This window comes from Lepidochelys kempii, chromosome 3 (genome assembly GCF_965140285.1).
Source record: "Lepidochelys kempii isolate rLepKem1 chromosome 3, rLepKem1.hap1, whole genome shotgun sequence".
In the NCBI taxonomy this organism is placed as follows: domain Eukaryota; kingdom Metazoa; phylum Chordata; order Testudines; family Cheloniidae; genus Lepidochelys; species Lepidochelys kempii.
The window spans coordinates 161,299,572-161,371,660 of record NC_136382.1 but is presented as its reverse complement, the minus strand read 5'-3'; the positions used below and the strand labels follow the sequence as shown (position 1 = coordinate 161,371,660).

Below are 72,089 nucleotides of genomic sequence, written 5' to 3'. Positions count from 1 at the left end.
GAGACCAAGCTGGTGCCACTAAGAACTTCTGTAGTTCCTTTAGCCCTGTGATGGGTGTATGATATTTATGTTATCATTGCAATAAAATGCCTTTGCAGTGGGCAATAAAAACACAGCCTATTTAATATTATTGTTTGTAAAGCAATTTCAGAGCAGGAGTTAATTCTCTACAGGGGTCACAGTTTGAAAAGTTGGTGTGTTTGAGGCTGCCACTGTACTGCTACATTTCACAGGGCACGGACAGGAGGCAGTGTGTCTAAAGGTTAGAGAAGGAGAATTTGGTGCTATTTTCCATTCTGGTGTGGGCTCACCGTGTGACGTTGAACCAGCACTCACAACACTTTCTGTCTCTGTTTAGCAATCTCCTTAATGGGCCCAGCCAAACACCTGGATCTGCGCAACTTAGAATGGTCATGAGCTCAGTATTCAGATCCAGATGTTGCAGTTGGGCAGGTTCCTGTGTGGTCATATGAGAAATTGATACAGTCAAAATGGCTCTGAATAAGCTTTACCTTTCTGAGCGTGGATCAGCTTTGTTGACATCAGACGTTAAAACTTTGAATTCACTGATCCGGATCTTCTCCGCTTTCTTCTTGTCCATGTATGAATAATAGATGTAAAATTTTCTGTTGTGTTTGTGCTTGGGGTGAAAAGCCATCCCTAGGAAACCCCTCTCATCCCCTATCCATGGGGTAGCTAGCACTATTTTCTTAATATCTAGAAAGGGCTCCTCCAGTCGGCTCCCATCAGGCAAGTAGACCCAGATGATCCCCACCTGTTCAGCTACAAACATGCGGTGGGTGTTGTCATTAGCATGGAGCATCAGTACCGGATTCCTCAGCCCATTAGCAATCTCTGTCAGGCACAGCTGAAGGCAGCCCTTGCGGTCCTCCACTACTGACCCCAGGTTGCGATTGAGGTCTGTGTTTTTCAGCACATTGGGGTAGCAATAGTCTTGGTCCTGTATGTTAAGGAGGTTACAGAAGCGGGTTTTGTTCCTCTCACAGCATTCTTGAATGTGTTTATCATTAGTCAGCAGTGTAATAGCAGAGCGGCAATTGAAATGGAACTCAGAGCAGTAGTCAAAGCAAAGTCCTGGGAGGTTCCTAAGAGGTGTCTGGGGGTTTTCTGCATCATAGAGATGTGCAGCATATGGGGAGCACTCCTATGAAAATAAATACAAACTAATTACATGTCTGTCTGTGTATACAGATTCCTGATGCACTGAGTAGCCTTCATCCAAGCAAATTGGTCAGTAACATGCAAATAATTAGTAAGACAAAATAGCCCCAATTAAACAATCTTGGAAGAATATTTCCACTGCATTTTTCAGAGATATTTAAGGTCTTGATTCAACAAAGCATTTAAGAAAAGCCTTAAGCATGTGTGGAGTCCCATTTAAGTCAGTGCATAACCTTGAATTATGATCAAATTTAGCATGAACTGGGATTTAAAACTTTTGGGTTCTATTCCAGGATCCCCCACTGACTCTCTGTGTGATCACAGACAAATCATTGAGGTCACCATTTTCACTCTTGCATGCCTAAAGATTGCATGCCTTAATCAGATTTTTAGATGTGCAAGATTTAGGTTAAGTGCCTAACATTAGGCAACCAAGTTTGAACATTTGGGTGCTCACAGCTCTGTGCCTCATTTTCCCCATCTGTATAATGGAGGTATTAACACTTACCTACCCAATCTTGCAAAATTCCACTAGTCTTTCACCCAGCTGGGTTTCTGTGTTACACCCTTCAGGAAATAATGTTTCTATTAATACTTGACCTGTATATTTGTTGGTGCAAGCTCTATAGAAACTAAAATACAATCAGTTAAATCCTGATGCTCCTCTCACCCTGGTTTTGCGCTGGTGTCATTCCATCGGCTTCAGGAGTTCACTCTGCTGTACCTGTGTGAGGTGTTCAGGAGGCTAAGAACTATGGCAACTGCTATAGTATCCAAATGCGCTTACATGTGAGCATAGCCACTGACTTTTCCCAGCGCTGGTGGGTGCTCCATGCCCCTGCCCTCGGCCCCACCCTGACTCCACCCCTGCCACACCCCCTCCCTGCCCCTATTGGACTTCTTCCCCAAATCCCTGCCCCGGCCCTGCCTCTTTCCCAAGCACACCGCTTGCCTGCTCCTCCCCCCTCCCTCCCAACGCTTGCCCGCGCGAAACAGCTGTTTTGTGGTGGCAAGTGCTGGGAGCTAGGGGGAGAAGTGGGGATGCGGCGCACTCAGGGGAGGAGGCGGAGATGGAGATGAGCTGGGGTGTGGGTGCAGGGCGGGGAGGTTGGCTGCTGGTGGGAGCAGAGCACCCACCAATTTTTCCCCATGGGTGCTCCAGCCCCAGAGCACCCACAGAGTCAGCGCCTATGCATGTGGGGGAGATATGCATTTCTCACTGGAGCAAGAAGCAACCTTAGTACCTCTAATCTTAATGAACTCCCTCCAGCCTCTACTCCTTATCACTGTAGTGCAAGGTCTTCTACAGTTTAAGGTATTGAACAAAGTGTACCCTCTAAGTAGGGGACATTCTTTTCCAGCCATTCACTTAGTAGCCTTTGCTGTTTCTAAACTATTCACATTTCCAACTCATTGTCAGTGTTGCAAGGAATGCAGACAACCGCCATTGTTTTGGCTAAATGTCTGAGGTGAAGGCATTCCTTGGGGTCTATGTAAAACCACCATGATTAAGCAATCTCATACTAATCACTAGTCATTTCCCATCTCTGTGGAAGGAGGGGACAGTGGGGGATGAGGAAAGGGAATGAATTATTATTTCAATTAATTAATAGAGCTGAAGATCCTCATATCCAGATGTCACTTGTCTATCATTTTCCCTTCACGACAAATGACTGATTTCTCACTAAGTGTAACAAATTGTAATTGTGAGCATAACACAATTACATTAATTGTGACAAATCTGGGGCCATTTAGCATATCACAGTTGTCTCACTCATGTCACACAGACCTTCCTGGAGACAGTGGGGATAGAACTCTAATGCTTCTGCTTCAAAAAGCACAGGCCCTTACCACTTGAACTAAAGGAGAATCTCTATTAGCTATTAACAGACAGGCCCTGTGACACTCACATCTCATTCACAAATCATGAGTCAGCCCCCACCTCAATCATGATACTGGCTTAAGGGTTGGGAGGGGAGTTACAAAAAGAATAAATATTGTGTCCTTTGTAGTCATATTCTGGTTTTGAGCCTTTAGGATTCCTCCTAGCACATGCCAAGTTACTGTGCCTCATCTGTATACAAACCTTAAAACATGCCAATTATGACATTAGCTAGCACATGCTAATATCACATCTTTCAATCCTAGTCTAAACAAGGTTTTATTCACCTTTCCCCTGCACCAGCCAGCTGAACAGGGAAACCTTACATCCTCTCAAAGGATGATGAAGCTGCCATTCTAGTGTGTGCTACCAGGGATTGCCTCCTGGGGCATCAGCTGCCACACAGCCTCCACATACCTTTTTTCAGTGCTCTTTCTTAAGGACATCAAGGGCAGGTCTTGACCAGGGCTTCACATGGACTGTATGGACCAGATCCTCAGGTGGCATATCTCAGACTAGCTACCCTTTTACAGCCTCTGAGAATCTAGCCCTAAGTGTTTTCAATCAGTCAATCAAATAATTAGCAAATATGGCCCAGACTGTCAGCGGGTGTAAATCGGAGCAGCTCCAGTGATGTCAGTGGAGTCATGTCACTTTATACAAGTTGATGAGTTGATCTTTTGCTTTCACTTCAGCTAAAATTATAAAGAGAAATGCAGGTGATCTAGGTTGTGACAGAGGCAAAGCTGTTCAGAAAAATACTTTTTAAACCACTCCTTACAAGAGTGCTCTCTGTCTGTATATATGTAAACAGATATCGATAAGGTGCCAGGAGATGGCACTCAGGAACGTGTAGCATGGCTCCTGGGTTTTGTAGGACCAATAAAAGGTGTTGTGCACTACAAATAGCTTCCTCTTTGCAGCGCATTACATCAGCTCTTAACACCAACTTGCTACCAAAGCAGGCCTGTTTGTTCTCCACTATTTCTAGCATAGAATGGATGCATTGGCTTCCACGCACCTGACTGAAAGGGCTTTGGCCATGTCTCTACTACAAGTGATACAATGGCATAGCTATGGTGCCATAGCTGTGCTGCTCTAGCCCCGTAGTGTAGATGCAGACTATACTGATGCAAACATTTTTTCCATCGCTGTAGGAACTTCACCTTGGGGAGGCAGACGCATTCTTCCATCGACTTAGCTGTGTGCAAGATTGGATCCTGACATTGTAAGCGTCTCAGAGTCTGTTTTGTATCGTGTGCAGCACTCATCATGTGTTAACATTTAACAATCATTACTAATTATTAATATGTCCTTGATTTGGTGGAATGATGATCTGTCCTTACTACTTATTGGATCAAAAAGCTAGGGCTGACTTCACTTGAGGGGAAAAAAGCATTATGCAGAAGAACCTTGCTGACTGTGCTAATCCAATAAACAGTTGAATCTCAGGAAGTAGCCTAGCCTGTTCCCAGTGTGTTGACATTAACAGCAATAGAAGCAGAGGCAGGTCATTAAAAACTAGCAGTCACTAATCACTTTTCATCAAAGAGTTAATAGATAAGTCATTATTTTAGGATCTCAAGTTACTGAGACAATTATTTTTAAAAATATACACCAATATTTTTATAATATGCTATGAAATATGATTACAATGAATTCACACTAAGCTACACATATCAGGACTTATGATCAAAGTATAAAGATGCAACAGTCTTAATTGTTATTATTATCGTGTGTGCTTATTTTCTAACCGTCACATACAGGAAATCCTCCACAGGCCACTCAGTCATTAAACGTTAGTGTGAATTATCTCTGCCATGGCCAGATTCAATTTTTTCTTAGTTTATTGGTTGTAAGTGACTGATGAAATGTTGCTGTTGTTTTTCTGAAAGCTGGTTTCTCCAAGGTGACTCCAGACTCTTACCAATGAGACTATAAAAGTGGAAGTATTTAGTAAACATGGATAATATTTGAAAGCTAAGAAGGATTAGCTGGAAGAATTTTATACCTTTGTGATAAGCAAAAATATGTTTTTTGGCTGCTTTGTGTTGGCATACAGTAAATCATGACCAGCATGATTAGCATACCTGTTAAAAAGTCAAGTCCTTTCTGCCCACAAATCATTGTACACACAGGAACCCAAGAGCAGCTTTTACTACTGAACTGCCTGCTTCCATGAGCCAGATGGGCAGTGGGAAGAAAAGTAGAGGGGAAAGGCAACAGCTGAAGCTTCCGGATCTTTCAGCTGCATGAATCTTCTAGCTGTTTCTTAATGTTGTTCTACTTTAATAACCACAGCGTTTGCAGTGTACTAGGCAGGAGCACAATCTAAACACATCCGTCATGAGACCTGGGAATGCAAACACTGTGCTTCATGTCCTGTATAATCTGCCATCCAAGTCACCCTATATTTATGAGCAGAATGAAAAATAAATATTGATCTTTTTAATCCTCCCTTAGTTACAAAGGGGCTAGTATTGTCCCCCTCCCAACAGCGGGATACACTCCTCCTTCATTTCATCAGCACTTACAGCTATCAAAAAATAGTAATTCATTATTAACTATTGTTCCTGATGTTGTCACGTGCAGTTACAGAACATCTATCCCTGTGGTAACTGGCCACACTTTGATCCCAATGCAAACTATGCAATAACCATTGTCTAGTAACATTACCCCCACTGTCCCCTCTCCCCCAAATCCACACATCCCCACAGCATCACAAATGTAAAAGGGATGACAAGGAGAAATCACCTTTTAATGAAAACCTATAGCACATGAGCGTGCACACATGCACAAACATACTGTAAACTTCAGGTTGAAACCCTCTGCCCTACCTGACACAGGATATCCTTGATATATCCTCCACACAGCTGGTGGCCCTGGGGATCAATGTAATCCATGATCTCCCAGTATTTAGCTGCAATGCTGTTGTCCTTATCCTGGTCACAGCAGCCAAAGGTCTCATAGGCAGAGCAGAACTCCAGGTGGAAAGGGGGCTGGAAAGGGGGTCCGTAGTCCAGGCACTGGGGGTGCCCCCAGAGCATGCCTGCTTGGCACAGCAAGGAGACAGAGAGGCAAAAGAAAAAGTTGGGGGACAAGTTGGTAACTCCAAACCTGCTGCTGTGTGGCCAAACATTAACCTTCTCCAATGGAGGTTTCTTGAGGTCAGATGTATGGGAATCCTGGCCATCTTTAAGATAAGGCCCATTCATCCTCTGAGCTTTACAAATTGCCAGCTGCAGAACTCAGTGTTTGCTAAGGTTTTTGCTTGCTCACTCGCCCTCTCCCAAGCTCTCTCTCTCTCTCCCCCTCTGAAGTTTACTATTTGTGGGCTGAGGAGAAACCCTGAAGGCTGTTTCTTTGGTATTTCACACGGCACATTGCAAGAATCTTTCCCCTCCCCTCTGCACATTTCTCATGCCCCCAAGAGCACTCACAGATCTAGTCCCTACAACTTAGTTTAAACAGGTTCCAAAATCATTCATTGAATATGTATAACAGGTAAACAGTACAATGCATGATCCAAATATATCCAACCTGATCTGCTCTCCCTATTTAGAATGCAAAGCATGCTGCAGCTGTGAAAATATTAGGGAAGGAAAATGAATGAATCACTTTCAGTCAGTACCTACCCTCTATTTAATTTTCAAGAGCTGGGTCAAACCTGGATCAGATTCTACAGGGATGGAAGCAGGGGGTCTTCCACCCTGTTTAAGATTCACTTAATAATCCCATCTTGAATTAATATTGAGTGTATGTGAGGATAAAAATCTTTACAGGGATGCTATTGCCATGTGAGGCATTCTACAAATTCAGAGCTAGAGTTAAACTTAAAAGAAATCCAAACATGTGAAGGTAGGAAATACAAAGTAAGGCACACAAACAACTTTAACTCTACCCTGTAATGATGCCATGTAACAACCACACTTTTAGGACTGTGTGAGCTCAGATTAGTTTAAATTGTTTTTTAAAGACCCATTAGATTTTTGCATTTTTCCCTCCCAGTGTCCACTGCTAGACTGTGGCCTTTTGAGACTATACTTCTTAAAAAAAACTAGTTCTCATAGCCACCGAGGATGTGCTAGGTTCTGTGTGCTGTGCTCACTGCTGATGACTCAAGTCATTTGTCCCAGACTCCAGTGCACGAGCAAACATGGCAAACAGATTGAGGCTACCTCAGCCACACTCCAGCTTTGTCATAGCTTCTCCTGCAAAGTTTTCCTTGCTCATTTGCTGCCAATCAGAAATTGGTACAGTAATATTCATGCAGCATATCTGCTTTGTAACAATAACAAATCCATGGCCTCTCAGAACTCAATTGCCACTATGCTAGATGCCACAGCCCACTCAGAACATCAGACCAACACCATGCAAATGTACTGTTTCAAACTACAGGCCCCTATCACTTGAGGTAAAAGAGAATCTCTCTTAACCTATTAGCAGTGTAGGGCCAATGACACAGGGCTGAGCAGTTCTGATTCCACCCCAGACAGCAGTGTTTACATGTATGTCCACACCCACCCACCAGTTCATTACAATGCAAAGCTGGCTGAAAAAAAATAAACATTTGTGGAAAATATTTAAAGTTGTTTCCATGACCTATCACATAACATGGGGAAGTGTTAGTAGAGAGCAGGAGAGTTCCCATATCTCAGCCGGGGACAGTTTTTTTAGAGATGGCGCCAGCTGAAATGACACCCCCTTCCAAAGAGCCCATTGAAGTTGGTAAAGTGCTTTGAGCTTCTTAGGTAGAAGATGCTGATGGAGGACAGAGTATTATCAACAGACCAGGTCGAAATTTTTGTCATCAGAAATTTTTTTTTATGAAAAATGGCTTTTCAAATGCTAATGTTTTGTAGATTTTCATATAATTTAAGATGCTTTGATTTTTCTTCAAAATTAAAAATTTAATTTCAAATTGAAATGAAAAATTGAACTGATTCTTTGGGTAAACCCTCAAATATCTACATCCCGGAACAAATGTTTGTGGAGCATCCAGGTTAGCTTTTACAAAGGGGTTAACTCCCTCAAGTCCATTGGCAACCAACCAACTCAAGTGAAAATCTCTTGTAGTTGTACTTCATGGCCCCAGTTGTTCTTCTACATAGAAAAACTCGTGCAGGGGACAGGAAACTCCAAAAAGTTCCCTTGAGAACAGATCATCTTTGGGAGGCAATTTATGCCCTGCAGAATAGGCGGGAGTTCAGACCCCCACAGATCTCGGGGAATCCACCTCAGCTTCCTGTGTTAAGGTCTTTGGTTCCGTGCTGCCCTGACCCACTGCAGCTCTTCCACAATTTGCTGTGACTCTCCCTGAGCCTCCACTGACCTCTGCCTCTGTGTGAAGGAAGAGTTCTTGGTCTCTGCCCTTGGGATATCTTCAACTTCCTCCCTTCAAAAAACCCCATTTACTATCTGCTTCCACAATCTGTTTTCGTGTGTCTCACCCTGAAAATATTGTAACTCTGGCCGTACAGCCAAAGTTCGTTGTCTGCACAGTACCTCTGCAAAGTGACAAATGTAAGCACCAGATGAAACAATGCACAGCTGCACTGTGATGGTCACTGATACCATATCCGTACTAGGTAACTATTCAGCCCAGAGATGTTAAATAGTGACAAACTTTTGTTGCTACCACAGGTTGGAGAGCTTTGACTGCATCAGCCAGCTGCTCAGTACCCACAATCTACCAGCTTTGGTTAGGCTGCCAACAAACTGCAAGTACAGCAGAACCAGAAGATTCAATGCTGGCATGGACTAAAGCAGGGGTTCTCAAACTGGGGGTCGGGACCCCTCAGGGGGTCACGAGGTTATTATGGGCAAGCTGTCAGCCTGCACCCCAAAGCCCGCTTTTCCTCCAGCATTTATAATGGTGTTAAATATATAAAAATGTGTTTTTAATTTATAAAATGCCTCAGTGGCTTGCTATGTGAAAGGGGTCACCAGTACAAAAGTTTGAGAACCACTGGACTAAAGTACCTTCAACAGATTTAAATACTCAAGGCTCAGTTTTCAGCCAGGCCTCACCCTGGCCTGCCCTTCCCTAACATACCTATTATCTTTGTGTAGCACCAGTCACTGCAACATCACGATGTTGCTTTTGCATCTACAAATAATTTCATCCTCATTTTTGCATCCACAGTGAACTGCAGGCACAAATATTAATGGACACCTAATTATTCAATTTGCAGGTGCCAACACAACTGTCTCTGAAAATCAGGCCCTACAAGGGGTTTTCGGTGGCTTTTGTTCTTTTAGTGCTACTGGGTTCTTCGATGTGTGGTATCCTTCCTCCTCACGCACTCTCCTTTCTAAGTGGCAAGAGCATTTCAATTCAAGCCCATCTCTGCCGTTATGCAAGAAGTGCTGCATCCAGCCTCACAAATTCAAATGCTACAGAGTCAGCTGTGTAGAAAATTGCAACTACTGAGTTACTTGATATCTCTACTTGTAGACAAGAGCATTCCCTGTCTCTCCTTTGAGTAGGGAAAAGCTAGTATGGCTTTACGCAAGTTTGGGCTGAGAGAATGAGAATGTTGGGTGCTCAGAGACTGCACAATACACCACAGAGAACACTAGTAAGCAAATCCTCACCCCCATGGCCCAACCACCAAAGACTTTTTAAACTAGGCTTTTTTTCTTAACCAAAAAAAAGGCGAACGTTGTCTGAAGGCAACAAAACAGGACCAAAAGCAGATGCACCAACTGTTTATATTATGAAAATGAGACTCTGGTAATGAAAAGCATTAAAAGGAAAACCGCAACTGTGGAATCAGATCTTAGCTGGGATTTCTTCAGATTTATTGAATACCTTTCTTTGTTTAGTGCTCACAATGTGCTGAGAGCTGCACCAGATGTCAAAAATAAAGACAGGCTCTGCCTTAGACCGTTTACAATGTGACAGACGGACACTCAGAAGATGGCTACACTGAGGCCCCATCGACACTGACAAGTTTGTGCACAGTAAAGCGGCTTTGAGCGCTGTAACTCCCACGGTGTACACACTGCCAAGCCACTTAGTGCTCAGAAACTGCCCCGCTGTAGCGCTCTAAAAAACCACCCCGACGAGAGGCGTACAGCTTTCTGCGCCGGGGCTACAGCGCTGCAGTACCAGCGTAGACACCATGGCGATTACAGCACTGCGATTGGCCTCCGGGAGGTGTCCCACAATGCCTGTTCTCACCTCTCTGGTCATCAGTTTGAACTCTACTGCCCTGCCCTCGGGTGACCACCCGTCATCTCCACCCCGTAGAAACCTTTGCAAATTTGAAAGTCCCCTTTCTGTTTGCTCGGTGATGCGTGCAGTGGTCTCAGCGCATCTTTCCAGGTGGCCAGGCCTGCTCCACGCATCAGGCGATCCCCCGCTTGGAGCAGTGCCGAGCTGCTGAACCTCAACGGCATCTGGGGAGAGGAAGCTGTGCAGTCCCAGCTGCACTCCAGCCATTGGAATTATGATACCTATGGACAGAATTCACGACGCATGACAGAAAGGGGCCATGACTGGGACACACTGCAGTGCAGGGTCAAAGTGAAGGAGCTGTAGAACACCTACCACAAGGCGCGGGAGACAAACCGCCGCTCCGGTGCTGCGCCCACGAGCTGCCGGTTCTACAAAGAGTGGATGTGATACTCGGTGGCAGCCCCACCTCCACTGCGAAGGCCCCTGTGGATACTTCATTGGTTCACGTGCCAGTCGAGAGTGGATCAAGCCAGGAGGAGGAAATCTTGGACAAAGAGGGGGAGGGGGACCAAGAGGCAGAGGATGTCTCAGAGGCCAGAGATGCTTGCAGTCAGGAGCTCTTTTCTACCCAGGAGAAGCCTAGCCAGTCACAGCAGTTGGATCTTAGCAAGAGCAAACAGGAGAGGAGGCCTCTGGTAAGTGGATCTGATGTTGGGAATTCCTGAAGCAAGTTGTTGGGGGCAGGATGGTTGCAGAAAGCAGGCTTGTCTCCCGCCGCATGCCTATTCTGTGCGGCGGAACAGGCTGTTGATAGACTCCCTCACTTCAAGGGAATCTCCCTCAGAGATTTCCGGGGAACTCTCATGGAGATACTGGGCAATCCGCTGCCACAGGTTCCTTGGCAGAGCTGCTTTGTTTCTTCCCCCATTAATGGTAACTTTCCCATGCCACTGTGCCATCACAGGGAGGTGGGAGCATGAGCTGCATAGGGGCTAGGGCGGAAACTGCAGGCTTGGAGAAGACCCTCCCTTGATTCCCTGCTTACCCTCAGCGCGATATCTTCCATAATGATCACAACCTGTGGAAAGTGTGGGGACAGGAATGATTATCAAGCCACCCCCTACAGTGCTGGCTCTCCCCAAGAGCCACGTGCGCAGTGTACATCAGGATCCGGGAAGAGTGATTCACCCTGCCCCTGTGGCTACTTACCATTTTGGGGGTCTTGTGGCTCATATGTGCTTGCCTGGGGTCAGCCAGTTAGTGACAGGTGTGTGAGTACTGGCTGTGTTTTAAAACACTGTCAGCATTGTCTGTGTTGCAAACAATACTGCTTCTGTAAAATGCTTTTAAACTTCACAGAGATGACCTTGGGAGGCCAGCCTCCCTTATCAGTGGCACAATGGCTGAGCAGAATTAGAAAGCATCCAAGAAGAACTAAGGAGGACTTTCTGTGTGAGGTAATGATGCACTCCGCCCCTGAGAAACAAGAATTGAAGGAGTGGCAGGACAGCAAAAAGAGGGACTGAAAGGAAGATGCAGCACGCCAGAATAAAGCCATGGAGTGGCTCTTAAATGTTATAGAGCACCAAGTGGACATACTCTTCAAACCGAGCAGCTCCACACCCACCCTCCCCAGCAGCCGCTGTCACAAAATTCTTGCCCATGTGCCCCCACCAACCCAGCCAACACACTCTTATTAACCTCCTGGCTCCAGGCTCTACCCACAGTATTCCAGTCTTCCCTCCTCACAGTCCAGCACTGTGGACTCCCACTACCCACTGCACTCAACACCCGTCTCTCTGCAGTTTGGCCCTGCTGAAGTACAGCACCTGCTGCATTGTACTCCAAAGGAGAAGGTTGGGTATGATCCCTGGACATATACAAGTCTTTAGCTGTCCTGGGACCCCTCCTCCTCCTCTGGAGACCTTCCCTTCCCCATCCCTGCTAATGTATTTTTGTCGTTTGACTCTCTCCTCTGGTTGTTGTCTCTTAATAAAAGAATTGTGTTGGTTTGAAAGCAATCTTTATTCTATTAAGTGAAAGCAAAATACAATTATATTAAGGCCCCTTCTTGCATCATGTGAACCAATCACCTCCTAGCATTACAAGCACTGCAATCCCAAGCATAGCAACAAATATTAGTGGCTTTCAGCCTCAAATTGCTGCCTCAAGGCATCCCTGATCCTTATGGCCCTGCACTGCGCCCCTCTAATAGCCCTGATCTCTGGCTGTTCAAACTCAGCCTCCAGGCACTGAGCCTCTGTGGTCCAGCCCTCAGTGAATCTTTCACCCTTTCCTTCACAAATATTACGGAGCGTACAGCACGCGGCTATAAGCATAGGAATATTGTCATGGGCCAGGTCCAGCTTCCCATACAGGCATCGCCAATGGGCTTTTAAATGGCCAACTGCACACTCAACAGTCATTCTGCACTTGCTCAGCCTGTTGTTGAACCGCTCCTTGCTGCTGTCAAGTTGCCCTGTGTATGGCTTCATAAGCCATGGCATTAAGGGGTAGGCGGGGTATTCCAGGATCACAGTGGGCATTTTGACTTCCCCTACAGTGATCTTCTGGTCTGGGAAGAAAGTATGTGCAGCTTGTTAAAGAGGCCAGTGTTCCGAAAGATGCCTGCGTCATGCACCTTTCCAGACCAGCCTGCGTTAATGTCCGTGAAACTTCCATGGTGATCCACAAGCGCCTGGAGAACCATTGAGAAATACCCCTTGTGATTAATGTACTCAGTGGCTAGGTGGTCTGGTGCCAGAAATGGAATGTGCATGCCACCTAGTGCCCCTCCGCAGTTAGGGAAGCCCATTTGTGCAAAGCCATCCACATTGTCACGCACGTTACCCAGAGTTATGGTCTTTCAGAGCAGGATGCAATTAATGGCCCTGCACATGTCCATTAACATGAGTCCAATGGTCAACTTTCCCACTCCAAACTGGTTAGCGACCGATCAGTAGTAGTCTGGAGTAGCCAGCTTCCACAGTGCAATTGCCACATGCTTCTCCAATGACAGGGCAGCTCTCATTCTCATGTCCTTACGCTGCAGGGCTGGAGCGAGTTCACCTCACAGTCCCATGAATGTGGCTTTCCTCATGCAAAAGTTCTGCAGCCACTGCTCATCATCCCAGACATGCATCATGATGTGATCTCACCACTCAGTGCTTGTTTCCAGACAGACAAACACAAGCTCAGCACACAGCAAGTAACCCCCAAACACAAACATACACTACAGACAGCCATTTACCAAGGGTCCCATATTTGTTCCTCCTTCACCTGGAGAACTCGCTCTCAAACTCCCTGTTAGCGGTCCCTGTTTGCAAGGAGTAGAAAGGAGCAGTTCAACTATAGGCTGAGCAAGTGCAGAATGGTGGTAGAATATGCCTTTGGATGTTTAAAAGCTCGCTGGCGCTGTTTGCTGACTAGGTTAGACCTCAACGCAACCAACATTCCCATTGTTATTGCTGCTTGCTGAGTGCTCCATAATATCTGTGAGAGTACGGGGGAGAAGTTTATGGTGGGGTGGGAGATTGAGACAAATCGCCTGGTGGCTGATTTTGAGCAGCCAGACACCAGGGCGATTAGAAGAGCACCGCTAGGCGCACTGTGCATCAGAGAGGCTTTGAAAACCAGTTTCATGACTGGCCAGGCTACGGTGTGACAGTTGTGTGTGTTTCTCCTTTCTGCAAACCCACCCCCTTTGTTGATTTAAATTCCCTTATAAGCCAAACACCCTCCCCCTTTTGATCGCAGCTGGCAAAGGAAAAAAAGCAATTATTGTCTTGAAACCATGCATTCTTTCTTTGTTAATTAAAAAAAAAATGAGATACCTGACAAGGTAGCCCTGGTGGGGTGGGGTGTGGGAGGAGGGAAGGACAAGGCCACATTGCTTATTGTAGCCACACTACAAATCAAAACTGTTTGAATGACAGCCTTCTGTTATTTGGGCCATCCTCTGGAGTGGAGTGGCTGGGTACCCGGAGCCTCCCCGCCCCACGTTCTTGATTGAGCATCTGGGTGAGGAGGATATGGAACTTGGGGAGGAGGACAGGCGGTTAAATAATGGATGCAGCGGGGGTCTGTGCTCTTGTTGGCTTTCCTGTAGCTCCAACAGATGCTTCATCATGTCTGTTTTCTCCCCCATCAGCCTCAGCATCGCCTCCTGCCTCTGCTCTTCACGCTCACTTAATGCTTTCCTGGCCTCTGCCACTGAATGTCTCCATGCATTAACCTGTGCCCTGTCAGTGTGGGAGGACTGCAAAAGCTCGGAAAACATGTCATCACGAGTGCGTTTTTTTCGCCTTCTAATCTGCGATAACCTCAGGGACGGAGATGATAGGGGGAGCATAGAAACATTTGCACCTGGGGGGAGATAAAAAGGGAGAGTAAAATTTAAGATGATACATTTATGAGAACAAAAGGGAGACTCTTTCACAATGAATCAAGCAATTCACAGCAGACAGCACATGTGCTTTAGGTACAAGGTCGCATTTTGCCTTTTATATTGAGCGCCTGTCGGTATGGTGACACATCACAAATGGCTGGGCAACAGAATTCGGTTTCCAGGCAGCCATGGTAAGCCTTTTGGTATGTGGTGTTGGCTTCTTACGCCTTCATAACAGGTGGGAATGGTTTCAAACTGCAGCACCATCCTTTCCCAAAGCAAGCAATGCCGGCTGGGTTTCACATTTAAAAGGAGGGGCTGCGGTTTTTGGGTGGATGTGCAGCACACACCTCCCCCCACACCACCGCATGGCTATTCTCTGGCATGATCCCTTCACCCCTCCTCCTGCCACGTGGCTATTCTCCGAGATGATCCCTTTTAGCCAAGTGCAAACAATCCAGCATGAACAGGGTTATGTTCCCTTACAAAAATTCCCCTATTTCAACCAGGTGACCATGAACGATATCATTCTCCTGAGGCTAACACTGAAACGTAAAGACCAAATGTTGCTTGAATGCAACCAAAACCCAGGACCATTTGCTGCCATGCTTTGTGCTGCAGTGATTCCAGACTACTTGCTACTGGCTTGGCATGGTAAAGTGTCCTACCATGGAGGATGAAATAAGGCAGCCCTCCCCAGAAACCTTCTGCAAAGGCTTTCAGAGTACCTCCAGGAGAGCTTCATGGAGATGTCCCTGGAGGATTCTCGCTCCATCCCCAGACATGTTAACAGACTTTTCCAGTAGCTGTACTGGCCACAAATGCATCCCAATTCTTCAGGGCAAATCAAACATTAAACACTATTGCTTTTAAACCCTGTACTGTAGTTACAAATGTGCACTCACCAGAGCTGCCTTCTCCAGCTTCAGGGTCGGGGATCCCACCTTGGGAGGGTATTGGCTCCAGGGTGATGAAAAGGTCCTGGCTGCCGGGGAGAACGGATTCACTGCTTGCCTGCTGCGCATTCTCCTCCTCCTCCTCTTCCTCATCCACAAAATCCTCCTCCCTGTTGCGTGAGACTCCCTCCTTGCAGGTGTCCACGAACAGTGGTGGGGTAGTGGTAGGGCCCCCCCCAGAATGCCATGCAGCTGATCATAGAAGCAGCGTGTATGGGGCTCTGACCCGGAGCGACCGTTTGCCTCCTCTGTCTTTTGGTAGCTTGCCTGAGCTCCTTGACTTTCACGTGGCACTGTTGTGTGTCCCTGTTGTAGCCTCTCTCCACCATGCCCTGTGCAATTTTGAATATGTATAATATTAGTATATGAATATATACTATTCATATATATTAGCATGTCTTCTTTTTGATCAGAGTTCGGCCTGCACAGATTCTTCTCCCCATACAGCAATCAGATCCAGTGTCTCCCTTTTGGTCCATGCTGGAGCTTGTTTGCGATTGTGCGGGGACTACATGGTCACCTGTGCTGATGAGCTCACCATGCTGACCAAACAGGAAATGAAATTCAAAATTTCCCGGGGCTTTTCCTGTGTACCTGACTAGTGCATTGGAGTTCAAAGTGCTGTCCAGAGCAGTCACATTGGAGCACTCTGGGATAGCTTCCGGAGGCCAATACCGTCGAATTGCGTCTGCATTACCCCAAATTTGACCCAGCAAGGTCAATTTTAGTGCTACTCCCCTCACCAGGGAGGAATACAGAAGTCGATTTTAAGAGCCCTTTAGGTCGACAGAACAGGGCTGGTTGTGTAGACTCATTCATTTTAAATTTGACCTAACCACGTAGTGTAGACCAGGGCTAACTAAACCATACAACAAAAACTAAAAGGGCCTAATTTGTAATGCATATGGGAAACAGGATCCCATAGTCCCAGAGGGTCATTCCTTTCTGCTTATTCAAAAAGGGTGTCCGGCAGGATGGAATCAAATTATACATTAATTCTTATAGTACAATTATAAAATCCTGCTCCTATACTAGCCCCTTAAGAATCTGTAGTTTGCTTGTATCATCTCTTAGGGTGACGATCTGCTGTTCATATCCAGTAGTATATTAAGCTTGGATTGTGTTTTTGTTTATTTGTTAGGTAATCTTCTTTGATCTGTTTGCTTATAATCACTTAAAATCTATCTTTTGTAGTTTATAAACTTGTTTTTGCTGTGTCTAAAACCAGTGTATGGGAGTCATAACTTGGGGCAGAAGCTGTTGTGTATTCTTCTCCATATTGAGGGAGGGGATGAATTTCATGAGCTTAAGCTGTGCAGCGCAAGACGGTATAATTTTAGGTTTACACTCCAGAGGGGGTGCGTGCCTGAGTAGCTGGGAAGTTCCCTATCTGGAACTTCCCTATGCAGGGCTGGTCACAGCATCTGCATGTAACTGCAGCGGGATGTGTCCCTACCTGTATGTGGGCTGGGCAGCTCGTCACAGCAGTACACTGGAAAGGGATCCCAGGTTGGTGGGTCAGGGGAGCTTAGTGGTACCCCAGTTCCAGGTGGCACCCTAGGGGGAACCTGTCCCAGGTCCAGGTTGCAAATTTTCAACACTTCCCCTGTGTTCTTGAACATAGTGTTCAGATTCACCGTTTATTCTGTGTATCATTGATCTGAATATCCCCATCATTTGGTAAGATCTGCTCCAGATCTGAAATTGGCAGTGTAGTCTTATCTGTAATTATTCTAATGATGATATTTTGACAATGGTATAAGATTCCTAGCAGAAAAGGCCAGATAAAACATGATCCAAGAAAGAGATATCCCCATATTTTCTTCTCAGGACATGGGCATTCTTCACACCACTTGTCAGTTGCTGGCTGTGTGTGTGTTCTGTCTGGGTACTGCACCAGCTCTGTGCAGATAGCTGAGGCAGCAAACCTCAATCAAACTGCCCAAGATGACCCCAGACTCAGGTCAGTGGCGGCAAAGGTGCTCGGCCCGGTTTACTACCGACAAGGCACGGTATTAGTGCCCTATACGTGCATCAGGTACACTTAATACATGTATGCCCATGACAATGGACCCAGCTCAGTGAGTGGCAGGACTTTCCAATCCTCCCCAGGGCGGACAAAGGGTTAAGGCGAGGCATCCCACCATTTACAGATTGAGATAAACAATCTGGGATAAACAACTTATGTACCTCCTAACATGACATATTTGTTACCTCCCCTTGTAACTCTCTCCTGGTGCTTCAGACCAACCATCCCATTTCAGCACCTGTCTTTGTACTTTTTCTCCTCATGTTTCAGGCAAAACATCACTATTCATCACTTCTATCAAATTGTCTGATCCTCTGCTAGGTTGGGGTGTTCTTGTCCTAGCTTGCTGGAATGTGTTTACACATTGTGTTTTAGCAATGTTAGCAATACCAGTGCCAAGTTCATATATCGGACAGTGAACTTGCAGGCAAGCATCTGCTTTATGACAAGGCCTAACTCTTGCTCATAGCATAACTTTTGCCAACTTTGGTTCAGGCCTTAGGTCTTGCACCAGGCCCAGGCTTTCTACTACAACACTCAGAAACAGCAAGATCTCTTCTAAAAGAAATTCTGTCCTCTCCCCCAACCCCCCAAAATGCAGTCTTTCCAAAACTTGAGCTAGGAGCAGCTAGTGATTAGAGTTTTTATTAGGAAAAAACATTCTAAATACCTTAGAAAACCTGAGGACGGACAGATACAAGGGTGGTGGTTGCAACAGTGAGAGTTATTACTGAAGGCAAAAAGGATGAATTCTGATTTCATTTATATAATGTGTATTCACTGAAGTAAATTGTACTTGGACTTTCAGAAAGCCTTTGACAATCCCTCACCAAAGGTGCTTAAGCAAAGTAAGCGGTCATGGGATAAGAGGAAAGGTCCTCTCATTTATCAATACCTGGTTAAAAGATAGGAAACGAAGTGTAGGAATAAATGGTCAGTTTTCACAGTAGACAGAGGTAAATAGTGAGGTCCCCCAAAGATCTGCACAGGGACCTGTGCTGTTCAACATATTCATAAACTATCAGAAAAATGGGTAAACAGTGAGGAGCTAATGTTTGCAGATGATACAAAAATAGTTAAGTCCAAAGCTGACTGTGAAGAGTTACAAAGAGATCTCACAAAACTGGGTGGCTGGGCAACAAAACGGCAGATGCAATTCCGTGTTGATAAATGCAAAGTAATGCACATTGAAAAATGTAATCCCATCTATACATACAAAATGAAGGGGTCTCAATTAGCTGTTACTACTCAAGAAAGATCTTGGAGTCATTATGGATAATTCCTTGAAAAATATCTGCTCAAGGTGCAGGAGCAGTCAAAAAAGCTAAGAGAACGTTAGGACTGTTAGGAAAGATAATAAGACAGTAAGTATCACAATGCCACTATATAAATCCATTGTACGCCCCATCTCAAAAAGAGATATATTAGGATTGGAAAAGGTACAGAGACGGGCAACAAAAGTGATTAGGGGTATGGAACAGCTTCCATACAAGGAAAGATTAAAAAGACTGGGACCATTCAGCTTGGAAAAGAGATGAGTAAGGGGGGAATATGATAACTGTCTTTTAAATCATGAATGGTGTGGAGAAAAGGTGTTATTTATCCTTTCCCATAACACAAGAACCAGGGGTCACCTGATTAACTTAATAGGCAGCAGGTTTAAAACAAACAAAAGAAAAGTACTTCACACATCGCAGAGTCAACCTGTGGAACTTATGGCCAGCAGATGTTGTGGATGCTAAAAGTATAACTGGGTTAAAAAAAGAATTAGGTAAGTTCATGGAGGATAAGTCCACCAATGGCTATTAGCCAAAATGGCTAAGCCTCTAACTGCCAGATGCTGAGATCGATCACTTGATAATTGCACTGTTCTGCTCATTCCTTCTGAAGCATCTGGCATTTGCCACTGTCCGAAGACAGGATGTTGGGCTAGATGGGCCATTGGTCTGACCCAGTATGGCCGTTCATACGAGTTACTCTGGATTTGCATTGTTGTAACTGAGATGAAAATCAGGCCTAAATAATGTGAGAACGGAGATAGGGCCAAATTCTCCTCTCAATTAGCCTGGTTTCACACTGGTGTAACTAATTACTTTAGTGCAGAGATACTTCAAAGACATCAAGCTGTTCCCTACCCTCTTATTTCCCTCACCTGCACCCCACTCCTTGCTGCTTTGTTTCATGTTTCTTTTTCCTAAATTAAATAGATGGAGTCTCAGCTACTGTAAGCTTTAATATGTAGTGCACATATTTCCTCCCAGGTGGCTGATGCTAGAGCTTTGAAGGGTTTGTGATTCTTAGTTAAGGACTCCATCACTTGCCAAGCAGGTCAGACAGCAGGGTCTACAGGAACTGACTTTTAAAAAAATATTCTAGAAAGGTTTAGCAATTGTTTTTAGATGAGCCTAAAATCAAATACCATTTTTCCTTTTCTTTGGAAGTTACTGGACTTAAGTTGTTTAACATCTCTGTTCTTTAACCTCCCCCTCACTTCCCCGATTAATACTTTTAATTTCAGGAGACAATTACGATTCAGAAGGATTATTGGAAACCCCTTCTCTTCCAAGGGGTGATATGCACCTCTCAATTCTTGTCGAGTCAAAGAAAGATGGAGCCATCCTGAAGTGCAAGACCCCAGAAGAAAGCACAGACCAGAAAAAGAACAGGCTGACAAACTAGCCTTAAGGGAAGCAAGTACCTTTGTGTGGACCATTCCAGAAACATGCTAAACCTGAAAGAGAATAGTAATGAGATCTGTAGAGAGAAATAACATCAGGGGGTATCCATGTTAGTCCATATCCACAAAAACAACAAGGAGTCTGGTGGCACCTTAAAGACTAACAGACTTATTTGGGCATAAGCTTTCATGGGTAAAAAACCCTGCTTCTTCAGATGCATGGAGTGAAAATTACAGATGCAGGCATATATTGACACAAGAAGAGAATGTGTCAGTACCTGCATCTGCAATTTTCACTCCATGCATCTGAAGAAGTGGGTTTTTTACCCATGAAAGCTTATGCCCAAATAAATCTGTTAGTCTTTAAGGTGCCACTGGACTCCTTGTTTTTGCGGGAGAAAGAAACCCTCCCTAAACACAGGGAATTTTGCAAACCCTCTCTTCAAGTCTACCTAGCTTGACTACTGGTACCTGTGATTTCTAAAGAAAAATCAAGCATAACTTCTATGAATCTTGTACATTAAGAAGTTCATCCTAGCTAGGATATGTAGAATGAACCTAAACTTTGTCTCTCAGAAGTTCTGTTCTTCTGATGAAAGTCTAATGCTAGCAATCATATAACTTTGTCTTGTAATCTTGTCAGATTTCACAAATAAGGCCTGATCAAATCTTGATTTAGAGACTGCCAAGAAAAAACAAAACCCCAGGGTATTGCAAAAAGTGGTGTTACCATTCTTATTACTAAGTCCCAATTGAATTAATGTCCACTTTAGTGCTGGATTTGGCAGGGATGGAATGTCTTTCAGTTTAGTTTTACATTTAAGGTCCTGACCACTTGATGTTATTAAAGATCAGCTAGCACATTTCCCATGAGCCAATATTACTCCTGGCCAAATTCCCACTTGGATAATTACAGTCTGCCTATCTACACTTACCATGCAGTTTCAGTTGGACATGCTGTTCTATCGTTATTCACTTGCTATTGCGTTGTTGAAGAACTTCTTCATTCCACTCCAGTGGCAATTCACCAAAACATGCTTTACAGGTTCTGTACAGAGGAAAGACCCTATATACCGGTAAGTTGTAAGAACTGGTTGTTAGCAGTAACAGTTCTAAGTAACTACTGTGTGAAAGGTAGTTGTATGAGTTTTATTTTAATATAAACAATATGTGAACCTAACACCTTTACCAAGTTTGTAACCAGGTTGCATCATGACTGATTTCACATATAGTTCATGACCATATGATATTAACACCTGAATCCTAAGAAGAGTGGGGGCTGTGAAGGATCCCCAAGGTGCAGCCTGGGACTGTGGGACCACTGTGCCCCCTGAACTTTCCCCAGCTTGGGCTGTCTCTCACATTGCCTTGCTAGTGACCAGCAGCAAACCCCTCCAGGTGTTGTGATCACTCAGCACAACAGCATGTGGAGCCCCACACCCAGCTAGATTGCATGAATGCTCCCAGAGCCACTCATGAATCACGCAGAGAAAGGCACCAGCCAAATCCCCCCAGCTCCCAGCACTGCACCTCAGGAATATACCGTCTTGCACTGTTCAAGACAAGCAATGCAGATTTATTAATAGGTTCACCACTTCATCAATGGAAAGTGGCTATACACCAGCTTTTGCAAAACCCGAGCAGATTTGCCACACACATCATACAAACTTACTGGTAAAGATAAACAGTTAAACAAATTTATTGACTACAAAAGATAGATTTTTAAGTGATAGGCAAAGAGTCAGAGTTAGTTACCAAAAGAAATAAAAAATAAGCATGCAGTCTAAACTCTCATCCCTATTAGACTGGGCAACAACTAGATTAAGCAATTTTTCTCACCCCACTGGATATTGCAGTTCATAGTACACAGATTTCACCCTTGAAATCTGGGCCAGTCCCTTCCGTTCAAGTCTTCAGAGCGTCCTTCTTGCTTGCAGCATAGATGGGTGAAGGAGAAAGGCCCAGCATGTGGGCACTGTGTCTGTTTTATACCCTCGGTCCTGTGTGCTTGGGGAGCACAAGTCTGGGCATGCCTAGGGGCATTTCTGAGACTCCAGGCAAGGTTGAGCAATTCCCCTGGGGTGGCCTCATGCAGGTGACAGGTTTCAGAGTAACAGCCGTGTTAGTCTGTATTCACAAAAAGAAAAGGAGTACTTGTGGCACCTTAGAGACTAACCAATTTATTTGAGCATGAGCTTTCGTGAAGCATCCGATGAAGTGAGCTGTAGCTCACAAAAGCTCATGCTCAAATAAATTGGTTAGTCTCTAAGGTGCCACAAGTACTCCTTTTCTTCATGCAGGTGAGTCATTGCATTGTAGCTCCCTTGCTAGACAATGGCTGTTGATGGGTTGTTTGATACCACGCCTGGGCATTAGTTACTTTCCTTGCTGTTGCCTCTGGGGAGCTAATATCTGGCTGATTCCCCAATTTGCAGCATATTTTAGTGACAACCATACAACACAATTCTCATAACTTCATATGCATTAATGATATACATATATGGGTAAAGAAATGACTTTCAGAAGATCATAGCCTTTCTCCTGATACCTTACAAGGCATGCTTTATATGTAAGATCACAATGATATAAAAATGAGGAATATGGAAGTTACAAGACGCTCCCCCAAGGTACAGTATGTCACACCTCCCCCCTTAGTCAGTGGCTATCTCGAAGGCAGTTTGTGTTATACTTCTTTTGGCATCCAGCCATCAAGGCCATGAGGCGACATGCCTCAGTTTCCCCTTTACACAGCAAACCAGGTTTATTATGGTTTCTCTGCTGTGATAAGCTTTAAGTCTGTTTACAGATATTAACTGAGAAGTAGCATTAGTATAAGGTTTAACATCAGTATCAAAATTCTTATCCCAATACTTAACATTAATACCAAAATTTTTATCACAGATGGGTGTTTACAAGTATCATACCACACCCTTTGTTCAGAGAGTCTGGTTTGAGGTTGGTTTGTTCATTGCCCATGGTGTCCTTTGACTCTCTCCCATGTAATCAATTACTGACTTTTCTTTCCCGCCAGTGTCCCCCTCTGCCTGGTTTCTTACTTTAATCATGTTTCTGGGATTTTGGTACCTCAGGGTCTGATAAGACAGGAGTTTAGGGGGATCCTGCATATAGGCTGGCTCTTTGGGGAGCTGTCTTTCAAGCCCAGGACTGTACATATGCAAAAAATCCAGTTCCTTTTTGAGGTTACTCTGTGTTTTCCCCTCCCAGCACTGAGTTCTTCCCTGCCCCCTAGAGGGCTGTGATCTGTGCTAGGTTTGTTTACCCTTTGATCAGATGCACCTTTTTACAGCAGCTTTCCCATAACCGCTCTCTGTGTCTCACCAGCCTGGGGGAAGACACCCCCTTTTCTGCCAGTTGGGTCATTTGCATTCTCACAAACCACCACCTGGCAATTTCCTGGTCTCAACTCCTCTGCTATCACAGGCATCGGAGCTGCACTGCTGGCAGCTAACAGCTGGGACAATTCTCTCCCTGACAGGCATTATACCCCTCATCCCTTGCCTGATGTGGTGTTGCCTCCGGATACAGTGCAGGAGCTGGGCTCAACCACACCCACACCTGGAAGCATGTGGCTTCCCCCTGTTGTAGAGGAATCAAAAAGGCTCTCCCCCATTCCCTCAGCAGTTTGAAACCTTATCCTTTCACTCGGAGGTCCCAGCATAAGACTCCCTCCCGCTGCAGGCAAATACTTTAACCTGAGCTACACAAAATAAAATCATTACCAAAAAACAGGGACACTTCCTAGTTGACAATTACCCCCCCAGTCAAAACACTTTCCAAACTTTCCCACACCACATGGATTTAGCTAGTGGTTCGAGAAATCCGCTTTTGCCCACCCCCACAATCTCGGCCATTTGGCCAGGTAATATACTAGCCTTTGGGACCATGGTCTTCTTAACCAGAGAAATCCGGGGCCCTGTATCCTTCTGCCCCAAGTACTCCCTGCCATTAATTCTGACAACCTTAACGTGCGCCATATCTGGTTCTGCAGAGGCTAATCTCACAAAACCAGTATGATAGGTTTCAATTGCTTGAGGGGGGGTGGGGGGTTCTGTGTTGAGGACAGCAGAACTAACATGAGCTATTCATTGCCTGCTTCCTCTGAGCACAGGGCATTTATTCCTCAGATGATCAGTGAATTACACTGATCGCACATTTTGGGCTCTTCTGCTTTTACAGGAGATTTGGGATGAGGGTTAGAGGAATGATTTGGGAGAGGTGAGTACCCAGCATCCCAGCCACCCTCTTTGTTGCTAGGAATAAAATGGGATCTTCCCGTCTCACCAGCTTTAAACACCTCTTTCAGGGGTTTGTTTTCAATAGATGGCTGGGTCTGTTCAAAGGCAACAGCTAGAGATGCCATCTCATCCACAGACTTTACATCTTTGTCCCATAGATACTGCTTTACATCCACCTTACATATACCTAGGAAATGCTCTTGAGCAGCAAGATACAAGCTTTGAGGGAATGTTGGAACACGTTTGCCCCTTACCCATTTTCCCATCCATTCTTTTATTTTGTTCACATATTCCCCATTACTCCATACCAATATCCCTCTTAAGGTCCCTAAAATTTAACTCTGTGTTTCAGGTGTAATCTGAAACCTTTGTAAAACTGTTTTTGAATTTACAGTAGTCTAAAGCATCCTCAATAGGCATTTCACCGAATACACTCAGAGCTTTACCAGGGATTTCGTGCACTGCATACAACCTTTCAAAGGTGACCAGATATTCAGCAATATCATCTGCCTCATTGTATGCAGGACATAAATGGTCCCAACTGTGGATTTTTGGCGTGACGGAAATCGCTGGGGTTGGTGGATGCTCGTTCTGCTTCTCTAGCAGATTCAGTTGGTGTTTTTGCTTTCTTTCTTTCCGCTTCTCGTTTATCTCCCATTATTTCAGTTCCAATGGTCTCTGGTGCTCTCTCTCTTTCTGCAACCTGCAGTCTAAAAAGCTCCAACTTTGAATGACTTCACTGCTTTCAGTCATTTTCCTGCTTTTCTGCCTACTTCCCTTTCCCAAAATAAGCAAACAGAAAACAACAAACCGGTAGCCTCCTCCTGATTGTCCTTAGCCACCACACTTAAAATCTTTATAGCAGTGTATGAAACGCAAATCTTGTTCAATACAAGCAGCTGTGTATTTCACCCTGCTTGCTGCACCACTGAGATGGGATCCTGGGGTGCAGACTGTGACTGTGGGACTGTTGTGCCTCCTTAACTCTCCCCAGCCTGGGCTGTCTCACACAACGCCGGATACCTTACAAGGCATGCTTTATATGCAAGATCACAATTATATAAAAATGAGGAATATGGGGGTTGTTCGAGTGATTGTTCATGTCCATTCCATATTAGGAGTGTGTGCTCGCCCCATGCACTGGTGCCGGATGTTTTTCCCTTAGCAGTATCTGTAAGGGACCAGCTCTGGTGCCCTCTGGAGTGGCGCCCACCTGGTGTGGTATAAAGGGCGCCACCAGCTCCCCCCACCCTCAGTTCCTTTTTGCCACCAGTGACGGTGCTGCAACTTCTGCTTCGCCTAGCTTGTGCTTAGTTCACGGTCTCATGAACATTTCTTTGTAAAATAGTTGTATATAGTTTAGTATTTACCCTTAGTATTAGTTCTAGTTAGTTGGCCCCGGATGGGACTCAGCCTAGGGATGGGGCATGCCCCGATCGCCAGGCTTTGAAACCATGCGATCGTTGTAAGCAGCCTATGCCCATCAGCAACCCACACGTTAGCAATTTAAGGGGTCTAGGAGAAGGACACGTAAGCGACAAGTTTCGCATCTGCAAGTCGTTCAAACCCAGAACGAAAAACGAGAGACATCCATCTCAGGGCACTCCTGATGGAGTGGGCGCTGATCCTAGGACCAGAGCAAAGGTCTGACTCGGCCCCGAGCACCACAGTATCAGTATGGAGCGCCCCGCCGGTGCTGTTTACGAGCCGGCACTGATTCTCTCTCCCCCCCCCTGCTCCCCGTCCAAGAAGCCCAAGAGATAGACGAGGGGAAGATCTTCCACTTCCCGTAAGGGAAAGGAGGGGCCAGAGGAGAGCCAAGATCTGCGCTGGGTTGCTCGACACCTCCGTCAGGGAGTTGGGCCCCAGCTCATGTTGAGCAGTCAAGCCCCTCCCTTACTATGCCTGCCCCAGCGGACAGCGACAAGGGGCTCTGTCAACTCAAAGTCCCGTCGATGCCCAAGGCCCTGCAAGAAGTGCAGGAGATCCTGATGGTGAACCTGCCTTGGGACCATTCTGAGTGTCCCTGCCTCAGCAGCACCACTCCCCATTGCGGGGGACATCCCGCTAGCGCTTGCCTACATGGAGCCGTCAAGCCTCGGACTTTGGGAGGCAGACTCAGAGAAGCCCTCTTCGGACTCCAGACCCTGGGCACCGACAGCGGGATTCGAGGTGGCGCAGACCTGCAGAGGCATGCGTCCCTGGTATGAGCGTCGAGACCGACCCATCGGGTCTCCAATGTCTCAGCACCAGTCATGCAACTAATCGACAAAATGGGGTCACCAGTCACTCGCCCCCCTGCACCCATCACCAACACATGAATCCCCTCGATCAGGGAGATTCTATCGACAACCAGCCTGCTCCGACTCCTGGTCCCGCTCTAGGGGATACAGGTCAAGCAGCATGAGGTGTAGATCGCCAGTCTACCAACGCAGATCGGCCCAACGCTGAAAATCCCCAGGGTCCCACAGGAGGAACTCGTTCCAGACAGGTCGGCATCGAAGCACAGCGACTGGCACTGCAGTGAGGCGTCTGTTCCACTTACGACTCCGGTGCGGATCAGGAGTCCCTGGTAGCAGGATAGGCCCCATCAACCTCATCGGCGCTGCAACTGACCCCATGGCCTCCAGGCCAATAGTAGGCAGCGTAGTACCCTGGAATCCATGGGAGTTTACCCAGCCTTCCCAGGCTGCCCGATCAGTGGCGGGGACCTCAGATAGGCCATCAGCTGCACATCCCCCCCCTTCTGCCAGAGGTGGAGGTCCCAGAGGGGAAGACCCCCCAGGCCCATGTGGACCTAGGGGAGCAGCCAGTTGGACCATCAGGGGAAGTGGTGGAACCCTTGGTGCTGGTTTCATCCTCATCATCGCCAGACAAAGCGATTATGGGTCCCCCTCACCCAGTTCTGCAAGATGACGCCAAGGCTCATCAGGAGTTTTGAAGAGGGTCGCCTCTAACCTAGGACTCCAGGCAAAGGAACTTGAGAATCCATCAGATACACTGTTTGACATCCTTTGCTTCATGGCACCTGTTAGGGTGGCTTTACCCCTACGTGAGGGTGTATCGAAAGTAATTAATGCCCTATGGCAAGCCCCCTCCTCCCTGCCACCCATCTCAAAAAGGGCTGAGAGCAAATATTTTGTGCCAGCTAAAGGCCATGAGTATCTCTATACTCACCCGGCCCCAAACTCCCTCGTAGTGGAGGCCGTTAACCAGAGGGAGAGGCAGGGTCAACCTGGGGCTATGCCCAAGAATAAATACTCTAAGAGACTGGATCTGTTTGGGCGAAAAATGTATTAGTCTTCCAGCCTTCATTTGAGAGTGGCCAACCACCAAGCCCTCCTTGGCTGCTATGACTACAATATGTGGCAGTCTATGGCCAAATTTGAGGTCTTGCTACCTGAAGGGTCCAAGCAAGAGTCCTTCCTGGCGCACATCCCTATCCAGGACATCTGTAGAGCTGCAACATGGTCCTCGATTCACAAGCTTTCCTCTCATTATGCCATCACCCAACAGGCCAGAGACAGACACTGGGTTCAGCAGGGCTGTGTTGCAATCTACACATCCGTGAACTCCTACCCACCTCCAGGTGCACTGGTTTTGAGTCACCTAATATGGAATGGACGTGAACAAGTATTCCAAGAACAGAGTGTTACCGTTTCCGTAACTGGTGTTCTTCAAGATGTGTGGCTCATGTCCATTCCACAAACCGCCCTCCTTCCTCACTGTCAGAGTTTCCGGCAAGAAGGAACTGAGGGTGGGGGGAGCCAGCGCCACTCCAGAGGGCACCAGAGCTGGTCCCTTACAGATACTGCTTAGAGAAAAACTTCCAGCACCGGTGCATGTGGCGAGCACACACACCTAATATGAAATGGACATGAGCAACACATCTCAAAGAACACCAGTTACAGAAAAGGTAACTGTCTTTTACAAGACACTCCCACAACGTATTGTATGTAACAGGGTGTTCCATGTTCAGTCTTGCCCATGAACAGGACTGCAAACAAGTTCTATAAGGTTTCTTCTGCAGAGTGGAGAAATCTTACACAGTCCTATGTCCTTTGTTTCTCCAAAGATGTCGTCTCCAAGAGCACAGCATCACATGAAAAAATATCCACAATCCTCTGTCTATAGCACCGGCCACTGAAGGAATATGGAAAGACTTTCCCAGTCTCTATTGATGCAACCATGCAGTGTAGTATGGTGGGTGTGGATGAGTCAACAACATACAGACAGATGCCCTAGGAAAATGATGTTTGGATATGCTGAACTTTAGTGGTTTTTACACTAAATACATAGCAACCATGTTCAGTGCGACCAGATTCTGATATGCTACAGTTCAACACATGGTCCACAGTGGCAAACAGTTATTGATTTTCCATGTTCCTGACTCTGATTCAATTTTCTAAATGCTTCACAGAGTCTGCTACCAAGCCAACCTTCATAGCTTTTGTCTGGATGAGTGTGTTCTGCAATGTACTGTAAGTAGGTTTGGAAGGACCAGATTTTTATTGGTAAATGTCTGTAAAAGTCATACACACAATTCGATGAGAAAATATTTCCATAGATAACTAAGTGTACAATTTAGTCACAGATTCCGTGACTTTACTGGACCTCCGGTGACTTCTTCCACTTCAGCTGTCACCAACTGAAACCAGGGCTGGAGGCGGGAATGAGCACCCCTGCCCTACAACTGGGCTTGGATGGCTGGAACCAGGACCCTGCAGTCACTGCCCTGCCGTTTGAGGGTGGAGAGGGGATGGACACACACTACAGCAGGGCTGTGTGACCCTGTCCAGCAGCTGCGGCCAACTCTAGAGTGGGGGCTGTGTGCACCCCCGCTGGCTCCAGCCAGAGCTTGGCAGGGGCTACAGCAAGGGCCACAAACCCCTGTCCTGCAGCTGCGGCCAGCTCCGGAGCAGGGACGGCACGCCGCCCATGGCTGTGCCCCAGCCCTACGACTTCAGCTGAGGTCTGGAGCGTGGACCGTGCACCCCCACCCAGTGGCTGCAGCAGGGGCCATGTGCCCCCCTTGCGGCTTCCCAAGGCTGCGGCTGTGAGGTGGCAGGGGCTGCAGCCGGGGCCGTATACCCCTGTTCTGCAACTGCGGCCAGCTCCAGAGTGGGGGGGGACATGAGCCCCCCCGTGGCTGTGCCCCCCACTGGAGCCACGGCTGTGCCCCCACCATGGTGGGGGGGCTCAGCCTGTCAGTCCTCCCTTCCCCCATGAGACTTCACTCCTCCCTGCTGCCCCCCTGGTTATTTTTAGTAAAGTCACGGACAGGTCACGGGCTCTGTGAATTTTTGTTTATTGCCTGTGACCTGTTCGTGACTTTTACTAAAAATAACTGACAAAATCTTAGCCTTAATGATAACAGAAACTTATAAATGGGCAAAGTAAGAAAAATGCTGCTTGAAAACCTATTGGAGTTTGATTTATGGTTATTTATTTTGTATATTTTGACTATTTGTATTTTCATGGTTATAAAGCTTTAACTTTTTAAATCTGTTTTTAATCATTAAATAATCACTGTCTGACCTGCCTCCTATTGTCCAACCCGCCCATCCCCACAAATTTCCTGCAACTGTGAAAATTTAAATAGAAAAAAATGCTTAAAAATAGATATTGGCCAGTGACGTTACTTAAATATATATACATCAAATTCTGCCAAGTCTAACCATAAGCCACTATTAAGACTATGTACTCCACACACTTTTTTCACAGTAATTGATTTCACAGATTTCTCAGCATAGAAGATAATTCCTAGATGGAGTCAACTAGCAACATGTCTTGCTTACTTGTTTAAGTATTTCTCAGACAGCATTTCTTGCAACATAACAAGTGAGAGGGTGGGAAGTTCCCCTATGGGGGCACATGACTTGGAAAACTCCAGCTGCAGCCAGACATTAACTATTTTATGTCACTGTCAATTTGACTGGATTTGAAACATGGCCTTCCTCCTCTCCCATTTAAGGCAATGTCAAAACTCATTTGGACTTAAATGGGAGCAGGATCAGTCCCAATATCAGCAAGCCATAGGTACATTGCTCCACAATTACTAAATACCTCTCAAATATGTTCTGAGGCATCAGCTCTGCTTATTAAATCTCACACAAACAAATATGGAATAAAATATTAAAGAAAGCAGATTCCCTTACCAATGGATTTACTTCCCTTTTATTACAAATAAGAATACAAACCAAAGAATGTGGCCAGCAATATACTGAGTCTAGTACTGAGCTAGCAATCCACTCTCAAAGTTCTTTGTAGTGAGAACCTGTAAAGAAAAGCCTCACAGAAAAACTGGGAAAATAATTTAGCATTTTTAATAAGAGGACTTTAAAGACATCTTGTATACATCAAAGATGCGTGCAGGAATCCAAAACACCAGATGCTCTCAAATGGGTAGAGCTGTGTTTCTTCACAAATTTCTTCATTGTCCGAAACTTTTCCTTCTTGGCTTTGCAGCCTTCATGTGAAACATATTTGAAGTATTTGCAATCTAAAACAAAATGAAATGACGTTATAAACCACAATGTGATACAAACTGAAGAACTCAAAATGCTTTTAATTTGCACAAGAGGCATTTCCCTGAGCACAAATGTTCCCTTAAAAGAAAAAAGTTTCTATAATAGAAGTCACTGGTATAAGAGGTGCATGCATAAGGTATATCACCACCACCAAATAAGCAGGTATAATATTTAGACCAAGAAAGTCTCCCACACATCCTCAAAACACAGTGATAAGTTAGGTGTAGATAATTATACAATTCATTGGGTTTTTCTGGCAAGTCTAATTTTGTAATGCCCTTCAGATATATTAGGACTTAAGAGTGCAAAAAAAGTTTATTTAGCCCCAGAAGAGTAAGTATATATACACAAGTCCCAATATTTAGTAAAACTAATGTGACCTATTCTCTCTTCAACATGTGCATATCGCTTCCTTAGCTTAATGGGCTTCAAGAAAGTCATCCTACATCTGGAACTAAATTAGTTAACTGCCCACTTACTGGAAACAGACAGGTGTTCAGTGGCTGCTTGTTGGAAGTAAAACTGGGCTCCTGATATTAAAAATAAGTCTGGAAGGTGTTAGTAATGGAAAAGCTGACCCATTAAAAGATGAATGACACTGCCTTTTGTTGGAAAATCCCAGCAACTTCACAAACTTCAGACTAATGCCTCAACCATCTACTCTACTACCATGGGGAGAAGGGACCTTACTCAGACAGGTCTCACTCTGGGGGGCAAGGAAGAAGGTGCAGTGCAGCCTCCATGGCATTGTGCAGCCCTCCTTGGGAATCCACAGGAAGTCCTCTGCCAGAGTTCTGGTCAGAGTGCTCTGCAGGAGCAAGGGACCAGCCATTTTCCACTACAGTCATCCCCCTCCTGATGGCATGGATTTTTACCTGGAAGTCTGATTAAGAGCTTATGCCGTTTGCAACTCCTCACAGTCACATGAGGACTCTGCGCCTCTTGAATACAGGCCTATTTGTGGGGACGATGAGAAGTGGGACTTGAACTGGAAGAACCTGGGGCTAGTGAAGCAAATCAGAGCTGTGCGCTGGTGAGCCACAAGTGATTCACCCAAATACAGCTCCACTCCACATCTCTATCCTCCCTGTTTCAATTCCACTTCTCCCACGTGGGCTCCATGAGCTGCCATCAAGCTACCCACCTCCCATAACTCTGCTTGCCTGGGCTCGACAGACAGAGGACTGCTATACTCCAGTGTCAAGGCTTATAAATCAAATCATTCTCCTGTATGCAAGTTTGGACACACAACATTAAGCAGGAAAGCACTAAATGCACAGCGTATATTCAAGCACTAGGAAATTTGTTCGAATGATGACATGATAGTATCTCTCAAGCGTACACATCTTTCTATATGGGGGACCTTATTGATATCCGAGTGGTCACCGCAGATCTGTTCTCAGAGTCAGCCACCCAACTAAACAACCATGCCCCTAAAGACAGTTTCCAGGCAAACCGCACCCAACACAGGCCTAGCTTTCTTGGGGTCATTCATTCATTCAAAACAGGATGAATGTAGCTCTGTGTCCTTTCAAGGGACCCATAGCTGCAGCAAGACCTGTGAGATGTGAACTACACCTCAATGGCAAATACCAAGCATTTTAGAGCCTCTCTTGTATTCACCCTTGCAGGATCAAGCCAGCCTCTTTTTTCAAATCACAAGGCTGAAAATTCTTCCAGAACACAAATTAGACACGTCCCCTGCCATTAAAGCTTGAACTAGCCAATATTTCTATTCCACAGAGTAAAGAAGAAGATTTAAAATTACCTTTTCCCAACAAGATTCCAGCCACCAATGCTTTTTCACAAGCAAGACTTTCATTTTCCTGCCAATTTCTTTTCGCCAAGTAGTGGCTAAAGTGGAAGGCTGGCCACCAGTCCTTTCTGGAGTTCCACTCCTCCCTGACCCAGTCAAGATGCTTGCTAGAGCTGGAGAGAGTCAATAGGTTACAGCTAAACTTGAGTTTGGTGGGAGGCATCCCTTTTTTTTTTTCTTCTTCTTTTTTTTTTTTTTTAAATAAAGTGGAAGTTACCAAAGCACTGCTCTGAGTGCTGCACCTTTCATATGTTGCTTACAGGGACCTGGACTGTGTGTGGTACTCAATCCACCACATATTTGATAGCCCTGCGGTGGCCACTACCACATTTTTTCTGAGTGGCACTGTCAGCTGAAAAGAAAGCATTACACTGCAGAATGCAGCACCACCTCATTTAAAGTCTGCATGCTGGCACTAATTAGGGTTTGAAATGAGAACTAAATTTTATACAAAAAATGGAGTGACATTTTAGCTGGCGTGCCAGTTTAGTACAATAGTATGAAGCAAATTTAATGACTAGGTTTGCAAGAAATCAGATAGTGAAGTTGTTTCAGTTTAAAAGGGTGTGTAAATTTGAAGTCTAATTTAAGATGCCAGGGATGAATTTGTCCCAGTTGCCACCTAAGGGATGACAAACTGGCTGTTTTATGGAGGTAATTTTTCAATAAAATTAGAACTGTTACCAGGTCATTTGGATATACTCTGGGGTTGGCTCACAGACCAGGAGATTGCAGATAAGGCTGGTCTTTTGAACAGATTTCACTAAACAGAAACACCACTAAGACATTCCTGGTTTAATAGGTCAACAGTGAAAATATCTTAATTGACCAGCCACAAGCCTAGGAACATTGGTTGATCTTTAAATAAAGGCTGTATTAAATCATTGAACATTGGCCTATATGCTTTTCAAACAAACACTTTTACTCAACACCAGATCTATTTGTAAAAAAGCATTACATTTACAGGGTATTTTACACAGTGAGATATAATCCTGGCCTCATAGAGCTTACTATTTGAGAAGTGTTTTTTAAAGATGGGAGCTAGAAACAACCTGGAGCACCTTTTACATACAAAATGTGCATACCATGTTAAAGGGCACCACTGACACACTCAGCCAATCTTATGAATGGTTCAAGTGCACAGTTTGCCTTTGACAGAGTAGAGAAGCCTCCAGGAGCACCCCTTTGAATGCCTTCATTCACCACTCCTCTCAAGTCTACTCATCACAGTAAACTTCTAACCAGGGTGGCTGCTTGGAGATGGCTTCCTTTGGAGTTGTAGTTAATGTCACTCAGTGCTAGCCAAAGAAGATAATCCCTAGTGGCTCCGAAACTCACTATCCACACGATGATCACCTTTTTAAAATTTTTTTTGCAGTATTCTAACAGTAGCAGACCAAACAGTGTAGTGTAGCCACTGAAAGGACTTGCCAGTTTACTCTTCTGTTCAGTAACATGGCAAGCATGTGAGAGGATATAAGAGGACAATTTTCTTGCTACCAAAGTGCATATATCCTAGTTTCCATGTGGACTGACACTGTAACGTTTAATTCTCCTAGTATGGCAATAGAAGATATACTATACTTACTTCTCCAAGATCTGTTTTGCTAAACAGCTCCAAGCTTTTACATGCTCCTTCCACCCAGCAAAATCCAGGAGCGTGAAAATAATCTCCAGCCCCAGTCTATGGTGTTTTCTTTTTTCTGGAATTAGAATAGGTCAAGTTAATGAACAATCCTGCATTTGTTCATAAGACAAGCAGCAACAAGAAGTAGTTTGCCTTCATTCTACTGGCCGTGGTGATGCCCTCTTCACAATTCCAGACCCAGTTCTTCCTCCTCCTACTGGAAACCTGGCAAGGTATATCTGTACTCAAGGACAGCTGCTTAGTTTTTGGAACACAGCTTATATTGGAGCTGCTCTCTGTTCTTTTAATCCTGCTCAATGACTGCTGAGTGAAGAGGCTGCAAGACCAACCATGCAGCAGAACCAAGTTCACTCATCCCAGACTGACTGTCTTAAAGTGTGGCTGCTGCCTCTGATCAGCAGATCCCTAGAGCTCAATAATGATGCTCCTGACTGGTCAGTAATGGTTGCTACCAAAGATCATCTGCCCTTCCTGAGGGGCCTGAACACACTGCTTCTGGTTTGTTCCAAGTTCCCTCAAGCCCATAGAGAAAAAACTGAGTCAATCACAAATCCCTACAGCAACCCACAGTGTTAGTCCACAGACCTCCAGGATAGTCCAACAAGACAACATTTACTACTGTTTACTAGATACAATGATACTTTTCTCTTATAGTCAGACCCGTGCTATGAATACAGTTCTTAAATTTCACTTGCAGCATGTCAGAGTAAGAGATCAAGGAAGCTATGTTTGTTCCTCATTTGAAGTGACTCAGCACTACACACAGTAAAATACAATAATGAACAATAAATCTTAACACACATGGAGGCCAGGTAGCACACTAATTTAAAAGCATCTGAAAAATTATCCTAATATATGAGATGTTCCCTGCCAAACTGATCATTCAAAACAGCTAAATGGATTTTCCAAAAATATCATGTGTGCGCGGATAACACAAGAGATACTTCAGCCTAAAGGGGAACTTTATAAGGAAGACAAGTGAGGCAGGGGGAAAAGGAAGAAAAGAACTTGGAATTAAAGAACCATCACCACACTGCCTACATGCTACACTATACTACATTTCAGAGGATCAATTCAAGAGAAAAGAGTCTGACTTACATTGTAAGTGATTAGCACATCAAGATGGGGGCTAGGCCAATTCTGGAGATTATTTTCAGATAGACAAAGATCAGATCCATTTGGAGGAGATGTGGGTTTTGTTCTTGGATTTAATGAATAATACATACTGAATTCAGGCAGAGTGCTGCACATCAATCCTTTCTGAAAGTCAGAGGCCTCATTAAGGTATCACGTTGGGCACCTGACACTAAGGTACCCCAAATCACTAGTCAATATTGAGATCTTGGTTGTTTGCCTACATACTGACAATTAGTGTCTGCATATTTTTATTTAGACAAGCATTTGGTTGCAGGGGTTTGTAACTATCTGTCAATGCAACTGTCTTCTAGACTCCTGTTCTCCTTACACCTTAGTTTTAGTATGTTTAAAATACAATTTTTTTTTTTTTTAAAATAGGAAAAAGCCAACAGCCATTCTAGGAAACTTGTATTTAGAATAACCTAAAGGAAAAGAACACAGGTATCCAAAGACTTACTTGATTTTTGAAGCATGGCATTATAGTCTAACATTAATTCATGAGAGGGAACAATCTCGTGCAAAATCTGGAAAAAAAAAAAAGTTTATGTTATAGAATCTTCAAAAAGATTTGAAGAGTCCACACTTCTGCTTCACCCAGATATCAGTTTATTAAAACAAACAATTTGGTCCTTTAATTTGGTCATACAGAACAACTTCAACAAACAACACTTAGGGCTAGATTGCAGTTTTAAGACACTTCGTATGATGGGGAGGAGCAGTATCTCGGTGGCAGGCAGTTCACAGAGGCATTGTGCCCAATGCAGACAACATTTATCAGGAGCTGTGGGAGGCAGCATATAATACACCCTTCAGCAAAGTGCTGTGCGCGCTCCTCTTGGAGAGACCCAATTCCATTGGCTGGTGATGCACTAGTGCTGGTCTCATTTTCTCCCACACTCATTCTCTCTGGAGTTTCTAATGCAACAGTTGGTGCTAGTCCACAATCCTTGCATAGCAGGAGCGCGCAGACTGAGAATTCACTGCAGAGGGGAAAGGTGTGTTCCTTGTGCCTGCCCTCCCTTTTGTGCACGCACATAGGACTAGGCACAACCTAGCTCATAGTGTTCATTACTTCCCTCTTTTGCATTAATTTCACTCTTCCCCCAGGGTTTCTTTAGTACACTAGCTCTGCACAGTCTTTTCCATTTTGACTGACCCAGTCAGATGTTCCATTTATTTATTTTAATGACTGGAGTAAAGAAATCTACTAAGACCAGAAAAGAGATCATCCAACAGCTGGAGAGAACTAGATTAAACAAACGTTTATCCAGATGGTGAGCTTTAAGAGGTATATCTTGTACTTATTTGATCATTAGACTATAGAAAAATGCATTAGTTAGTAGAAAGAATAGTATATGGAAATAGTCTAAATCAAAGACTTAAGGTACAGTGGTAAACAGCATTCCCCTCATTAGGTACTTTTATGGCCCTTGGTACCATAGTATCTCAGCATCTCAAAACACATGGTGAACAGAAATAAACTTCAAAATACAAAAAAAGACAAAGAACAGCCACTGACTAATTGGGGAATTCTGGACAAGTAACTTCATCTTACTGAGTTTCACCTTACCTCGCTATAAAAGTGTCTATAAACCATTGCCCTCAAAGGGGCATTGTGATTACTAGACCACATTGCCTTTTAGTTAGCGAGGAACTGGGAAGAGATACCTGGTTTCTACGTCCTAACCCAGTCACTGACTATGGGCCCTTGGATAAGTCACTCAATCTGAGTGAACTCATGGAGTTTTGCTATTGTCTACAATGGTGTCAGGATTGCACACTCTGTGCCTACTTTCCCCATCTCGAAGATTAGGCTATTGGCTTTTTAAAAGCACTGAACCTCATTATTTATATCGCTAGGTCTGTGCCTTATAAATACTGTGATATGCACACTGCGTACACATGTATCGTTATTGGTAAAATGGTCTGTTTTCCCATTTTCAAACAACTTATATAAAGTCAATATTGTATATATTATTTAAGATACTACAAGTGAAAATCAGCTATATTGAAAGAGAAGAGAGCTTTCTTAATTGCCAAATAGTTTGTAAGATTTTTCTTTAGAAAAATTGTGACAAACTGGTAAAAATCATCCTTGTCTCCTCCCTCAAGAAATTTCAGTGCAATTTTTTGTTTTGACTCCAATTTGTAGAAAGAGGTTAATTTGCAGAACTATTGTTTAGTTCATCCCAAACTCCTGGGTGAGATGAAAATCACAATAGTACTGGGTATATGCAATTTTGTAAAATATAGGAACATTTGGTGCACCAACGTTTAAGTTAAAAACAAGTCAAACTTATGAAGCAATGTTAGAACATACACATTAATGGAAGTGTTTTGGTGCCACCAAGTGGTTAAAAATATTATAAACACAGTAAGCAAAAAAATTTACTGAAGTTTGGGGAGCAAGGGCAAATCAATTCATAATTACCTAAAGGGAACAAAATTAGCTTAGCGTAGAGAGGGCACAACTACCAATGGACAACAGTAATAGGAAGTTTTACTGTATCTTAGTTCCACAGTTCACTGAAAATGTCAGAGAAACCAACTGCTAGGCAGGATGACTGAAATCAGTGTACAGAAAGAGCAAACACCAAATTGTTTTCTTCAGTAAATTAAATGTAAAGATAAAACTAGGACAACAGCAATGTATGTTGTATGCAAGCCTATTTACGTGGGTCCAGAAAACTATACCAAACACCTTTTCTGAACTAACTGGAAACTGTTAACATATAAAATGGAAATCAGTCCCAAAACTGATCAAGACTAAACAGACAGATTTGAATTTAGACATGCCGTGTGAAAGTAAGACAGTAGAAGACGTTATTTGCTCTGCACTCTACCAATTTCAAGTTTGAGTCTGCATTTTGGTGTCCTGTCAATCTCACCTAGGCATCCCACTTCCTTTATGATCAGTGTACACTGCAGACTGCAAAATACGACTTACCAAAATGGTTGGATAAGTTCTACTTTGCAGCAACACCATGTGCACACTATACAAAGAAATGAAACAAGATAGCCAAGAGTTCTCATGTGCTGCAAGCTATACAATATGAAACTTATTGAGTTAACTGTGTGATTGGCTGAACATAATGGGAGTGAAACAGTAGAGAGAAAGAACAGAACAAGAAGCGGATGATGCTCTGGGCTGTAAAAACCAAAAGAAAAAGATAAGTTTTTTCAGAGACTAAGATTGTGATCCTGCAAAGCCCTTAAGCATATATGTAAAGTTAAGCACATGCTTGAGTGTTTTACTGCATCAGGGCCTACATGGGCATGCCTATACTGCAGCTGGAGGTGTAATTTCTAGCTTGGGCTAGCGCACTAAAAACTGCAGTGTAGCTGCCCTGGCACGAGCAGTGGCGTAGGTTAGCTGCCTGAGTATAATCACACCCAGGACCACAGTTTTGTACTCAGCCAGTTAGCCTGAGCTGCCAGCCATGCTGCCACAGCTACACTGCTATTTTTAGCACAGTAGCTCGATCAAAGCTAGAGTACATACATCTACCGGATCTGAAAATTACAGCTCCACGGTGAGAGAATCTGTAAGAGCATTAACAAAGGGAAAAGAACGTGTATGTGTTGAGCTTATTGTGCGCAAGTACATCCCATCAACCTTCCTCTTCTGTCTGCAGACAGAAAAGGAGTACTTGTGGCACCTTAGAGACTAACCAATTTATTAGAGCATAAGCTTTCGTGAGCTACAGCTCACTTCCTCAGATGCATATCGTGGAAACTGCAGCAGGCTTTATATATACACAGAGAATATGAAACAATACCTATTCCCACCCCACTGTCCTGCTGGTAATAGCTTATCTAAAGTGATTTCCAGCACAAATCCAGGTTTTCTCACCCTCCACCCCCCCACACAAATTCACTCTCCTGCTGGTGATAGCCCATCCAAAGTGACAACTCTTTACACAATGTGCATGACAATCAAGCTGGGCTATTTCCTGCATAAATCCAGGTTTTCTCACATCCCCCCCACCCCCATACACACACAAACTCACTCTCCTGCTGGTAATAGCTCATCCAAACTGACCACTCTTCAAGTTAAAATCCAAGTTAAACCAGAACATCTGGGGGGGGGGGGGGTAGGAAAAAACAAGAGGAAACAGGCTACCTTGCATAATGACTTAGCCACTCCAAGTCTCTATTTAAGCCTAAATTAATAGTATCCAATTTGCAAATGAATTCCAATTCAGCAGTTTCTCGCTGGAGTCTGGATTTGAAGTTTTTTTGTTTTAAGATAGCGACCTTCATGTCTGTGATTGCGTGACCAGAGAGATTGAAGTGTTCTCCGACTGGTTTATGAATGTTATAATTCTTGACATCTGATTTGTGTCCATTTATTCTTTTACGTAGAGACTGTCCAGTTTGACCAATGTACATGGCAGAGGGGCATTGCTGGCACATGATGGCATATATCACATTGGTGGATGTGCAGGTGAACGAGCCTCTGATAGTGTGGCTGATGTTATTAGGCCCTGTGATGGTGTCCCCTGAATAGATATGTGGGCACAGTTGGCAACGGGCTTTGTTGCAAGGATAAGTTCCTGGGTTAGTGGTTCTGTTGTGTGGTATGTGGTTGTTGGTGAGTATTTGCTTCAGGTTGCGGGGCTGTCTGTAGGCAAGGACTGGCCTGTCTCCCAAGATTTGAGAGAGAGTGTTGGGTCATCCTTTAGGATAGGTTGTAGATCCTTAATAATGCGTTGGAGGGGTTTTAGTTGGGGGCTGAAGGTGACGGCTAGTGGCGTTCTGTTATTTTCTTTGTTAGGCCTGTCCTGTAGTAGGTAACTTCTGGCTCTATCAATCTGTTTATTTACTTCTGCAGGTGGGTATTGTAGTTGTAAGAAAGCTTGACAGAGATCTTGTAGGTGTTTGTCTCTGTCTGAGGGGTTGGAGCAAATGCGGTTGTATCGCAGAGCTTGGCTGTAGACGATGGATCGTGTGGTGTGGTCAGGGTGAAAGCTGGAGGCATGCAGGTAGGAATAGCGGTCAGTAGGTTTCCGGTATAGGGTGGTGTTTATGTGACCATTGTTTATTAGCACTGTAGTGTCCAGGAAGTGGATCTCTTGTGTGGACTGGACCAGGCTGAGGTTGGTGGTGGGATGGAAATTGTTGAAATCATGGTGGAATTCCTCAAGGGCTTCTTTTCCATGGGTCCAGATGATGAAGATGTCATCAATATAGCGCAAGTAGAGTAGGGGCTTTAGGGGACGAGAGCTGAGGAAGCATTGTTCTAAATCAGCCATAAAAATGTTGGCATACTGTGGGGCCATGCGGGTACCCATAGCAGTGCCGCTGATCTGAAGGTATACATTGTCCCCAAATGTGAAGTAGTTATGGGTAAGGACAAAGTCACAAAGTTCAGCCACCAGGTTAGCCGTGACATTATCGGGGATAGTGTTCTTGACAGCTTGTAGTCCATCTTTGTGTGGAATGTTGGTGTAGAGGGCTTCTACATCCATAGTGGCCAGGATGGTGTTATCAGGAAGATCACCGATGGATTGTAGTTTCCTCAGGAAGTCAGTGGTGTCTCGAAGGTAGCTGGGAGTGCTGGTAGCGTAGGGCCTGAGGAGGGAGTCTACATAGCCAGACAATCCTGCTGTCAGGGTGCCAATGCCTGAGATGATGGGGCGCCCAGGATTTCCAGGTTTATGGATCTTGGGTAGTAGATAGAATATCCCAGGTCGGGGTTCCAGGGGTGTGTCTGTGCGGATTTGATCTTGTGCTTTTTCAGGAAGTTTCTTGAGCAAATGCTGTAGTTGCTTTTGGTAACTCTCAGTGGGATCAGAGGGTAATGGCTTGTAGAAACTCGTGTTGGAGAGCTGCCGAGCAGCCTCTTGTTCATATTCCGACCTATTCATGACGACAACAGCACCTCCTTTGTCAGCCTTTTTGATTATGATGTCAGAGTTGTTTCTGAGGCTGTGGATGGCATTGCGTTCCGCATGGCTGAGGTTATGGGGCAAGTGATGCTGCTTTTCCACAATTACCTACTACAGGACAGGCCTAACAAAGAAAATAACAGAACGCCACTAGCCGTCACCTTCAGCCCCCAACTAAAACCCCTCCAACGCATTATTAAGGATCTACAACCTATCCTAAAGGATGACCCAACACTCTCACAAATCTTGGGAGACAGGCCAGTCCTTGCCTACAGACAGCCCCGCAACCTGAAGCAAATACTCACCAACAACCACATACCACACAACAGAACCACTAACCCAGGAACTTATCCTTGCAACAAAGCCCGTTGCCAACTGTGCCCACATATCTATTCAGGGGACACCATCACAGGGCCTAATAACATCAGCCACACTATCAGAGGCTCGTTCACCTGCACATCCACCAATGTGATATATGCCATCATGTGCCAGCAATGCCCCTCTGCCATGTACATTGGTCAAACTGGACAGTCTCTACGTAAAAGAATAAATGGACACAAATCAGATGTCAAGAATTATAACATTCATAAACCAGTCGGAGAACACTTCAATCTCTCTGGTCACGCAATCACAGACATGAAGGTCGCTATCTTAAAACAAAAAAACTTCAAATCCAGACTCCAGCGAGAAACTGCTGAATTGGAATTCATTTGCAAATTGGATACTATTAATTTAGGCTTAAATAGAGACTTGGAGTGGCTAAGTCATTATGCAAGGTAGCCTGTTTCCTCTTGTTTTTTCCTACCCCCCCCCAGATGTTCTGGTTTAACTTGGATTTTAACTTGAAGAGTGGTCAGTTTGGATGAGCTATTACCAGCAGGAGAGTGAGTTTGTGTGTGTATGGGGGTGGGGGGGATGTGAGAAAACCTGGATTTATGCAGGAAATAGCCCAGCTTGATTGTCATGCACATTGTGTAAAGAGTTGTCACTTTGGATGGGCTATCACCAGCAGGAGAGTGAATTTGTGTGGGGGGGTGGAGGGTGAGAAAACCTGGATTTGTGCTGGAAATCACTTTAGATAAGCTATTACCAGCAGGACAGTGGGGTGGGAATAGGTATTGTTTCATATTCTCTGTGTATATATAAAGCCTGCTGCAGTTTCCACGATATGCATCTGAGGAAGTGAGCTGTAGCTCACGAAAGCTTATGCTCTAATAAATTGGTTAGTCTCTAAGGTGCCACAAGTACTCCTTTTCTTTTTGCGAATACAGACTAACACGGCTGTTACTCTGAAACCTGTCTGCAGACAGATACCTATCTTTCACCCTCAAATACCTTGCAAACTGACACGACCCTTAACCCCCCCCCTTTTTCTTCTGACAACCTTTGTTAAGTCACAGGCAGATCAACATTAGTGCTAGAGAAGTAGAGAGTTTCTTTCCTCAACAACTCTCTGTGTTTACAATGGCAGGTACTCTATTCTTCAGAAATAATTTGTATGTTTAATCTCAGAGGAATACCTGTTATTGTTATATGGTAAATACTAATAATCTAAAAAGGAGAACTACCATGAGACAAATTCTCAATCCAACATGGTGCCTAAGTAATTGCCTGTGTGCTTTTTAAAACTAACAAAGCAGACCATAACTATGGCATACGTTAAATGAAACATCAACCTCTCCTTCCCTGGAACAGGTTGATCCAGAAATTTCCTGACATTTCAGTTAAACACAAATATAAAACTTACAGGGCTGTAGAAGGTGATACCAAACATGTGTGTGTGTGTGGGGGGGGGAATTCAAGGGTTTATTTTAAACTTCACACGATTTGCTATGTGGTGTCAGGAGGCTCGCAATATTTTGAGGGTAGAATTTGGTTTCTCTTCTGTCCAAGCGTGTTAAAAATTTTGGACAAAATCTGTAATAGCTGATACAGGTCATCAGCATAAAGCTGAGACAGACTTTTGAAAAACAATTTTTAATTTAATTTATGTTCTGTAAATAAAGTTATAAAACCATCTATTAAAACAGTCCAAAACTTGTACCTTGAGCACAGACATCAGTGTCTTCTTTGATTCACCACGTCTCTTTAGGAAAAGATAGTAATAAACATGAGCATTGGGATTGGGAGGAAACTTCGAGTTGTAAGCATACTCGCTTAACACCTGCCGGACTTCATCATAATCCTCATAGAATTCCAATAGCTATGGAAAAGAAAATGTGAGCACATTGTTGGTGCCTGATAGCGTAATAATGATCAGAAATATCCACAACTAGTTTTAGATTGTCAAACTGTACAGTTATGACAATCCTGTTCATACCACCACTAGGATGGAAAGGAGCCTTTTGCTATCGTTACACAAAGTAGTTCAAAATGTTACTCTTAAACCCATTTTAGTGTTTGAGAGGTCCTTGTTTGACAACCCTGAAGAATTAAGTCCTCTACAGGTCAGATAGAAGTAACTGCACTGCAAGCTTCCCCATACAACCTCTAATGCATTCCAACTTTAACCTGGAGAGATCCTCTCTGAGCACCAAGTTAGTGCTCCCAATGACTAATTCTATCCTGGACGTCTTTGCAGCTCTGAAAACAAAGACTCTGATCCAAATCCTACTGGAGTCAAAGGAAATACTCCCTTAGATTTAAATAGGAATTGGACTAAGACTAGCGAAAATTAAGGAAAAATGCGGTGAAGCTTTTCTGTAACCATGTGAGGCACCAAATGTTTGATTTTACAGTGCACAATACAGTAAGCCCAGCAACACTAGATGCTTCTGGACTAGTACTTAACAATGCTAATAGATTTCCATTTAAATCTAATGGATCTTAATAATGCTCCTCTTACATGCAATTCACTTTCCACTACATATATGAAAATATTCATATCTAGAAGTCATTAAAAGCACTGCAAATACATTAAACAGCTAAATATTTATATATTAAATAATTGCTCTCACTGTTTCAGTATTTCTTTTCAGTGAACAGGACTGCTGTCTCTCTTAATGAGACAGCATAGCCCCAGGAGGAGGTAGAATCATGTGAGGCAGGCAAGCACTAAAGAAAATCAAGTGCCATTAGCAACTCTAGAAAAATCAAACTGTTCCAAAGCTATTTTAAGTTTAATTCAATTTTAAAAGTTAGTTGATTTAGTGGTTATAATCAGAAAATCAGACTGTGGGATTCCATATTTGTTCTGTGACTTCAATATCCAACTACAATCAGCTGATAATTAAAAGAGGATTGTTCCGTTTGTGCAGTAGATACAACCTGTGATCTGAAAAAAAAAAAAAAAATCAAGCCATACTCTAATTCTGGCACCATCACCAGTAACAAAAAAGTCTGCAATCAGTTTACCTCGTGATTTTACTAGTAAACTTGCTTGTATTCTCATAGTTATGTTGGACTTGCAGTGCCACCAGGAATAAAAACTTGCTTTCATAAGTAATGTAAGCAGATCTGACATGAAAACACTACATATATTGTTTTAAAAAGGTAGCATTTTCACAGTGTCCCTTTCCTAACTGTAACATAATTGCAAGTGATGAAACATCAGAAAACGTTACACTTTGATCTAAGCATTTTGTCTAAGATTAGACAAAGGAGCATTTAAGTAATATTTGCAAAAAAAAAGTGCTCTTACGTCCACATAGCACTTCACAAAAGGGTCCCAAACTCCAGGTATTTTAATTATCTCCTTGAGATTCACTGCTGCCTGCCGAAAGAAACTGTGCATTTCCTGTTCAACAGAGTCTGCAAAATCACCATCTGCCAAAAGATAGAAGGTTTTTTAAAAATTTACATGAGTGATAGTCTCACAAAGTCAGGACTCAAGCCATGGTGGGCTTTACAGAAAAAAAGTCAACATCTTGAATCCAACTTCAAAGAAAGCACCTTAACCCAAAAGAATGGAGCTCAGTGAGAGCTAAAAATGAGAAGGACAAAGGAAGAGTTAGTATATTTATAAAACAAGTGCAGAAGGTAAGAAATAAATATTTTTATACTGAATAGAGATTTAAGGAGCTCGGTTTGGGAGGATTAGATCTTAGCTGAAAAATATTAGTAACCATCTTCCTGCCTCACCTCCCCCCACCCACCCACCCACAGTTAAATGAACTGTGGAGCTAACTAGTCTTGTGGTGTGGGTGTTTTGGCAATTAAGTTAATTATCAAATAATAACTTATACAAATTATACAAATCTTACGGATCTTGCCTTATAGACATGACAGTCTGACTAAATTATCTGAAGCTTCATTTTCTGTTACAGCAAAATAGGTAAATAAAATAAATGTCCATTTTATTCAAATAATACATGTAATCCTGTCAGCTCTACAAAGGTAATAAACTAAAGAATTAACAATTAAATATGAAAGTCAGCTTCTAAATATGCATATATGGCAGGCAGCTGACATGCAGAAAAGACTACCTATAAACAAAAAAGTTTTCTGATGGAACTCCTTTGATTAAGTATTCTCCATTAGGAACCAAAGATCTTTGAGACTCATTTATGCTGTTGCCAAGTTATCTGAACTCAGTAATTGACAAGTCTCTTTAGTAGTATAGTTTTAGAATATTTTCAAGGACACGGAGCTTCAGGTAGGTGGTTTTTTAATGTCTACTTGCAAAAATCTAAAATAAATGGTGTTTCTCTTAAGAAGAAAGTATTTTTATAGGTAATATTTATAATTTTCATTCAGATAAAACTCTCAGTTGCTGAATGTAAGAGGAATTAAGGGCTCACACAACCTTTTTAGATGACCAGGATCCTGAGCTTGGATTTTCATCTAACTTTAATTTTAAATTTGGCTTATAATAAATATGACTTCTTGCAAAAGTTTCAGGGCACATAGATACAACAAATGACTTTTTAAACAAATGTCAAACAAGATTCCAGTGTGACTTTCCACCTCCTCCCCCAACTATCTGGCATGAAAAAGCATGAGAAAGGAATTCCAGAGTCAAGGGCTTGCCCTTGTGAACACGAGCCAGCTTCCCCTTTTCCTCATTTAAATGTGGGGACTGTTAGCTCCTATGTCCCAGCTGATCTCCATTCCCATGGTGGTACACGGAGGTGATTTCTCAGGAAGCCAAGACACTGCCACTATAAACCTGGCCTCAATCAGATCGAGTTTATCATGAAGTAAATAGAAAATTACACCCAGAAATTCAGATTTTTCTCACTGAGAAGGCAGCCAAGGTTCTTGTCCTCCACTCAGAACAGTTCTTCTGGAGGAGACCTTGCAGATCCAATGGATGAACGCATTTTATTTTTAAATAAAAAGCGTGCGTCAGAATTTTAAAAGTTCTCTGCTGCAAGCAATCAGACTGAATGCAGCGTTCACCACCAATGTTTCCTCCTTTAAGAATCATCTGCAAGCCACAGTGACTTATGAGAATGACTAAGCTGAACAGCTCCTTTTATCTAAAGAATGCAGCACTGGTACTCACCAAGCTCTAACACGGCTTTTCTTTTTTTGGCCCAGTTATAGTAGTCCAGCAGCCCCTTGTAAGCTTGAATGAGTTTCAATTCTTTATCCTGAGCAATTGTTTGTTCTCCATACCTCCAGCCTTCTGCCAGGGACAGGTTTTGGTAGGCATCATCTATCAGTCCATTACACAGGAGGTGAAAGACATGCTCTAAACAGACCTACAACAATTTACACAATTTATAATACTGAATTTTATGTCATACAGATCAGACTGTCCTGACAGCACACTGCAATTTTACCTCCTAACCGTACACCTGAAAAAAAGAGCCATATTATTGGCATCAATACAACATAGTCTAAATACATTTTAATTAGAACTGTGACTGAATTGGAATATTTTAATTAGAAGTTATTTTTAGGGCTATCAAGCAATTAAAAAAATTAATCGCAATTAACCACGCTGTTAAACAAATTACAAGTATTTGCACTGTAAAAAACAAAAATAGTATTTTTCAATTCACCTCATACAAATACTGTAGTGCAATCTCTTTATCACAAAAGTTGAACTTACAAATGTAGAATTATGTACAAAAAAACTGCATTCAAAAATAAACCATGTAAAATTTTAGAGCCTACAAGTACACTCAGTCCTACTCTTTGGTCAGCCAATCACTCAGAAAAACAAGGCTGGTTACAATTTGCAGGAGAGAATGCTGCCTGCTTCTTGTTTACAATGTCACCTGAAAGTGAGAATAGGCATTCACATGGCACTGTTGTAGCTGGCATTGCAAGATATTTACATGCCAGATGCACTACAGAGTCATATGTCCTTTCATGCTTCCACCACCATTCCAGAGAACATGTTTCCATGCTGCTGATGGGTTCAGCTTGATAATGATCCAAAGCAGTGAGGACTGACTCATGTTCATTTTCATCTGTCAGATGCCACCAACAAACATTCATTTTCTTTTTTGGTGGTTTGGGTTCTGTAGTTTCTGCATCAGAGTGTTGCTATTTTAAGACTTCTAAAAGCATGCTCCACACCTCGTCCCTCTCAGATTTTCAACGGCACTTCAGATTCTTAAACCTTGGGTCTATAGCTATTTTTAGAAATCTCACACTGGTACCTTCTTTGCATTTTGTCAAATCTGCTGTGAAAGTGTTCTTTCTCTGAGACTGCTATAACATGAAATATATGCAGAATGCAGGTAAAACAGAGGAGACATACAATTCTCCACCCATGGAGTACAGTCACAAATTTAATTGATGCATTATTATTATTATTTTTAAGGAGCATTATCAGCATGGAAGCATGTCCTCTGGAATGGTGGCCAAAGGATGGGAGGGGCACACAAATGTTCAGCATATCTGGCACTTAAATACCTTACAACGCCAGCTACAAAAGTGCCATGTGAATGCCTGTTCTCACTTTCAGGTGACATTCTAAATAAGAAGCAGGCAGCATTATCTCCTGCAAATTGTAACCAACCTTGTTTGTCCAAGTGATTGGCTGACCAAAAAAGTAGGACTGAGTGGACTTGTAGGCGCTAAAGTTTTACATGGTTTTGTTTTTGAGTGGAGTTACATAACAAAAAAAAAAAAAAATTTGTATTTGTAAGTTACACTTTCACAATAGATTGCACTGCAGTACTTGTATGAGGTGAACTGAAAAATACTATTTCTTTTATCATTTTTACAGTGCAAATATTTGTAATCAAAAATATAAAGTGAGCACTGTGCACTTTGTGTTCTGTGTTGTAACTGAAATCAATATTGAAAATGTAGAAAAACCATCCAAAAATATTTAGTAAATTTCAATTGGTATTCTATCGTAAAAGCGCGATTAATTTTTTTTAGTTAATCACGTGAGTTAACTGTGACTAACAGCCCTAGTTATTTTGCATAGATTCTTTCATTCACATGATGTATCTGGAGAACGTGTTAGAGATAAATACAATATTAGGAAAAGGAGAGAGAAAAATGTATGGATATAGGTAAGTGTGGACATTGCTGAGAAACTAAATGATTTTTTGCATCAGTCTTCACCATAGAGGATGATGCTGGGGAGACATATCCCAGACCTGCTCTTTTGTGGTAATAAATACGAGGTACTGTCAGCAATGGAGGTGTCAAAAGAAGTAGTGCTAGGACAAGCAGTTTATAAAGCAATAAGTCACAAGCCAGATGGTATACATCCAACACCTCTGAAGGAGCTTAAGTATGAAGTGGTTGAGCTGTTAGCAAAAATATCCAATCCCTCACTAAAAACAGCCACTATTCCAGAGAATTATAAAAGGCCCTTCATTTTCAGTTTACTGATTTTTACCAAAAGTTTCCCAGGTTTTATAAATGCTTTTTTATTAAACTGCTTTTCACCTGAATTTTGAACAAATACATGAAAATACTAATTATGTTAAACAAATCCAACACGTTACATTAGGTCGATGTGTTTTTGTTAATAAATCTGTCTAAGTGTAAATGAGAAGCTGTCTGTTAAAGTAAGGCAGCGTTGGGGAAGATACAGACAGAGACACACACGTTTATGTACTGGTAATGTACAGTTCACAAAATAAGTCACAGCATTAAACTGCTTTTACTTACAATACCCTGATGATTCTCTATTGGTTGATTTTTTTTTCTGTCCTCCCATCCCAATATTAACTCTGATATTTCCCCAGAAAACTGAGGTTAATTTTTGCACTGATTTTCACCCACTTTTTAATTTCTGTAATAAACTCTGGGAAATTTTGAACAAAATAAAATCCTGAAAACACAGGAGATTGCAAGTGCTGTAATTTAAAAAATACAGAGGGTTTGTTTTTTTGTTTGTTTTTTTCTTAAAAGGAAATGGTGGCCATCTGGTGAATCATACCAGTAAACCTTGCATCTGTAAATGTCAAATTGGTTTAACACAATAAACTAGAACAAGAAAACATCTGTAAGATCACAATATGATGGTGCCCTAACCAGCACAGATTCAACAAAGGAAAATCGTGTCTCACTAATCTATTACAATTCTTTTAACAGGTTGATAAAGTAGTATATAGAGGAGAATCAGATGATTATTTATTCAGACTTTGAAAAGGCCTTTGAAAAGGTCCTTAACGAAAGTCTAGTAAAGAAACTAATTAGACATGGCATGGGAGTCGAACCAAACCTTTGGGGGCAGGGATTCTCTTCAAGTTCTGTGTTTGTACAGCACTTAACATAATTGGGTCCTGTTCCATGACTAGGGCTCCTCAGTGGTATGGCAATAAAAAATAATATTGTCATGAATCACAAATTGGCAAGGAGATAAAGCAAAGAGTAGGACTAAATGGAAAAATTTAATCATAACAAAAGACTTACAGAAAAGTATCTCAAAGTTCCTGACTAGTCTTGTGTTTTGTATATGTATTATGAATCTGGAAAGGGGGGAAGGAATTAGGCAGCAAAATTTGTAGATGACCAAGTTATTTAGATTAACCAGGATCAAGGCAGATTGTGAGGAGCTACAACAAGACCTGACTAAGCCAGGTGAACAGGTAACATGATGGTAACGGAACCTCAATATTGATAACTGCAAAGTAATACACATTGGAAGGAAAAAAATTACAGGCTATCCATATACATGACATGGTTCTAAATTAACTATCAACTTAGGAAAGGGACCTGTGGACAGCTCAATGAAGACTTCAGCAGAATGTGCAGCTACAGTCAAAAAAAGCAAACAAGACGTTAGGCTATATAAGGAATGGGATGAAAAAATAATGCCATTACATAAATCTGAGGTGCGGTCTCTTGATTCTATAATCAGTGATACTAACTAACTATCAGAGATAATATTGTTAAGAGTTTCTTAAGAGTTGCTTGTAATACCAGAAGGTAAAATTTTCAGAGAGAAGCATGATTTAAGTCTGTAGTGTCCCTTTAAGGCTATCCTCACCCCTAAATACTTTTTCACTCCTAGATTTTTCATCTGCTCAGCAAAATAGTTGAACTCTTCAACGCTGCTCTTGGAATGATGGCACAAAATTTCAGTTCCTATTCTCCAAATCACCTGCCAACGGAGAAAAAAAAAATCCCAAAAGAATTAAAATTTCAGAAGTGAAAACACACTGCACACAACAGCCAGAACAGCATTAGTCTCTCATCACTGCACTATGGCCGTTATATTTAACCATATTATGTGTGGTTTAAATTGCAAATAGAAAATATTGTGTATTATTTGCTGCTATAGTAAAATATACCGGCATGTAGTAAAAGTGAAAATAAAGTTTAAATGCAATGGAAACTTCACAAGTGGTCATCAAAATCCCATACTTCAACAAAACACACCAAAACGATATATAGAAGCCAGAAGGTGCCTGCCATGGACTGACAACAACTCAAGCAAACAAGAAATTTTCCTTTCATGTTACCCCACTAAAATGTAGGGTGTAGGTAGCTCATGTTACCTTGATACAACAAATGTAAGGATAATTAGATGAATTGTAAATTGAAATACATCCCCTCCATCCGGACACACCCTCCCCTCCCCCAAATATCTCTGTGATCAAGATTTGTCTACAGAATTAGATCAGCAATTCCAACAAACTGGCAGCATCCAATGATCTCTGCATTGAATTTATTTTTTTAAATGGCTGTTTGTCAATGTAATTTACTACCCTTTCCATCTGTTGAGATGCACAGAGGAAGCTGTGAAGGGACTAGCAAAAAGGTTCATGCAGTACTGGAGAAAGATGGTGGAGAACTAAAAACAAGATGCAGTTTTCAAATGGACACCAATATGTAGGGGAACCCAGTGGCAAATGTGCTTATTTCTCTGTTTCAGAATGAGATTATGAAAACCTGTATTTTAAGTTTCAGAGTAACAGCTGTGTTAGTCTGTATTCGCAAAAAGAAAAGGAGTACTTGTGGCACCTTAGAGACTAACCAATTTATCTGAGCATAAGCTTTTGTGAGCTACAGCTCACTTCATCCGATGCATACTGTGGAAAGTGTAGAAGATCTTTTTATATAGACACACAAAGCATGAAAAAATACCTCCTCCCACCCCACTCTCCTGCTGGTAATAGCTTATCTAAAGTGTGTGTGTGTGTGGGGGGGGGGGGGTTAGGGTTAGGGTGAGAAAACCTGGATTTGTGCTGGAAATGGCCCAACTTGATCATCATACACATTGTAAGGAGAGTGATCACTTTAGATAAGCTATTACCAGCAGGAGAGTGGGGTGGGAGGAGGTATTTTTTCATGCTTTGTGTGTATATAAAAAGATCTTCTACACTTTCCACAGTATGCATCCGATGAAGTGAGCTGTAGCTCACGAAAGCTTATGCTCAAATAAATTGGTTAGTCTCTAAGGTGCCACAAGTACTTCTTTTTGTATTTTAAGTGGAACATGCTACTGGTGTGACATGTGGCCTATTTATTCATATTTGGGCCCATGTTCTTATCTGTTGTGCAAACAGATGAGAGGTGACACCTGAAAATTATGAAAACATCTTTGACACAATTAGACTTTTGTGAAGTTTTAGGGATTTATATTTTACATAAACAAAGCATCAGTATGGGTCCTGGATTATCCCAGATACCCCTTTAAATTATTTCCATCAACTAAGGAAAAGCGTACTGATTTTTCCTTTGTACTTGCCTCTGGGGCAGCCATCCGTTGTTCAGCAGAAGTATTCTCCAATGTTTCCAAATAGTTAGTCATGAATTCCGCAGCCCTCTGCCACTGGTGTTGTAGCAGGGCATCCTGAATGTAATTTAAACAAGCTTTCTTAGTCTCCTGAAATTCTGTTGACTTTCGACCTCTGGTTGCTGAAAAAATAAGGTTAGTGGCTAACTACTGACTGTGATCTTTAAAAAACAAAACAAAACAAAAACAAAACAGCACAGCTGTTACTTTAGTATCTATATCTTTGCCAATAACAAGGCTCTAGTCTTCCATCCTTTGATCCTTAATCCCTTTCGGATCCCTTGACAAGGGGGTAGGAAAAACTCAGGGAGAACAGGGATTTAAAAAACCAGCTCCTAAATGAACAGAGAAGCTAGTGAACAGAAGCAGCAAACACAGGAGTTTAGAGAAGGAGCATAAAAGCCAGATACACCTAACATACGCTAAACGGAGATCAGCACTCCCCCCCTCCCAAAACAATCAAAAACCCTGAAAGAGTAGAAATAATGCTGACAGAAGTCCAGCAGCAGAGTGGGGGTATCCACTATACTGCACTGATTGCAGCATTTATGATTACCTGCCTTATGGACTGGTGGCATATACGTCTATTCAGAGCAAGCAGCTCATGGCCCTCAGAGACTGAATACGGACTCTTGAGACTAGCATGGCTGAACTGAAAGAGCTAAGGGAGACGGGGAGATACACAGGTGAGAATTTCAGGGACCCAATAAAGCAGTCCCACCCCTAGTCTGACAGCCTCTGTGCTGAGGATGAAAGTCTTGAGGAAGGAGAACATCAAGGTGGAGTGGAGAGAAACAATCCCATCGTTGGGATCCTCCTTCCAGATGATGTCATGTTATCCTCTCACACGGAGGATACATCTCCAAGGACAGGGAACCCCAGTTATAGGGAGAGGCAGGTAACAGTCATGGGGAATTCAGTTATTAGAAACATAGATGGGTTTGATTTGCACCAGGAGAACTGCAAGGTGAAATGCCTGCCAGGGGCATAGGTTGTGGACCTCTACATAGATATAAGAGCAGCGCTAGGGAGGAGCCAGTGGTCAGGTACCACTGACATAAGGAAGGTAGGAGAGAGGTCCTGGAAACCAAATTTAGTCTGATAGGTAAGAGATTAAAGTCCAAGACCTTCAAGGTACCATTCTCTGAAATGCTTCCAATTCCACATGCAGGGCCAGTTAGACAGGCAGAACTGCAGGGTCTTAATGCGTGGATGAGACAGTGGTGTTCAGAGGAGGGATTTCAGTTTATTAGGAACAGGGGAACCTTTTGGGAAAGGAGAAGCCTACACAGGAAGGATGGGCTCCATCTAAACTAAAATGGAACCAGATTGCTGGCATGTAAAATTAAAAAGGTTACGAAGGAGTTTTCAAACTAAGAGCTGGGGAAAAACCAACAGGTGCAGAGGTGTGGAGCACCCGGTTCGAACAGAAACATACCTTAGGGGAGGATTAATTAAAGGGGATGGTCTATATCTTAATAAAGAGGAGAGAATAGAAGTTGATAAAGAACAGGTGGGAAATGAAGAGAAACAGTCAAAGACACCATCCCTTTCAATTATGTCACATGAAGGCAGACAACTAAACACTGACAAATTTTATAAGTGCTTGTATACAAATGCTAGAAGTCTAAATACTAGGATGGGCGAAACTGAATGCCCAGCTGTAAACAAGGATATTGATATAAGGCGGGGGTGGGCAACTATGGCCCACGGGCTGGATCTGCCCTTTGGGTCTTTGGATCTGGCCCACGGGATTGCCCCCCGTGGTGCCACAGGCCCCGCGCCACTCTCAGAAGCGGCCGGCACCACGTCCCTGGGGCCCTGGGAGGCGCCAGAGGTGTTCGTGCATTGCCCTTGCCTCCAGGCACCGTCCCCCCCTGCAGCTCCTGTTGGCCGGGAAAGGGGAACTGCGGCCAATGGGAGCTTCGGGGGAGGTACCTGGAGGCGTGGCAAGGGCAGGGTGCAGAGCCCTGTGACCCTACTTCTCCAAGGGGCCGTGCAGGGACGTGGTTCCGGCTGCTTCCCAGAGCGGCGCAGCGTGGGGCCAGGGCAAGCATTCAGGGAGCCTGCCCTGACCCCAGTGTGCGCCACTGCCACCCTGGAGCCGCTTTTGGTAATCGGCTCCGGGCCAGAACCCAAACCCCTCCTGCACCCCGCCCCCCAACTCCCTGCCCTGAGCCCCATGCACCCCAACTCCCTGCCCTGAGCCCCGTCACACTCCGCACCCCTCCTGCACCCCAACCCCCTGCCCTGAGCTCCCTCCCACAGTCCACGCCCCTGAGCCTCCTCCTGCACTCTGCACCCCAACCCCCTGCCCTGAGCTCCCTCCCGCAGTCCGCACCCCTGAGCCTCCTCCTGCACTCTGCACCCCTCCTGCACCCCAACCCCCTTCCCTGAGCCCACTCATACACTCCGCACCCCTCCTCTGCCCCAGTCCCTTGCCCTGAGCCCGTTCCTGCACACTGCACCCCCTCCCACAACCCACACTCCCTCCTGCACCCCAGCCCCCTGCCTTGGCCCTGCATACAATTTCCCCACCCAGATGTGGCCCTCAACCCAAAAAGTTTGCCCACCTCTGATATAAGGTATCAAAGAAACTTGGTGGAATGATGATAATCAATGGGACATGGTGATACCAGGGTACAAAACATACGGGAATGACATAGCAGATCATACTGGTGTGGGAGTGGCACTATCCCATGAAATAAAGCATAGAGTCAAATACAGTAAAAATCTAAAATGAATCAAACACTACCATAGAATCTCTGTGGATAACAATTTCATGCTTAAATAATGAGAGTATAGTAGAAATATACTACGGACCATCTGATCGTGATGGCGATTGTGAAATGCTCAGGGAGATTAGAGAGGCTACAAAAAACAGAAAAACCAATAGTAATGGGGGATTTCAACTATCCCCTACTGACTGGATATATGTCACCTCAGGATGGGATGCAAGATAAAAAGATGTGAGATCAAATTTCTAGAAACCGTTAATGACTGCTTCTTGGAACAGCTAGGCCAGGAACCCACAAGGGGAAAGTCTTAAGTGGAGCACAGGATCTGGTCCAAGAGGTGAATATAGCTGAACCGCGCAATAATAGCGACCATAATGAAGTTAAATGTAAACGCTTGTAGAGGGGAAAATACTAAAGAAACCCATCACAGTAGCAAGTAACTTCAAAAAGTGAAATGACACAAAAATAAGGAAGCTAGTTAAACAGAAATTAAAAGGAACAGTCACAAGAACGAAATGCCTACAAGCTGCATGGAAACTATTTAAAAACACCACAATAGAGGCTCAAACTAAATGTATATCCCAAATAAAAAAAAAGTCATCATTGCTAAACAACAAAGTAAAAGAGGCAGTTACAGGCAAAAAGACATCCTTTAAAAATTGGTTTCAGAGTAACAGCCGTGTTAGTCTGTATTCGCAAAAAGAAAAGAAGTACTTGTGGCACTCCTAGAGACTAACCAATTTATTTGAGCATAAGCTTTCGTGACACTTCACTTCATCGGAAGCTCACGAAAGCTTATGCTCAAATAAATTGGTTAGTCTCTAAGGTGCCACAAGTACTCCTTTTCTTTTTTTAAAAATTGGGAGTCAAATCCTACTGAGGAAAATATAAAGGAGCATAAACGCTGTTAAGTCAAGTATAAAAATATAATTAGGCAGGCCAAAAAAACCTTTGAAGAGCAACTAGGATAGACAAAAACTTAACAGCAAAATTTGTTTTAAGTCCATCAGAAGCAGAAAGCCTGCCAAACAATCAGTGGGGCCACCGGATGTTGGAGGTGCTAAGGGAGCACTCAAGGTAAACAAGACTGTTGCAACAAATTCTTTGCACCAAGAAAAGGAGTACTTATGGCACCTTAGAGACTAACCAACTTCTCTGAAACCTGTCATTCTTTGCACTGGTCTTCACTGCAGAGGATGCGAGGGAGATTCCCACACCTAAGCCTTTTTTTTAGGTGATGAATCTGAGGAATTGATCCAGACTGACACATCAGTAGAGGAGGTTTTGGAACTAATTGATCAATTAAACTGTAATAAGTCACCAGGACCAGATGGCATTCACCCAAGAGTTCCAAAGGAACTCAAATATGAAATTTAAGAACTACTAACTCTAGTATGTAACATATGGCTTAAATCAGTCGCTGTACCTGCTGCCTGGTGGTGAGCTAATGTAATGTTGATTTTTAAAAAAAGGCTCCAGAGGCAATCCTGGAAATTACAATGTAGCAAGCCTAACTTCAGTACCATGCAAATTTGTTAAAAGTATGGTAAAGACCAGAATTCTCAGACACATAGATGAACTCACTATGCTGGGAAAGAGTCAATACAGCTTTTGTAAGAGAAATCATGTCTCACCAATCTATTAGAATTCTTTCAGTGGGTCAACAAACACGTTGAGCCACTGTACTTGGACTTTCAGAAAGACTTTGACAAGGTCCCACACCAAAGTAAGCAGCCACGGGATAAGATGAAAGATCTTCTCGTGGATCAGTAACCAGTTAAAAGACAGGAAACAAAGGGTAGGAATAAATAGTCAGTTTTAACAGTGGAGAGAGGTAAACAGCAGGGTCCCCAAAGATTTGTACTGCAACCATTGCTGTTCAACATACTCATAAATTATCTGGAAAAGGGGGTAAACAGTGAGGTGACAAATTTTCCAATGATTCAAAATTACTGAAGATGGGTTAAAGTCCAAAGCTGACTGTGAAGTGTTACAAAAGGGATCTCACAAAACTGGGTGACTGGGCAACAAAATGGCAGATAAAATCCAATGCTGATAAGTACAAAGTAATGCACATCAGAAAATATAATCCCAACTACACACACAATGAAGGAGTCTAAATTAGCTGTTACCACTCAAGAAACAGATCTTGGAGTCATCGTGGATAGTACTCCGAAAACATCTGTTCTATATGCAGCAGCAGTTAAAAAAACTAACAGAATGTTAGGAATCATTAGGAAAGGGATAGATAAGGCAAAAAATATTATAATGCAACTACAAAAATCCGTCAGTCATCCACACCTGGAATACTGCATTCAATTCTGGTTCTCCTATCTCAAAAAAGATATATCAGAATTGGAAAAAGTGCAAAGAAGGGAAATAAAAAATGACTAGGGGTATGGAATAGCTTCCATGTAAGGAGAGATTAATAAGACTGGCACTGTTCATTTTAGAAAAGAAATGACTTAAGGGGGATACAGTAGAAGTCTATAAAATCATGAAGGGAGCGGAGAAAGCGAATAGGGAAGTGTTATTTACCCCTGCCCATAATACAAGAACCAGAGGCCACCCACTGAAATCAACATGCAGCAGGTTTAAAACAAAAATAAGGAAGTACTTCTTCACACAATGATCAACCAACCTGTGGAACTCGTTGCCAGGGAGCACAGTGAAGGCCAAGAGCATAACTGGGTTCAAAAAAAGAAGTTCATGGACGATAGGTCCATCAATGGTTATTGGCCAAGATGATCAGGGACTCAACCCTGCAAGCTGCAAGCTCTTAAAACTGCTCACCAGTATGAATGCAGCTCACCTAAACAAACATGCTCTGGGTGTTCCCCTGTCATCCAGTAAAAGGTATTGGATGGATCACTCAATTTAACAGGATTCACCTGTTCTGTTTGCTCCCTCTGAACTATCTAGCACCTGCCACTGTCAGAAGACAGGCTACTGGGTTGAATGGAACATTGGTCTGACCCAGTATGGCCACCCAGTATGTTTTGTTCTTAAACTATATCTGCCTTGGAAGCTATGGAAAGCTATCTTCACCTGTGTGGATCTGAAGTTATTCAGAGAAACATATTGTCTGAAAAATAGCAGAGGAGCAAAAGACCATAGCAAGGGCTATAAATGCAAAGTTAAATGGCACTCTCACCTGTTTGAGTTAAGGAAATTTTGGAATTACACAAGGGTCATTCATTGTACACTACTGCCCTTGAGATGGGTCCATGCTGCAAAATTCAGATCCAGACTCTCTCAAAATATAGAAGATTTCTGTTCTAAAGTTTTGGTTTTGACCCATTCTCTATTTTTACTAAGTATTTGTATTAGAAGCTAATAGAGGCCTCAATCCTGGCTAAGGAGCCAGGTACTGTATACTATTAACATAGTAGCATTAAAGATGTTAGAAGTTCGCAACGTGGCATTTTTTTTTAAATTGGGTACAGTCAGGTCTGTGTCAAGACACAGAAAGCAGTGATAGCATCTTTATGGCACTCCCACCTCCCAGTCCTGTACTGTGGGAGAGCCCTCAACTCCCAGTGAGTTCAGCGGCAGTGACATCTCTAATACTACTATGTTATTTACCAGCATGTGCTAGTAAGGATAAGCAGTCAACAGAGAATTACACTTACTTGGATGCAGAAGGTACCGTGGGAGTAAAGGTAAATAGATAGCCGGAAGTGAACTGCTTGTGGTGTTTACTGCAGACCCATCCCATGCAGACTCTTCTGTAAACTCTTCCTCTGTCCCCCTTTTCAGTTGTTCAACAAAACTGTCCATGTCTTTAAAGTGCGAGGAAAACTTTTACACCTGAAAAAAATTGACACACATGAAATAATGAAGATATGTACCGTTTCTTTAAAGTCTTATAAGAGAGGGGATAGGGAAGCAGAGTAGTTTTATTACAAGAGCATCACTTTACAAATGGGAAACTGAGGCACAGAGACTGGCTTACCCAAATCACACAGGGGGCCCCTGACAGAGCCAGTAGCTAAATCGAGAACTCTTGAGGCCCAGGTCAGTGCCTAATGCCCAAGGCCACCCCAGGGTTGCCAACTCATGGTTTTTTCACTGGCCTTAACTCCCCAGCTCCGGGAGTCACGGGATTCTCCGCTTTCAGCCCAGGGCTGTGCAGAGCCACTGCAGCTAAGCCCACTAAACAGGAGCCAGGGATCCGCCCAAGCCCGGCCCTTTCACCCCTGGCCCCGCAGGGCAAAGGGCCCGAAGCGCCCCACCCTCCCTCCTGGTTGGGCCGCTCCCAACGGACGTTTCCGCACGGCTCCAGGGAGGCGGCCACGGGGGAATTTGCGCAACCGAGTCTATCCGGGGTCTACTCACATGGCCGCGCGCCGTTTCGGCGACATTGCGGTTTAAAAGCGGGTGCCGAGAGGCCGCTCTGAACACGCGCTAACGCGTGACTTTGACCCACGGGGCGGAGCCGCCGAATTGATGCGCACGCGCGGTGTTGGGGCCGGCGGCGGAGTCGGGAGTGGGGAAGCTGCCTGTGACTGACGGAGGGATCGGCGCGTGCGCCTGGGTGTTCGCGCGCGCTGAGAGCCGCGGCCGGTGCGGTGCGTGCGGGCCCCTCCCGCCGCCTCCCTTGTGGCGGCGCCCGCTCCCTCAGTGAATGGGGGAGGGGCCAGTAGGCAGGAGCCGCAGCCGAGCCAGGCTGCGGGGCGGCTCTAGCGGGGGAGGCGCCGGCAGCCCGGGCAGGCTGAAGCTGGGCTCAGCTCAGCCCCGGCCCCAGCCGCGCGGGGCGTGTCCGGTCCTCGCTGGCGTGTCCAGCGCAACCCCGCTGGGCGCGGCCCTCTGACGCGGGACCGGGCTCCCGTGTGACTCCGCGCTGCGGGGCTTGGATGTGATTCGGGGCCTGCTGTGACCGCAGACGCTGGCACTGGGTAACGCAGAGCCAGCCCTGGACTCCTGCCTGAGCCTGGATCTGTTGCCTCGTACAGCGCTAGGGCCGGGGCCCGGCTTGTGAGATAAGGAAAAAGCCCCACTTTTTTACTGCTGACGGTGGGGGAGAGAGGGGACAAGGGTTACAGCAAGGTTATGTGTGGCGTTGTTTGTAGCCATGTCCGTCTCAGGACATGAGAGAGGCAAGGTGGGTGAGGTAACAGCTTTAATTGGACCGGCTGTTGTTGGTGAGAGAGACAAGCTTTCGAGCTACACAGAGCTCCTCTTCAGGTTAGGTGGCTGTTTTCATGTGCTATGATATAACTCTGTAATTTCTGTAAAAAATAGGTATACACCTCCTTTATTTATTAACAGGGAGCTATTCAGTGCAAAGTAGGGTTACTCTGATCACTTAGGTAAGTGATTGTCCTATAAGTATGATTAGATTTAATATAAAACCAAATTAAATGCTAAAAAGCCAAGATACAGTAGCAGCATGTAGTTAAACTGGAGTGTGTACAGTACAGGATAAGGGCTAGTCTACACTGAGAACTTATATTGGCATAGCTAAGTCTGTCAGAGGTCCATACCCCTGTGAGATATAGCTAAGATGACCTAACTTTGTGTAGCCTGTACTAGGTCAACTTATGACTTTGTCCATCAACCTAGCTACCACCTCTCAGGGCGGTGGATTGCCTACGAGGATGGGAGGGATTCTCCTGTTGGTGTTGTAGGTAGTGTCTGTACTAAAGCACTTGTAGCTATGCTGCTGTGACATTGTGTGAATAAGTCTTAAGTGTAGACTTAACTGGACACCGTATTGATGGGAGAGAGCTCTCCCATCAACATAATAAATCCAGCTCAATGAGCAGCAGTAGCTTTGTTGGTGGGAGAGCATCTCCCGGTGACATAGTGCTGTGGAGGTGAGTGCTTATGCTGGCAAAATTTGTTACTCGGGGTGTTTTTTTTCACACTTCTGAATGACAAAAGTTTTGCTTACATAAGTGCTAGTGTAGACATGGCCTAAGTGAGGCCCCAATACTGAAAATGTACATGCACTTAACTTTACACGTGAATAATTTCATTAACTGTGGAAAAAGATGCATTAAGTATATAGAATCATTGGGTTAAAAGGGACTGCAAGGGTCATATAGCTCAGGGGTTCTCAAACAGGGGGTTGGGACCTCTCAGGGGGCTGCGAACTTATTACATGGGGGTCATGAGCTGTCAGTCTCCACCTCAAACCTTGCTTTGCCTCCAGCATTTATAATGGTGTTAAATATATTAAAAAGTGTTTTACATTTATAGTGGGGGGGTGCACTCAGAGGCTTGCTGTCTGAAAGGGGTCAGCAGTACAAAAGTTTGAGAACCACTGATTTAGTCTAACCCCCTTCCAAGATGCAGGATTTGTTGTGTCTAAACCAGCAGTTCTCAAACTGTACGTCGGGACCCCATTTTAATGGGATTGCCAAGGGCTGGAATTAGCCTTGCTGGGGCCCAAGGCTGAAGCCAAAGCCCCACTGCTCGGGGCCAACGCCCAAGGACTTCAACTCTGAGTGTGTGTGTGGTGGGGGGGCTCAGGTTACAGGCTCCCCACCTGAGGCTAAAGCCGTTGGGATTCGGCTTTCCCCCCACCAAGAGCAGTGGGGCTTTGGCGGGGGGAAAGCCGCCTGCTGCCCCAGGTCCCCCTGCCTGGGGCGGCAGGGCTCAGGCGGGCTCAGGCTTCAATTCCCCCTCCTGGGGTTGTAGACTAATTTTTGTTGTCAGAAGCAGGTTGTCATGCAAAGAAGTTTGAGAACCCCTGCTCTAAACCATCCAAGACAGATGGCTATCCAGACACGTTTTGAAAACCTCCAGAGAAGAAGCCTCAACCTCCCTAGGCAGTCTGTTCCATTGTCCTACTGCTCTTACAGTTAGGAAGTTTTTCCTGAGATCTAATCTAAATCTGCTATGCTGTAGTTTGGACCCATTGCTTCTAGTCCTGCACTCTGTGGCAAGAGAGAACAACTTTTCTCCATCTTTTTGTGGCAGCCTTTCATGTACTAAAGACTGTTATGTCCCCCCCTTAATCTCCTCTCTTCCAAACTAAATATACCCAGTTCCTTCAGCCTTTGCTCCTATGTCTTGCATTCTGTCACTTTGCTCATCTTTGTTGCTCGCCTCTGGATCCTTCCTGGTTTCTTCATATCCTTTCTATACATTGGTGACCAAAATTAGACCTCAGCTAGAGTACTGTGTCCAATCAGTGCCAAGCAGAGCGGTACTGTCCCCTCCCCTGACTTGCATGCCTTGTCTGTTAATGCAACCTAATATTGCATTTGCTTTTTTTGCAACAGCATTGCATTGCTGACTCATGTTGTGGTTGTAATACACCACAACTCCCAGATGCTTTTCAGCAGTGATGCTGCAGTGCTAGTTATCCCCCATTTTGTATTTGTTTTTTGCCTAAGTGTAACAACTTATATTTGTCTTTGTTGAATTTCATTTTGTTCTCCAATTTATCAAGATTCCTCTGAATTTTCTAGCTGTATCCTCCAAAGTGTTGACAACCCCCCCACCCCAGCTTTGTGTCATCTGCAAATTTGATCAGTACCTGGATGTAGGAAGATAGCACATAATTAATAAAGATGTTAAACAACACCGGACCCAGAACAGTTCCTTGTGGAACACCACTTGAGACCGCCTTCCAATCTGACGTCATTCCATTAATAGTTACTCTTTGTTTGCGATTATTTAACCAATGATGTATCCACTTAATGGTAGTTCTGCAGAGCCCACATTTCTTCAGCTCACTTATGAGAATGTGATGTAGGACTGTGTCAAAAGCCTTGACAAAGTCCAGGTATATTATGTCCACTGTATCCCTCATCCACCAAACCAGTTACCCTGTCAAGAAGGAAAGCAAAACGGTTTGGCATGATTTGTACTTTGTAATCCATGCTGGCTGCTAGTGATTACCCCTTCACTCTCCAGGTATTTGCAAATTGAATATTTTATACATTGCTCTAGTAGCTTCCCAAGTATTGAAGTCAGACTGACAATAGTTTCCCCAGCTCCTCCTTTTTCAAAGATGGGCACTACATTAGCCCTTCTCCAGTCTTCTGGGACCTCTCTTGTCATCCAAGAGTTTGTAAATATTGCCAGTGATGCCAAGATTTATTCAGCCAATTCTGTTAGTACCCTTGGGTGAATCACATCAGGCTCTGCTGATTGGAATTCTTTCAACTTGTTCAAAAGATCTCTGACGTGTTCTTTACTTATCCCAATCTGCATCCCCTCCCCTTCGTTGTCTCTGATATCTTTGCTAGTCGTCCAGTCGCTTTATTTTTTGTGAGAAGACTGAAGCAAAGTAGGCACTGAGCAGCTCTGCCTTCCTATCATCTTCTGTTACCAGCCCACTGTCTCCATTGAGGAGTGGACCCACACTGTCCCTGATCTTTCTTTTTTGTCTGACATATTTGAAGAACCCCTTCTTGTTGTCTCTAACATTGGTCAGCTATAATTCATTCTTTGCTTAGACTTTCCTGATTTTTGTCCCGACACACTTGCACTAACCCCATATATACTTTCCTTGGTGATGTGCCTCTCCTTCCATTCCCTGTATGTGTCCCTTTTGGTTTTTAGATGGCTTAAAAGCTCCTTGTTCAGCCATGGCCTCCTGTGGCTCTTCTTTCCTTCCCACTGCGTTGGAATAGCTTGATATAGAGTATCTAGTATTACATAAGAATAAATTTCACTCCAGGTGTATTAGATGATAAACAGAATGGTTGACAAAATAGAGATTACAAACTCTTGAGAGAAGATTAGATAAGTTAAAGATTTTAACAAAATTAAGCTTTATTTGAGAGCATTGGGCAGGGGACAGGTCAGGATTTTAATGGGATGGTACAAGTGTGCAGATGGAATGGGCTTCCTTTTAAAAGTGTCTAATCATATTTCAGTAAAAAGCAAATTCTACAAATGTAACATTTTACCTTGAGGAGTCCAGTAGTCCTTTTTAAAGACAGAAATAATAGTTTAAAAAAAGAGGGGGGCAGGGGTGAGCTCGTTTAAAGGCTCGTTCTATTACTAGAGTACAACACTAAAAACTTTCAGAGCTTCATTGTCCATCCCACAGGAAGTGAGTGGGGCTGTTTACTAGACAGTGTTTTGTTAGTGCCTGCAGCTGCAGATTAAATGTGTTTGTCCTTGTTTAGAGGTGAAAGTGGGGAAGGGGCAGTGTGGGGGACAGACAAGGAAGCGGAAAAGGATAAGAATGAGAGTGAAAGGTTTGGTGGGCTTTTGTATGAATGCTGTGGAGGACTGAAATGATGGGGGGCAGGGGGGGACCATGTATGGCTGGAATGGGATGGGGTAGTGCATAGGAGAACGCAGGTAGGGAAAAGGGAGAACAGTTTCTGGATATATGTAGGGGGAAGAACAGGAGTGCAGCAGACTGGAAGTGGGGGAGTTCTCTGAAGTGTGGATAGGTAGTCTATGCAGGGATATAGCAGAGGATGTTGAAGTCAGGGATAGGTTTGTATGCACAGTTTAAGGAAAGAGGGTTAGGTAAGTGTCATTGGATTTGTAGGGATTAGTAATGCATTTGAGGATTGGAAACAGAGGGTCTTTGGTTGTAGGAACAGGTGTGTATATATGGGGACAGGCAGGGAAGCAGAGTTTGGAGGTAAGGGATTGTGACCCTAAGAACTCCTGAATGGCAACTGGTAAAGGGGGTTACAAGAATCTTGTGATTCTGGTGTGTACATCCTGGTTCACCAGAGAATATTGTATAAGGAATCAAAGGAAAACCAGTGTCACCCTGGTTATAAATATTGTTGAAAAATATATGTATTGCTACTATATAAGGAGTGATGTATATGTACTGAAAATGTTCCTACAGTTTGTATCAAGGTGTTACTCCACAGTAGAGGTGAAAAACTGGCTTCCTGCCAGACCAGAGGTGTATGTTTATCTGATATGAATGAGACATTACTCAATTTTCATTTCAATCAGCAGTTTGAGCTAAATGCGGATGAAGAATTGTGAGATTTAACAGAAAGAAGAACAGCAGGGGGAAAAGAGCATAATCTGAGGGTGCACCTCAAAGATTTACTGGACTTTACCTGGGGAACAAGGAAAGCACCCTGTAATCCTGCACCTAGGAAGTAAATGGACAGTATGTTTACCTTTACAAAAACTGGACTCTAGGCAGCCTTGATTGGAAGCGTTGCAAAAAGGGCTGTGTGTGAGATAAGACTCTAGACAGGAGGTTAGCTTATTAAAGGTCCCTAGAAAGCATGTATTGATTTTGTTGTATATGTAAACCCTTCTGTTTCCATTATCCTTAATCACTGCTCACATGAATCTTTGAATCTCTGTTCTTTGTTAATAAACCTATTCTTGTTTTCACTAAAAATTATATCTAAGTATTGTGGTATTGTACAAGGAGCTAAACCAGAGCTGAATCATTCAAGCTAATGTGTATTCTATTCCCTTGGGGCAGCATACTTGGTATTACTCGTAGCGTTCAGCTCCTCATACACTGAACACTCAAAGGAAATGCTTCAAAGGGCTTGGGTACTGGGGTGCCCCCGTTAACCTGCAAGGCAACGTAAGGGCTGGCAAAGCCCAGAGATTGTTAGGGTGCTGACAGGACACCCAGTTAAGCACAAGCAAGTCTCCTTCTCACTGGAGACAGGAGGGTAACAAGGTGACTCTCAGTCCTGGGCACCCTGTGAACAGTTACACTGGTGTGTGGAGGGGACAGTCAGGTGTTAATCCCCACCTTTTGAAAAACTAATAATCTTTTATTTTGAAATGGTGCTAATCTTTTATTGTGAGATTATAGTACAATTTGATCATTTTATAACAAAATGATGTACCACAATGAACTTGAGCTCTTAGAGCTGGACTTTCTCGCTTTCTGTATTTTTGGTTTGTTGCCTGATTAATTTTAACCAATTAATTGATAATTACACATGTGTTTCTTGTGGCCATGTGAAGATTACTACTGTTGTATTTTTTTGTAGATGGTTTTTCTAAGTAAAAGAAAAGTTGAATACAAGATCTCATAAAATGGATGAAGTACTTCGTCTGGTTACCAAGTCTCATTTTGATACTTGTTGATCTGAGTTAACTTGAAATATTGGGCAAAGTCTGAGAATTGAAACAGAAGCAGTGCTGGAAAGCTACTATAACCCATTTGCTAAGCTACACAGCTCTGTTGGGCTGTGTGTTTGTCCAAGTGCTAAAACATTTTTTATCTCAGAAATATTTGACACTGGGCAATGTGCTTGTGTACAGAATGCCAAAAGGGAAGAGGCTGGCAAAATCAGACTTGTGTGCGTGCCACCATGGTGAAGAAGCAGGAGGAATAAGTCAGAGTGGCTTTTCTAGTACCAAAGACTACATTCAGAGAAGCCCAGTCATGTGGGAAGAACAAACAGCAAAATCAGATAAAATACAAAACATCACTGATGAAAAAATTGACGTTCTGGACACATAGCATTTGCCATACTGGATCAGACGCCTGGTTCATCTAATCCAAGGATCCCATCTTTGACAATGGCCAGCACCAGATGCTTCAGAGGAAGGTGTAAGAAATGCCACAATAAGATGTAAGATCTACCTCCCAAAAGAGTATCTCCCTAACCTCATAATAGTTAGAGATTGTCTTAAAACCTGAAATGTAGTGTTATTCCTTCTGACTTTTTTTTTTTTTTAATAGTGTGATTGTGGATATTTGTATCCATAACACACAAATTTAAATACTTGGATCTCCGCTACATGATAAACCTAAAGTCAGGAAAAGAGAGAGGCACAGAGAAGGAAAAAGACTTCTGGGTTAGATTCACAGTTGACCGTGTAGATTTCAGTAAAGAACTTACAAAGCAGCAGTTTTTTTCTGACCAGAGAATAGAAAACCACATCAGAACTAGGAACGCACCCTGTGGTTTCCAGTTGACAATGAGATATCTGAACCAGTAGCCTGGATTGAAATAAAGTCTGTTTTATTGGAGCTGCAGTAAAGGACTACGTATACACTACAGTATTCCATAGAGAGAGAACCAGAAGCAATCGGAATAGAGAGCATTGTGACTGCTACAAGATAATAAGACAGGCTATACAGATTTTTCACTGCTGTCTGTAACAAAAGTGACTTAGTAATAGATGGATGCTCTCTGCTGAATTTTCCCAGACCTGAGCCCAAGTAAAACAGTAATAACTACAGAACATTAACAGAGAAGGTACAAAAAGGTCCATAGATGCTGTAGTCCGATATTTAGATGCCATTGGCATTCACAATACCCCTGCTCAGGTGCTGCTGTCTAACCAATGGAACAGCTTCACTAGGAGAGGCTGAGAGAGACCTGCATCAGAATATCCCACAGCCTAGTGCATAGGGCACTCTTGTGATAGGATTTGAAAAAGTGTCTCCCATCTTTCTCCCCATCAAGTAGAGGAGAGAATTGAACCCAGCGCTCTCACATGCCTGGTGAGTGCTCTAACCACTGGGCTAAAAGTTGTAAGATGGGCATCACTGGTACCTCCACCACCTCCTCAGCATTTCTTGCAAGAAATGCCTAAACTACTTGTTTCCAGAAATTTTGAGAAACCTATTACTAATAAAAGTACATCTGTAGGTACTTATATAGCCCTCAGCACTGTAGTAGACCTACCTGTAACTATTTTATATGATCAGTATTAATTAAAACAAAAAAATTTAGAGACAAGGATGTTACCAAACTCATGGAGGCTCAACTGACAAAGATTTTGTTGCCTGAACTTGGTTCGTATGCCCTTTGCTTTATTCAGGCTTTCAAACCTGCAAGCTGCTGCCCCTTAAATTGTAAACTCCTTGATGCTACAGTTGTCTTTTCCTGTTCTAGTCAGGGTACGTTGTGGGTGCTGTGTATACTTTAAATATTTGAAGCTGATTATTTATTCTCCTATCCTATCTGGTCGTCATTTCAGCAGACCGGCACATGGTGGTGGTTTTAAGTGTTGAGGGGTTTTTTCCCCAATGGAAATAAAATATGAAGTTGGGGATTCACCTCAGTATTGCACTCCTGGGCCACATCTATACTCTTGCAAGAACTATGTTTATATGCAATTCTAGCTAGCAGGGTGGGAATGTGTTTTCCATAGAGAAGGGCTGAACCATGTCATGACCTGTGTTTTAAGAATCACTATAGCCTAAGTCCTTGTATTAAAGTTTCTCCTGTGGATGTTTCAATACTTCTTGTCTTGGCCATTCATTTAGAATATAAGCTCCTCCACTTAGAGTCTGGCTTCTGCGTCTTATGTAGTACAAAGCAATACTAAAAAGCCATCCAGCTCCCCACAGCAATAGCCAGTTTCTTGAGGTCCAAACACACCAAGCAACAATGAGGAGTATATAAACGAGGGATGGGCAAACTTTTTGGCCTGAGGGCCACATCTGGGTATGGAAATTGTAGGGCGGGCCATGAATGCTCTCGAAATTGGGGGTTTGGGGCAGAGGGTGAGGGCTCTGACGGGGTGTGTGGGGACTGGGCACGAGGGGTTGGGGATGCAGGAGGGTGCTCTGGGCTGGGACTGAGGGGTTTGAGGGCAGGAGGGGGATCGGGGTAGGGGCACGGGCGCAGGCTTTGGGCAGTGCTTACCTCAAGCAGCTCCCGGAAGAAGTGGCATGTCCCCCCTTCCGGCTCCTACACGCTGCCTCGTCTGCAGATGCTGCCCCTGCAGCTCCCACTGGCTGCTTCGGGCAGGGGCAGCATGCGGAGCCCCCTGGCTGCCCCTGCGCGTAGGAGCTGGAGAGTGGACATGCTGTTGCTTGCGGGAGCCACGCAGAGCAGGGCAAGCCCTCGACACTACTCCCTGGATGGAGTGCTGGAGCGGGACAAGCCCTGGACCCCACTCACTGGCAGGAATTCGAGGGCTGGATGCGGACCCCGGGCCATTGTTTGCCCACCCCTGATATAAACTATCAAGGAACTTGTTTCACTAAACCACTTTCAAAAGTGTTGGGCTTGACCCAGTGTTGCTTGTAATGTTTACATATCCTTTTGTGTGTGTTTGTTTTTTCCTGAAGAATAGTTTGCAGATTTTTAGTGTATTCATAAGAATGGCCATACTGGGTCAGACCAAAGGTCCATCCAGCCCAGTATCCCATCTGCAGACAGTGGCCAATGCCAGGTGCCCCAGAGGGAGTGAACCTAACCGGTAATGATCAAGTGATCTCTCTCCTGCCACCCATCAACACCCTCTGACAAACAGAGGCTAGGGACACCATTCCTTACCCATCCTGGCTAATAGCCATTAATGGACTTAACCTCCATGAATTTATCCAGTTCTCTTTTAAACCCTGTTATAGTTCTAGCCTTAACAACCTCCTCAGGCAAGGAGTTCCACAGGTTGACTGTGTGCTGTGTGAAGAAGAACTTCCTTTTATTTGTTTTTAAACCTGCTGCCCATTAATTTCATTTCGTGGCCTCTAGTTCTTATATTATGGGAACAAGTAAATAACTTTTCCTTATTCACTTTCTCCACACCACTCATGATTTTATATACGGCTATCATATCCCCCCTTAGTCTCCTCTTTTCCAAGATGAAAAGTCTGAGCCTCTTTAATCTCTCCTCATATGGGACCTGTTCCAAACTCCTAATCATTTTAGTTGCCCTTCTCTGAACCTTTTCTAATGCCAGTATATCTCTTTTGAGATGAGGAGACCACATCTGTTTGCGATATGCAAGATGTGGGCGTATCATGGATTTATATAAGGGCAATAAGATATTCTCTGTCTTATTCTCTATCCCTTTTTTAATGATTCCTAACATCCTGTTTGCTTTTTTGCCGCTGCACACTGTGTGGACACCTTCTGAGAACTATCATACACTCAAATAATATAAATATGAAAATATGTCTTAGTAATCACAATGGTAGGTATTTGATCTGGTATAGTCCCCTGCTCAGGAGGACAGAAACAAACAACAGGTTATTACAATACAGTCCCTAACCTTGCAAAGATTTACTCATGTGCCTAATTTTAGTATGCAAAAAGTCCCATTAACTTCATGGAGCTACTCATGTATATAAAATTAAGCACAGGGCCAGAGATATTTTCTCTCAAGGAACTTTTGCCCAAGCTACCCAGTAAGTTCAATTACCTAGAACATTTCTATGCTGTAGATGGATAACTGACCTTACAGGGTAACTTGGGCAAAACTTTCTTTAGAGGAGAAAAAAAAGTGACACAGGTATCCATAAATACTTTAAATGGTAATGACTAGAGAGAACTTGGAGTGGTAAATCCATGTTTGTAAGCCAACAAAAGCCGTGAGGCTTTGAGAGATGGTGATTACTAGAAAAAAGGGATTTTACTTCTTTGTCCGTGGCAAAGACTTGTTAAAGTGGCATGTTTCATTTCCCCCTTGCTTCTGTCCATTAAACTGTCACTATTACCTGTTTTGTTTTTTCTGTTTCAGAAACCGGTAGTGAGAGGTCATTATCAAACAGCTGTGTCTTCAGAAACTAGCACCTAAAAATCTGAATGGGAATTTCGCTACAAGAAATTCTGACATCAAACTAGTCAGCTAAACTTCATTCTTTTGTTCTGACATTATAGAACTTGTGAGCTCCATGTACATTGCAGCACATTAATATTAAAATATTTTATACATATGTATATGTCTTCCAATTTTACAGTGTTTACATGTATATTGTGTGCTCTTCCATGAAATCTAATTTTACGGCTAACTCACTCTTGGCAGGGTCTTCAGTCACTTAAACATCAATCTTGGAAAGCAATATTTCAAAAGAGAATTTCAGACTAAAACTATTTAAATTCAGGGTGGATATCAGAACTGTGTGTGGCTAAATCCATTTGTAAACTTCATACTACTTAGAACCTATTAGGGCTTTTCTATGGTGAGTATCAGTATCCACAGTCTACAGATGTGGGACCTGAAGTAGAGAGATTAATGAACTGATTTACAGAGATACTTATGCTGCATGGCACCATCAGCAGCACTGTGTTGTACAGTCAAGGCACGATGCGAGGGAAGTACTGGCTTAGAGAGAGAAGGGCCCTAGCTACTGATACATCCTGCAGCAGCTGAGTGTTTCTTGATCATCTCCCAGCCAAGTACAGAGAACTAACAGGATGCTCAAAGATACCTGTACCCAAACTTGTCATCAGAGATTTTTTCTTAACATTGTTAGTTTATATATAATATAAACTATTATTTTAAATTCTCTTACCTTGCTGTTGTCTGAGGATATGATAACAAACTGATCTTTTTTGGGGTGCAGCAAAATATAGAACCTATATTTTTCCAATGGTATGTAGTATTAACTTTGCTACATCCTTTGGGCTCTCAGTTCTCTTCCTAGGAGAATGTAGAAATGGGTTATAAAGCAAAAATCAATAACCATGAGCATATGATAAAAACACGAACAGTAATTCTAATGTGATTAGTTCTAGTGATGATTGCAAATCGTTTGAGATAAGAGCTGATAATAAATTGAAGAGCACGAAGGACTGCACTTTCTGGGGTCACAGAATAATCTCCTGAGCATTTAATTATTAATAATCCTTTGTGCTTCAGCGATGATCTCAAAGTGTTTTTCAAATGTTAATTAGTTTAAAAGGACTCTGAATCACAGCTTGCCAACTCCATTTTCCAACGTGTACAAAGAAACAAAACCCTTTCACCTTGATCATCAGACAGCTCCACTGGGCATCCCCATTCATAGAATCATAGAAATGTAAGGCTGGAGGGAACCTTGAAAAGTCCTCAACTCTAGACACCTG

At 43.6% G+C, this 72,089-nt stretch overlaps 2 protein-coding genes across 5 annotated transcripts in view; both read right to left on the bottom strand.

Annotated features, from left to right (window-relative positions):
• The window catches only part of HHIPL2 (HHIP like 2), a 20,719-nt gene extending 14,440 nt beyond the window's left edge, over positions 1-6,279 (bottom strand). Inside the window, exons 1-2 of the mRNA XM_073335280.2 lie at positions 5,902-6,279; positions 513-1,165 (exon numbers count right to left, since the gene is read on the bottom strand). Of these exons, the coding sequence (XP_073191381.2) occupies positions 513-1,165; positions 5,902-6,279 (1,031 nt within the window). The remainder of the gene's footprint in view (positions 1-512; positions 1,166-5,901) is intronic.
• Positions 6,280-30,713: 24,434 nt separating this feature from the next.
• On the bottom strand, positions 30,714-60,159 carry TAF1A (TATA-box binding protein associated factor, RNA polymerase I subunit A). 4 transcript variants are annotated; one of them, XM_073338820.2, is made up of 11 exons: positions 59,755-60,159; positions 59,049-59,226; positions 52,631-52,800; positions 50,927-51,040; positions 47,021-47,219; positions 45,215-45,339; positions 43,619-43,660; positions 36,141-36,207; positions 34,487-34,601; positions 32,851-33,011; positions 30,714-31,054 (listed from the first exon to the last, which is right to left on the bottom strand). In XM_073338820.2, exons 2-11 carry the CDS (start codon positions 59,194-59,196, stop codon positions 30,912-30,914), a joined length of 1,284 nt encoding a protein of 427 aa, XP_073194921.1. In that variant the 5' UTR covers positions 59,197-59,226; positions 59,755-60,159; the 3' UTR covers positions 30,714-30,911. The 4 variants fall into 4 exon arrangements, with proteins under 4 accessions (XP_073194921.1, XP_073194919.1, XP_073194920.1 ...); XM_073338818.2 differs by having other exon boundaries at positions 43,619-43,777; positions 59,755-60,157; XM_073338819.2 differs by lacking the exon at positions 59,755-60,159 and adding an exon at positions 59,372-59,522 and having other exon boundaries at positions 43,619-43,777.
• Between the last annotated feature and the right edge of the window lie 11,930 nt (positions 60,160-72,089).

Coding starts and splice junctions, on each gene's coding strand:
- TAF1A (XM_073338818.2), bottom strand. CDS start 59,196: ATGGACAGTTTTGTTGAACAACTGAAAAGGGGGACAGAGGAAGAGTTT. Junction 47,220..50,926: donor GAGTGAAAAAGTATTTAGGG/GTGAGGATAGCC, acceptor AAATTGTTGTAG/GTCTGTTTAGAGCATGTCTT. Junction 43,778..45,214: donor TTGTGAAGTGCTATGTGGAC/GTAAGAGCACTT, acceptor TCTTTTCCATAG/CTATTGGAATTCTATGAGGA.